Source organism: Thermobia domestica, chromosome 7 (genome assembly GCF_964235325.1).
Source record: "Thermobia domestica chromosome 7, izTheDome1.hap1.1, whole genome shotgun sequence".
NCBI lineage: Eukaryota > Metazoa > Arthropoda > Insecta > Zygentoma > Lepismatidae > Thermobia > Thermobia domestica.
This window is the reverse complement of record NC_137460.1, coordinates 240,281,776-240,353,864: the sequence shown is the minus strand read 5'-3', so window position 1 is coordinate 240,353,864 and position 72,089 is coordinate 240,281,776.

Here is a 72,089-nt window from a genome sequence, read left to right as displayed (position 1 = left end):
GCCTTCCTTGCTCCGATCTTAATTCGTATTTTCACCTATTGATGCGCTCTCACTGGCAAGCCGATTGGGACCAGGTCATTGAGAATAAATTACACGCTGTCAAACCACTCCTAGGAGAGTGGCGTACCTGCTCGTCCGATCGTCTTCGAGATGAAGTGACCCTGGCGCGTTTGGGTATGGGACACACTCATCTGACGCACGGCTACTTGCTGCGGAGGCTGAACCGTCCGTATTGTGAGGAGTGTACTGTCCCCTTGAGTATTCAGCACATTCTTGTGGAGTGTCCTGAATACTCGGATCTCAGAGAACGTTACGGACTGCCTTCTCTCCTTACCCGTGCTTTGGGGGATGATAGCGATGTTGTTGGCCGGGTGCTTGAGTTCGTGCGTGTTATTGGCGTTGCTCACGTTCTCTGGGCTGTTTTTAGTCTGTTGTCATTGTTTTATTGCTGCTAGATTTTTAATTTTCTCACATGTTTTCAGTTTATTTTTGTATATTGATATTGTTATTTTTTATCTTATTTATTCTTTAATCTTCCACTTTTGCTTTTATCATTTACCTATTTATTTAGCAGCACTTTCGTTCTATTAACTGTATTCTTTTTAGCCTGTAATTCCTTTTTAAACTTGCAGTCCTGAGCAACGTTTTCTATCGTGACGAGGACATATAGCCTCGTTGCTGACGTCCCCATCAATCCCCATTCATTCATTCATTCCTTTTGGCTTCACTGACCTGGAGAGTGCATCCTGATCTTTGCAGCAGTGATCATTTTCCTTTGTTACTTGACGGTCTCCCTGTAGCACTTCGTTTACCTCTCCGCCGCTTTAATCCGAAGCGTGCTGACTGGCATAAATTTAGCGAGCTCAGTGAGTTTAATTGTAGTGATGATCTTCCTGTAGCTGCTGTTGCAGAGAATTTTGAGCACACTTCTTGATGCTGCTCATGGTTCCATTCCAGAATGTGGTGGCGAAGTGTCCTGCCGACGTGTTCCATGGTGGTCTGCGAAGATCCGCGAGGCTATCCTGGCTCGTCGACGTGCTCTTGTTACTTTCAATCGTCATCCCACTGACGAAAATCTTCAGCAGTTCCGCATTCTGCGTGCTTGTGCTAGACTCTTATCAAGCTCTCGAAGCGCCAAAGCTTAAAGACTTATGTTTCCTCCATTAATATCCGCACCTCAATGTCTACTGTGTGGCGTCGGGTCCGCTCCCGTACTGGAACTTATTCTTCTATTAATGTCCCTTTTTATGTGTAAATGGTGTACCTGAGACTAACCCTTCAGAACCCCCTCCATGTAGCTGACCGTCATCGTCGGGGAGGGGGTGGAGCTGAGAGGGCGGCTTCATCATTCATTCATTTATGTGTCACCCCTCATCTTCGTATCATATGATTGCATGCCCTCTCAGCCGCGAATACCGCTACCTGACTCGCGGGTGGTTTGTGGGAGTCGGGAAGAGGAAGGTCTAGTGGACGTCTTCCTCCACTTGGGGAGGACGTGCACCCACCCAGCCTACTGTTGTGTGCGTCTATTGTTTGTGTTGTCTGGCGTGTTTAGTCTTTGAAAATATAACAAAAAATCAAAAAAATCGGAAAATTTAACAAAAAAAAAAAAGAGTACAATTAAAAATACAAAAAAATCCGCACCTTTTGCTCTTCCTGGGCTGGTGGGGGTCTATCTTTTTGTTAACCAGGTATCTTTTCTTTTGTTTCACCTCTTCATTTTCCGGGGCCACGCGATTTGGTCCACGGGAATGGTTTTGTTGCACTCCCATTCCTCTTGACCGCGTCGGTTCCCCGCTGATCCTAAGGTTGTGGGCGTGGCGAAAGGATTGCCAGGGGGTAGCGTTAGTTCTCCCCATTAACGGCCTGGTGTGAACTCACGCCCTTTTTTCCTCTATAAATGTTTCAAAAAATCCTTTTCTTATGTGTAAAAAAAAAACTTTCTCTACTGAACCGGGCTCTTCCTCACGGAAGAAGCCCAAACAACATGATTGTGAAATTGAGGAACAGACAAATATCGCGATCCCTGTTGTCCGATATCTTGTAATTAAAGAGAAAGACGTTGAAGGTGCCAGTACTGAGGAAAACCGTCCGAGTGCTATTAAGGGCTTATCCCCTTTTGTAATCAATAAAGTCATTACTTATCATGCCGGACAGGTTAAGGACATAAAGAAACTACGGAATGGCACTTTATTGGTGGAAACGACAGACGAGAAGCAAACGGCGGAGTTACTTATAGTACAGGAACAATTGTTTGGTTCTAAAAAAAAAATATTCCCAACATGAAATTTTGGTCAGGGGTCATATTTGGTATTGGATTTACGAATCTAGTGAGTCCATAAAAATTCGAGGGGGGGATTCGTTTTGGGTGGGGGAAATTAGCTTTTTGGGGGGAGAGAGGGGGAACTCGAGGAATAGTAAAATCTTAAAAAGTATGTTATGTAGGGTGTCTGCTAATAGGTTTTGATGTACGCTGAAGTGATTAAAGCTAGTATCAAATTGATAAAACAAGTAGTTTTTAATATAAAAATGATTGTTCTACTGAAATAATGTGAATAGACAAATAAGGGGAATGTATATAATAAGTGATTAGAAAAAGTGAAAATGTGCTACAATTAGACTGTGATGAATTAATTTGTATGCAGCATATTTATCATACGTAACAATCGTATTAGCATAGTAAATAATTCTCATCATCATCATCAACAATAGCTTCATCACCACCACACACAAGTTCGACCTCATCTTCGATATGGGTAGTTGCAGTATCCTCTTCTGTTTCCATGTTGAGACATGCTCCTCTTTCACAGACTTTACATAGCGTTGAACACTTCACGCCACTTTTGATGCAAGTACACTGCGAAGTCGAGCAAGTTCCTTTGTAAGAGCAAAACACCAATTTGAGTACAGCTTCTGGAGCAGGCTCGAGTGTGGTCCTAGTGGCTTGCAAAAGTCCTACTGTGGTCCTAGTGGTCATTTTTTTTTTTGTCGAGTCCAACCCCAGTTTTCCGGATTCAACTTATTTCCCATCCAAAGTTCTATTTGATAGTATGTACGATAGGAATGTTGTGCTGCACTTTCGGATGATGGTGGAAGTGATTCTAGCTTTGGTGTAATTTTCCTTAAAGACTTCTGGAACATAATATATCTAAAAGCATCCAGTGCGTGTGTCCTATCATTAGAACCATACAGACACAGAAAAATAGTTTCTCCAGCGTTCATGACCTCCTCGTGCGTTGAATCCCTTTTATTAAATATATGGATACTGGTTTTTAAACGATTGTCTGCCTCAAGCAACTTTAAGATCTGCGCCTTTAGTTTACCATAAATAGCGCTGGTGGTATCACAGCCGCTGAACGCGTGAGCCAGGAGAATATAGTCTCTCACACCGACATGTTGCTCTTGGAGGCTTCGAGAAGAATATAATCTCCGTTTGCGTCGCCCAATCTTTGGCTTAAGCACATAAGTTTCCTGATCGACTGGAGCAAGAGCTGTTGTTATGACTAGAATTTCTGTATCTTGAGTGACAATGGCACTAGAAGGTACTTCAATGGAAGTCTGCTCGATTAGTCTGTCAGCATCTCCAGTCGACTTCGAACTTCAATCCCACTGCTTTGGAAATCTTTTGTCAGTAAAACTATCAACTGCTTTTTGTTTTCCTCATTAGACAAGATCCTTATCTGGTTTCCAAACACAGGCAAGTGCTCTTCGACATTAAGACGGGGACAGGACAATTTGTACCTGCGCGCATGTTCATCTGATTTTGTGCTGTTTGGATCATCATATGCATCAAACACTACTACAACATGTTTTAGGGCCTGACTGACATTTTGAGAATTTGTGATTGATGCCATGACGAAGTTCTTTTGAACATTATTAACGTGGGAGCTGCACAAGTCCTTGTATGTTTGATTTTTCTCTTTGGTGTCCCACTTCAGTGCATATAGCAAGTGGCCGCCATCATTGACTTACCTTGCCACATTTTGCAAAAAAATATCCTCACTGTTTGGTTCACAACTTATAAACATCGTACAAAGCAGATTTTACATTTTTCCGCATGCTTGAGCTCACAAATAGCGATAAGGGATAAGGAGCTATTTCATACTTGAAGAAAGTTGACAGATCTTCGTCTCTTTTGAGGAGCATTCGTCGATACAAAATTAATGGATCAACATTGATGACTCGGTCATCCACTTTTAGCGACGAGCGAACTGCTGTTAGGGGCCTGATATTATCACATCTCCTTAGTTTTATGTCCTGGAGTTGTTGTCCTACTAGTTCTTTCATCCTTCGAGTTCAAACTGTTTTTTTTTTTTTTTTTGATAAATGGCAATTGATCAAATCATTCCCTGTCACGCCAGTCCCAAGGGATACAAGAACGGAAGTAGAATTTGAAAAAGGATCATGCAACTCGAACCATGAATACAATTTGTGTACATCTAATTCGTCTCTTTGTACGCGACTTTCTCGAGCATCAACATGCTGCTCCGACGTACAAAAGCTAATCCCACAGAAAACTTCCAGTGCACTAACAATATCAGAAAAAGCTGGTTTCGTCACAACATATGCATTTAACACGTTATCTGTGTAACATCTTCTAATTACTCCTCCCATCACTTTGAACTCCCGATTGGCCGTTTGCTCTATCACCATGTCTGGTGATGTTCTTGAACAGTATTTGTTCGTGCGTGTGATGGTAGAATAACCTGCAGCAAATTTACGGTATTCATCTGGGTTGATTTTTGTAGGTAACGTGGACATAAGCTGCAAGTATATACAGCATGCTTTTGCATAGTGTATTTGTCCACTTGCGCTGAAATAAGGTACCATCAACTTTACTGTGTACAAGTGGAGTTCCCTGTTCCCTGTTCTTTCCGCTTCGATAAACCGCTTTACTAAAGTAACCATTTTAAAGTATTGCATCCAAAGGTTTGCCGTGTGTCCTCGATCTTATATTTTTGTGATATGTTTTTTCAGTTGTTCGCATACACTTTTACTAATATGTCCTCCTCAATGCGGGTTTTGGTTGTCGGTAGGTCTTCAAAATCCCTAAGTAAATATTTCATTTGTATCTCTTCTTCAGGAAAAACAGTTACGTCTTGTAAGTATGTGTTTTCCAAGAGCTGTACACTGCAACATGTGAGCACGGATAGCACATGCGTAAGCATGCCCACTGAGTATGTGCTTAACCGTGTTCTCAGCGTAGACAATACTTAGTAACTCTTGTAACCCACTATCTGCCATGATAAATCCAATCGTGTCCAAGTCCATGGTACATCCGTGCGTGTGAGAGCTTTCTTTCCGACGATTTCGTGTGGCCCTCTCTTTCGTTGGTTCGCTTTTGTGCTATTCCACCATGGCTGCTTCGTCTACCTCGGCATGATTTACGTTTGTCTCTGCATTCGAAACAGCAAACTAGTTCCCAGGTGTACCAGCAAGAGTTTGCCGCACTGTTAGATCAGTACCCTGATTTTAGTGTGTTTTTTACGGACGGTTCTAAGGATGGGGATTCTGTAGGCTGTGCCTTTGTAACCGACGAGGGCAGCTCAGAATTCAATATGCATCGCCTGTGTTCCGTGTTCACTGCTGAATTGACTGCACTTCAGCTTGCCTTGGACCATGCTCTCACGCTTTCGTTACGTCGTGTGCTTGTTTGCACCGATTCTCAGAGTGTGGTTCTGAGTCTACAGAATGTCTTCAGTATGAACTCTATCGTGCAGGACATTCTTGTGAGATGCCATCAATTGCAGCAACAGGGTTGTGTTGTCGTTGTCTGCTGGGTGCCGGGTCATGTCGGCATCCGGGGAAACGAACTTGCTGACACAGCTGCCAAGCACGCCGCCTTGGCCGGGGTTGCGCTGGAGCATAGCCTTCCTTGCTCCGATCTTCGTTCCTATTTTCATATCTTGATGCGCTCTCACTGGCAAGCCGATTGGGACCAGGCCATTGAGAATAAATTACACGCAGTCAAACCACTCCTAGGCGAGTTGCGTACGTCCTCGTCTCATTGTCGTCGAGATGAAGTGCTCCTGGCGCGTTTGCGTATCGGACACTCTCATCTGACGCAGAGTTACTTGTTACAGAGACTGAACCGTCCGTATTGTGAGGAGTGTATAGTCTCCCTGAGTATTCAGCACATTCTTGTGGAATGTCCTGAATACTCAGATCTCAGAGAACGTTACGGACTGCCTTCGGTTCTCACCCGTGCTTTGGGGGATGATAGTGATGTTATTGGCCGGGTGCTTGAGTTCGTGCATGATATTGGCGTTGCTCACGTTCTCTGAGCTGTTTTTAGTCTGTTGGCATTTTTTTATTGCTGCTAAATTTTTATATTTTGTCACGTGTTTTAAGTTTATTTTTGTATATTGTTATTGTTATTTTTTATCCTATTTATTCTTTTATCTTCCACTTTTGCTTTTTTCGTTTTATTATTCATTTAGCAGCACTCTTGTTTCTTTGCACTGTCTTCATTTTAGCCTATAATTCATTTTTAACCTTGCAGTCCTGAGCAACGTGTTTGATCGTGACGGGGACATATAGCCTCGTTGCTGACGTCCCCATTGAGCCCCATCATTCATTCATTCCAATCGTGTCCAAAAAGGACATAAGAAGATGAAACCCACCAAGTCTTACTACAACTATGTTTAATGGAGAATCAGGAGGCGCTGAGAGCACAATATCTACTGCTTTCATAAACAGAGGTAAATCCAAAGTGACAAAAACGGTTTTCAGATCTATTTTGTTTCCCTCTGCGATCGCAATCACAAGAGCCGTATAAACAATATCAGGATCAGATGATGAACGGCAACTGTATTATTTTGGAAACATCACTGTATTCACTAGATGTCACGTTTTCCAAAAAGCCCTGCCAGCCAGGTATCCCGTGTTTGTTCCATATTTTAAAAACATCTACAGGTGTTGGGAAATCATCATACTTATTAATCTCAGGCATTAATTTATCTAGATCTGCAAAAGTGAATTTACTCAGTCCAACTCCGTTTGTGATTGGGCATTTCATGACTGCAACTAGCCCTTCTTAGCAGGTATACAAGAGTGTTAATTTTGTTTGCTTGGTTATTTCATCGCCAGAGTGTTGAACAGCTTCGGCTGGGGTGACGCACATAATACCAGCCATATTGTGAAATGTCCCAGAACCATCTATGCTATTCACATTTGCGTCACAGTTATCGAAAACAAATTGAGCGAATGTGCCAGAATCAACTGTCAGAGATGGAGTTTGGGTAATAGATGAATCCAGTACTTTTAAATCATCGTAACTTGCACAGACACCCAAGTTGAGAGCACTTGAATGAGTAACCTAGATCCAACTTTTTGATGTATGAAAGATGGTTCTATTCACTGAACCCCAGGCGATATGTATGGCTGAACAAATCGTTTTTCCGAAAATATGTTCTTGCTTATCTGTAAAAGTTATATAAACCTTTTTCAGTTTTTCAGAGTTTCTATCGGACAAAAACTACATTAGTATTTATTTAAAAGATATATACATATTCTTGTTTTCTTTCTCATTTTGTTTTGTACATGTCTGATGAAAATCTTATCATTAACTTTTTAACTTTTTGTGATTGAATATGGCAAGACATTGTTCAAATGAAAGACCACGTATCATATAGTACAGAAAATATAATACGTCACTTTTACGTAGCATAAATGTCAAATATTCTGCGTTAAGCTTTCTTTACGTCTAAAAAATGGAAACCATCGTAACTCTTAATGTAGCTGCTTACATATTTCTTACATTTTTTGTAGATAGCGTGTGGGAGCAGTTAAAGATTATGATACTGATCTGTAACTTACCCAATAGTATCTTGAAAATAAGTCACTTGTCATCTGTTTGAAAGTAAGTCCACGTTTCATATTTCTGGAAACTTCCAAACGAGCGCACTTTTCTGAGGTACAAACATTACTAATAGCTTTGATTCCACTTTAAACATCAACCCCAGTCTCATCTAGCCTTGGTCGAAATAAATCAAAGAACCTGCGGAACAGCAACTGAGAAATTTCCTGAGAATAGTAACTTCAGTATGTCGATCCAATAGCGTAGCAATGGGTTGAAAACCAAATAGGAAACCACTGCATTTTAAATTATGAAAATTTGATCCAACAAGTTTAAGATGCACCTTATTATCTCTTTACGGTTTAGAAAGATCGATCTTTGTGAGTACGACACATCTAATCTGTTATAACTCTATATCAGCTATTAACTCATACTTACATCTCTGTATATGTAAATAAACTTCACATTAAAATACTATTTTGGTAGGTATATGTAACACATAATAAATTTCTAGATTCGTGCAAATTCCGAATCGATTTTTAACAAATTGTTATTTTGTTAATAAAGTGACAGTCACTTTTTTCTAACTGAAAAGAAAATGTTAGTTGTTTACCTGTAATAGAATATATTAAATTATTTCCCTTCTGGCAGCCATAACTTTTATTCAAAAATATTTGATCGTCTTCGAGAAGTTTGCCATACTACGGGGAGAGAACCAAACATAAACGGTTCAAAGCCTACCCTGTGTTTAAAACATGTTTTCGTCTGTTATATACAAATGGATATACACACCCTCTCTCGTATATCCAAGTGAAAGAGGAAGAGTCAGAATGAGAGGCAGATAGAAATAAAATAATTCACTTCTGAGAAATTCACTTTCCGACAAATGCTTGCTCAAAAGACGCGTTCATAAACCCACTTGATCTATCCTTTCTCAAAATACTTGACTAAGGACGAAAGTCATTGACAAACTTTCGTGAATGCAGCGTTGAACTTTCGGGATCTATAAATCCTAATTATTTCTTTCGTAGTCGTTTCAGTAGTCGGTATATTATAAAATCGTTTCTTCTTTTATAAAACAAAGATTTCCAACATATGCCATTACGGCTATAACATTACTACTGTGTGAAGATTTTCTTGTTGTTTTTCTTTAATAACTCATATTCTATCTTTAATTCAAGAGTACGAAGAAAATTAATTAACACATTGAATACTTAAGCATATAAGGAAACATATACAAATAAAATAATCTTTATCATTCGAAACAATCATTCAGTACAGTTGTCAAATGAAAATACAAAATCGTATCAGGCTGCATGTGAATGTCATATGTAACATTCAACAAGCTGAAGTCAGTAATAATTCCCACAATTAAGAAAACTGTTTCCGTTATAACAGATATTGCTGGGGTAAGTAGATATAAGGAGCGATCAAATGGAAGCAAGCCGAAGGCTGTAATGTGCACACCGGTGATAGAATTGTAATATTGTTGCGTGTGTAAAAAAAATAATAAACGTTCCGACAAAAGTGCGAAAGTTTATAACCCGTCGCTAGAGGGTCGTTGTGCAAGCCACGTGATTTATAAAGCCAGCAGAAGCAGACGCTAATTATCCACCGCAGTTGTGGTGACTTTGTTCTTTAAATTTCCTCGATAATTTCCTGCAAAACGGGACAAAATGGAATGCCAGAGTTGTGTGCAAATATTGACCAACCTTCGCCAAGTGATCAAATCGAAACGACCAGACAAGCTTTTTCGTGGGGTTATTTTGCTCCATAACAATGCCCGAATTCATACGGCCAACACAGTCCGGGCAGTCATGCAGAAATTCAAGTGGGAGGTTCTTCGTCACCCTTTATAATGTCCAGATCCTCTAGGAAGAGGCAGAATGAGAGGCAGATAGAAATAAAAGTATTCACTTCTGAGAAATTCACCTTCTATACTGTCGAGATCTCTCTCCATTTGATTAGACCATTTTAGGTCCCCTTTAAAAGGCTGTGAAGGACGATTGACCTAGGACGACGATGCCCAGGAGTACGTTGGCAACTGGTTTGCAACGCAGTCCAGGAAATTTTGTGAGGCAGCCATTGATCGCCTTCTGTCGCAGTGTAACAAGTACCTCAACAGTCAGGGCCAATACTTCTAACATACAGGTGAGAGTTTCTGTTCCTCAGCCTTCGGTTTTTTTTTTTTGAACATTGTTAATACATTGTAGCCAATTTCACTAAGTTCGGAAAGGGTTTAGAATTCTCTCGCTATCATTACAATAAATAGCCTGATATGCGTAAAACAGGGTGAGTTAGATAAAGTTAAATTTCATGTTCTGTAGTTTGTTTTGTGAATTGCTATTACTGTTCTCCCAACAAAAGATTAGGGTTTATTTATTTTTGGTCGTTAGAGGAAGAATTATTGTCGTGAGACTCATTTCCGATTATGTGCTGCAATTTACTCTTTAATTTCACTTTCTACTACCGTTTTATAAAGGTCTTTAAACAATATTATCATTTTGTATCGCGGATCGAGAAATGCGGCTATTGCATACAGTGATTTGCATACATAATCTCGCCTTTTCTAAGTTGGTTGGTCGTTTTCTTCATTGTAACAATCATATTTTCTTTTCCCTCTCTTACGTTGTCTCTCTCTCTCTCTCATTTTCCTTTTCATATAAATGTTTAGTAACTAAAGCAAAAGAGCAACAGGAAATACGACGGAAAGTATTGTGTTGTTCCTTACATAAAACAGTTGTTGCAACTCGCACCTTTTTTTATGGGGTACTAATTGTTCCATTAATTGCCATGAATCTTGTGTAATTTCCAAAGATCTGTATTAGCTCTTCTTTGTTCTATCAATCTTTACATCATTTCAAACATATTATATCGTGTATATGTGTGTTGTATAAGTTTGTGATCTGGTAAATTTAGAGCTTTTTGCCTATCAAGTAGTTGTTCGGTGGCAACTGTGCTGGGTCTAAACTGGTTTACAACTCAAACTTGCTAACAATAAAATATGATCGATTTTAGTGGTCTCCAGATCTTTGTTAACAGAGACCTGCAGAGTATGAGCGAAACATCTTACACTTTCAAATGGAAGCATATCAAGGGCGCCAACAATATCACACGCATTATCGTGATCAATCCCAGTAACTTTTGAATTGATATTTCATTCTTCACATACCGGGAGAATATAATCTGCATGATTTTCTGAAGCGTATCTTCCTTCAATATCCACCGTCTTGAAGACATGACTACAGAGTATAATATATTAAGTGATAAGCCATGATCGGTATATACGACTGAGATGCTTTTGATGACCGACAACCAAATATTAAGAACTACATTGGTAGTTTTGTTTAGCTCATCTCTAACACTATCTTTAAGATTTTCATAAAGACGTTTAATTCTGCTGGTTGCCGACTAAGGCGATAAAATATGATATAATGGTTCAGTTTCCGAAATAAATTAAGGAAACTGAACACCATCGACAACAGAAATTGGCAACATATTTAGTTCAATCGTCCCAGCAATTCTCAGATCGATTATATCAAACCGCGTCGTTGGACAAGGTCTTGTGTCCTTAATCAATCTCCTGACTGTAGTTCGTTTGAGGGATTTTTTGAAAACATCGCTTTAGCGTGCTAGATAAAGAAGTTTCTAATGCTCTTTCAGTTTGTACGTGGATATAATTTCCCCTTTTTCCTAAACTTGTGCACAAGAAAATACATACAAAATAGTTATCATCTCCTTCAACTCACTGATTCGCCATCCTATAAGACTGCCATGCTGCTGAATCACCGGAACCTTCCGCGTCTTGTAATTAGTACGCACTTCTACAAATCTTTTCTCGTATTAAACACTACCAAACTTACACACCTAAACATCACATAAGAACTCTTAAACTATCATTTCTTACGTCATTTCTCCAGTAAACTTTCTTAATTTTTATATTAGAAAAGGAGTGGGAACTCCTAAACTTAACCCCAAATAACGAACCGTCAACACTGTCATGTGAGCAAGAGTCACTACTATGTGATTTGGGGGAGAAACTAAGTAACACATCTAAAACATTGACTTCGCATTTTTGTATATATGTGGCATCGACAAATTCTCACAACGTTCTTACCGTTTGAAAATTCTGGTCATAGTTGCTCACTTTAGCGAACAAATTATCAATTTTCGTCCTTAAAATTATCATATATTCCTTGTACACGTGATAATTGTAGAAACAAGTATAATAGTGCTAATAGTAGCATAGGGTAAATTTATCTAGTAATTTTCAGTTTCAAACTCCAATCGACGTCACTGTCCTCACCATTTCCTTTATCTTCATTAACACTCCTCTGACCAATATAATTGAAATTATAGAACAGTTGCAAGGTTACCATTTGCCAATTATCAAATCGTTATTGATTTACTCTAGTGAGAATGACTATTAGAAACTACAGTGTGTGTATTTTATAATTATTTAATGCTCATCTACAATTTATTTTCACCTTAAAAAACTATAAAATATGTGCGTTCTAAACTTATCGCATATCACCATACAATTACTGTATAATTGGCAAACTTGTGCTGTTGAGAAAGACTTAATCTGCAATTCGAGAAACAAATGCATAAAGTTGCGCGTACCACACAGTGCAAGTCACGCTTAATATAAGCCAAGTCTTTCTCAACAGCTTATTAGAGCTAGGTAAAATAACTTGTCAAAGACATGGTGAACTAAACTTATCATATTATGATGGCAATGTGTCTTTGCCCCAAAGCTCCCCCATGGTGGTTTGTCATCACCTTCCACAGTATAATGTTGGGTTAATGTGGGATCCGAACTCACCGGGAATCGAAATCGGAACCCCTTGATTACGAGGCGCGACGAGTTTATTTAATCACCAGCTTAAGGCTTAAGAGAAATGGTATTTATAGAAATATTTTTGTCCATGTACTTATTAAAATAACATAATTCTTAAGGTTGCACATATAGGGAACCAGTTTTGTAACGCTTGCCACATAAAGCTGTGAAAATTTTGTGCCTGTATGTGTGGTCCTAGGAATGTCCGGCGTGGGATTTCCCTTGGACCTCCTGTCCAATCCGGGACGTCCCGTGGACATCCGACGTGGAAATCCTTTAGGACGTTCCATGCGGGACATCCATGGGATGTCTTCTCATTGTTGCGATAATCCCTGGATCTAAATACGATGATTGGGATCAAAATAGAGCATCTTAGGGACGTAGTGTGCTATGTGGGTAGGCATAACAAGTCTCCACATTACACGTGAGAAGAACAGTATTATCGTAAGCTTAGGATGTCCGGATTCAGCGACTGTCTGGAATCATCCAAACTTACTATATCTTTTTAAACGTTTTTAAATAATACAATATTTACATTACAACAAGTCAAATTGCTATACCTTTTTGAAGGATTGGATTTTAGACTACATGGAAAAACCTTCATATGTCAGAATTCCAGGTGTCACTTTCTTCTTCGTAGGAAAGGCAACGCTTCTAGTGTCATCGTAGGACATCCAAATAATCACCCATTCTTTGAATATGAGCTAGTTAGTGACCAAGGTTCTGTCACAAAATGTTGAATCTCTGTTTACAAATATGTTTGAAGAAGTAAATGGCTGGATAAGTCAAGAACTCGTTTTACTACGAAAAGACGTCCAGCAATTTCTAGAAGCAACTCTCCAACTTGAAGGCTCCTCTTTCAAAATAGCTCGTTTACCCGTGAACTTTAGAAGTTTTCTCGTTTCAATATACAAAAGGTTACCTGTAGCTGTACTCTTTACACCTAGAGACCATTCACATATGCTTGAACTTCGAGCTTTTCCTTGCATGTCGAAGACGTATAAGATATCTCAAATCCTTTTTTAAGTGCTTGCTCAAATTCATCCCTTTTAGCAAGGTAGTCTCAATTTATGAATATGCATTTTGCTGCTCTTTCCCTGAAGTACAGAATATTTCTTCTTTTCCACTGGCAAGGATATCAGGCAATGCATTCATTACAGTTCTTGACACAATTCACGAACAATCAACCGCGGTCATGGAATGTTCTACGTATTCAGGTGGGAATATTTGAGGAATTTTGGCTCTCAAATCATAGGCTGGCTTTCCTGCCGTCGATTAAGAGCTTTACTATTTTATGACATTTTCAATCATTTCGCATTATCTCTCTAATATTTCCACAGTCACAATACAAACAAGTAAGACATTGTAGAAACGAGTCCAATGAGTGAGTGTTTCTGAAGAAGTACGAATGATCCTTCAATTTACCGTTTTTCAGTATTCCCAATGCTCCAGTAATATTTGGATGCGACAGATCAATAGTAAGCCAATAGCTGCTAGGCCATAAGCGAGAAAATCTACCAATTTTCTTAAGGGGTATGTTCGTGCTTTTCCAGTTCTCTTCTTTATCATAAATTTCTGAATCGTCATCTTTGTAATTACCAATGCCTTCGTCTTCCATACTGAATGAATTTAGACCCTGATTTTTTTTCATATATATATAACCCACCACTTCGCCCTGCCTTGGCCGATTTCTTAGGGTCTTATTATAGGGCAGTCGCAATTTGCCTCTGCCTTTTTTCTCTCTCATATACTCTTTTATTTCATTTCTCTCTCTCTGCTATTCGGCTTTCATCATCAGCAGATTTGAGGTGAGGCTCCGTTTTGTGGCATTGTACCTAACTATATAAACAATGCCTTATTTTCTTCTTTTTCTAAATATACTATTTATATTTATTATAATTCTTACTTCTAAAGTTACTATTTATATTTATTATAATTATTATTATTATTTACAAAAGTACATATACAGACGATTACAGTCATAAAACCTGAAAAGGGACTGAGCTGAAAAGAGACTAAATATAAAAATGATTAATATAATATATAAAAGTGATATTAAAAATGATAGTCATGATAGTCAAAACACAAAAAATTCCTTCTCGTTTATTAGGAAATCGGTACTCCAGAGTTCCCCAAAATTTTCTCATTTTAAGTTACTTTTATTGTTTATTTACTTTTTATCAAGACTTGAATTTTGCCTCTTGACAGAACACAAAACACTACACAATCTGCACTACAACACTACACTAACACTAAAACACTAAACAGAAAAAAAGTTTTTAAGCCTTGGCTTCCTCAGAGCTGATTTTTTCAATTTGATAGCAAATTTCTTTAATTCTATTTTTAGTGCATCACACAAAATTTATCTTCTTCCTTCTCGTCTTTCTTTCCAAAGGTTTTCTAAAAACATGCCTAGCCAGAGTACTAAATTTTTCTAGTTTTTGTTCTTCTTCTATTATCGTTTCTATCCTATCTTGTTTCAGTTCATTCCTTGTTTCTTTTATTGTATCGTTTGTTATATATCTGTCGCAATATCAGAAAACATGCTCCGGAGTGTGAGTGTGTGCCACAAAAGCATTTATCGTCGTTTCGTAAGTTTAGTCTTTTAAAATGTGTTTTAAATGGTCCATGTCCTGATATATATTCTATGACATCTTTACTTATATTTCCCATACTTTCTCCTGTTTTTAAACTTGATATATTTCTAGTCCTGGCATCTTTCCTGGTATATTTCCATTGTTCTTCCCATTTTGTTCGGATGATTCTTTTAATATTTTTATCGAAGCTTGGTACTTCTGTGATTTCTAGTATCTTCGCCATTTCTTTATTTTGGATCCAGGTCTTGATACATTTTCTTAATATTTGGAAACGTATCGTTTCTTCATACGTAAGTAATTTAAGTACTTCGGCTGGGATTGTCTTCATTATGTTATTTATCCTTATTAAAATAAGTCTATGCACTCTTGTCAATGTTTCCTTTAGTTTAATATTCATAACAATTCGGTGTCCCCATATGCCCACGCAGTACTGTAAGATTGCCATTAAAATTGCCTTGTTATATAACTTGAAAATCTTCTTGTACAATCTAAAGTCCTTTGTTGCAACTTTTAGTAATTTGTTGGTTACCTTTTTGCTTTTTCTGTTATTTCTTGTATATGTTTATTAAAGTTTAATTTTTTATCGATCGATGTTCCAAGGTACTTGAATTCATTTACATGTTCAATTTTTGTATCATAATCTTTATTATTGGATCCCTCTTTAAAATTTGACCAAATACCGTATATTGTTTTACTTGCTGATAAATTTAACTTATTTTCTTTGCACCAATTTTCTAATTCTGTTAACACTATTTTCCCTTTTCTTTCTGTTTCATTTCTTGCTGATGCTCAAAATACAACTGCCGCATCATCAGCATAACCCACAACACTGATTGTTTCTTGCATATTGTTTAAGTGATTTAAACATGGCTGTAGTGTAACATGCCACATCAAGTATCGAAAATGTGGGCAGCCTTTTGTGCTTATTGTTTTAATGGTTTCTCCCGGTGCTTGTATTTGTATTAGACCCTGATTGCAATCTTTAGACATATTTGCTACAATTTTGTTTTCTTCACAACAAGACAATTTCATTTGCCCTTCGATATCATCTAAGTGAACGCAAACGAACCGATCAAAATGCATGGGTGGGAATTCGGTCTCTAAAACAAGTTTCTTAATACTAGTTCTAAAGTAACTCTCTACACTGGTACTTGATGGTCTGTGAGCTCAGTTTTTATATAGTGATCGCAAAACAGCACCCCATAGGAGCAAGTACTTTAAATACCTTCGTAACTGATGTATAAAGTTTGGGAAATGGAAAAGATTGTCCTTATCCCCATCTTCTTCTTTCCATCTTGAATGTGGTTGTGGATCCACCTTATCGCACTCCCTTGTAATGTTACCCTTCAGCTCGTCTATTGTACGATGCCGGTCAACATACACCCGGTTCTTCAAGTAACCCCAAAGAGAGAAATCCAAAGAAGTCATGTCGGAGGACCTAACAGGTCATTCTACACAACCCTTACGTCAGATCCACCGTCCAGGAAGATATATATCGTGCCAGGTACGCACTTGAAGATCCAAATGGGGTGGTGTCCCGTCATGTTGATAGAAAATCACGTTCTTTTCTGCAGTGGTGTATCATCCAAATAGGGAGTCCGAGTGTCCTCTAAAACTGTCTTGTATCTGTCAGCTGTTAACGTACCGTTAATGAAAATTGCCAGACAATGTTGTCACCATGGATAGCGCACCAGACATTTGCACTAGGGTCATTCTGGGTGTTGATATCTATAGCCAGGTGGGAGTTTTTATCGCTCGAATATATGGCATTATGGCGGTTGACACAGTCATTTAAATGAATTGTTACCCCGTCACTGAACTTTACGTCTTTCACAATGTAGCAATAATTTGTGTTCTGTTGTTCACCCACTCGGAGAACTGAACGCGTCTGTTCATATCTTCGCCATGAAGTTCTTGTACAATACGGATTTCCTAGGCATTGAAATCGAAAGTTCTGTGACTGGCGCCTTAATAATTCCGCTTTTTTGTGCCATCTTCCTCGTGGAGCGGCTAGGACTAACAGTTTTGAGAGAACATCGACTTCTTTCTCTTCAAAAGTTAACGTTCGTGGCCTTCCCGAAAGTGGGCTATCCTCAACACTACCTGTCGCTTCAATCCGTTTGTTTGCGACATGCACTACTTCCCAGTACGAAAGTGGTTGATCTGGATGACGTCTATGGTGTTCTGACGCTGCTGTCGCAAAGATAGCCGACTAGGAAATAGGAGAACCATTTGTCTTTTCCACTGCTAAAAACAATGGATATGGCAGAAATCAACACGTCCATAACAGCACTGAGAACTCGCGAAACTGGTGCTGCATTCTGATTTATCGGTTGCGCAAGTGTGTGTTCGTATCGCCTGGTGAGGGGAGGCTAGAGAATGGGAACAAAGTGTTATTGTCAGAGCGGGAAAAAATACGTAAATGTGTTGGAAACTCTTCGAATTGTTAGTATACTTGTTCTGTTGCCAATGTGGCACTTATTCCATTGTTTATGAATAAGCACAAGAATTGATAGATTAACAGTTGAACTTGTTTTTTCGTGTTAGTTTTTAGAATTGGGATGACATTTCTGTTATGTTGTTGGTAATGTGGCTACTTCAATTGTTTTTGAATAATATAACTTACGCAACTATTTTTTTCGTGTTCGTGTAGATATGTAACTGTTGTCAACGTGTTCGTGGTTATAAATGTCACCCGGGAAGTAGAAATGAACACGTCATTAAAAATTGGAATGGAATGGAATGAGTAAGGGGTCAATGGGGACGTCAACAATGAGGCTATATGTCCCCGTCACGATTGACTCGGTTGCTCAGGACTACAAGATTAAAAAAGGAAAAGTCTAAAACGAAGATCGTTTAAGTAAACAAAAGTGCTGCTAAATGAACAGAAAAGAACAAAAGATAAAGTAGAAGATAAAACAATAGATAAGTTAAAATACATAATATATATATGAAAAGCAACACTAAAAGCTGGAGAAAAGATAAAAACAGCAACAATAAAACAATTACAACAAACTAAATCAGCTTAGAGAACGTGAGCAACCCCACAATGACAAACGAACTTAAGTGCCCGGCTAACAACATCACTATCACCCCCCAAGGCACGGGCAAATAAACAAGGCAGTTCATAACGTTCTCTGAGATCTGAGTATTCATTCAAATAACACTGTGCTGAATACTCATAGGGACAATGCGCTCTTCACAATATGGAAGGCTCAATCTCCGCATCAAGTAGCAATGCGTCAGATGAGAGTGGCCTATACACAAACGCGTCAGGAGCATTTCAACTCAACGATTAGCCTGGGAAGTCGTCTGCCAGTCCCCAAGAAGTGGCTTCACAATGTGTAGTTTATTCTCAACGGCCTGGTCCCAATCTGCTTGCCAGTAAGAGCGCATCATGATGTTAAAATGGCTACAGAGACCGGAGCAAGGAAGACTGTGCTCCAAGGCAACATCGGCCAAGGCGGCGTTCTTGGCAGCTGTGTCTGCTCGTTCGTTTCCTCGAATGCCGACATGACCCGGCACTCAGCAGACAAGTACGACACAGTCCTGTTGCTGTAGCTGATGGCATCTCACAAGAATGTCTTGACCAAGGGTATCTCGGCTAATGACATTCTATAGACTAACGATAACGTTCTGATAGTCGGTGCAAACCAACACCCGACGTAGCGAAAGCGTTAACGCATGGTCAAGGGCAAGCTTAACGCCATGTGACTCTACAGTAAAAATGGAACTCAGGCCATATAATCTGAATTCTGATCTGTCCGCATCGGTAATAAAGGCACAACCAACGAAGGTCCCCATCCTTAGAACCGTCAGTAAACAATCAAATAAAATCGCGGTACTGATCTAACAAAGCTCCAAACTCCTGTTGATATGCCTGGAAGTAGGTGCGCTGTTTCGAATGCAAAGACAAGCACACATCGAATCTGGGTATGCGAAGAAAGCCAAGGCGCAAAACACAAAAACGGAACAGCGAGAGACATGGCTACCCGAAATCCTCAGCGAGAAAGTAATCTAACGCTCGGATATACCATGACTGTGTGGAACAAGGACGTGCAGCATAGCTCTCGTAAAGCTGACCACAACGGAGACAATGTCAACAAGGATAGTCACCAATATAACGCAGGTGCGCAAAAAGGTGGAGAAGTCTCTCCCGACGATATGCCAGCGATGGTTCGTTGACTTCAACATAAGACTGGCAGAGACACTAGTACGGAACGCTCTAGTAGCCAGGCGAATACCCAGGTGATGAACAGTATCTAATTATTTCAGCACAGAAGAGCGAGCAGACGAATAAGGAATACAACCGTAGTCTAAATTGGACCAGATTAGACTACGGTATAAGCAAAGCAAAATAGAACGATCAGCACCCCACGTGCGACAAGACAGGTCATGAAAGAGATTCAGAGCGCGCAGACAAGAGTACTTAAGACAGCGAACGTGTGGTCCCCACGACAATCGGTGGTCAAGGACCAGACTCAAGAAACGGACAGTATCAACGAATGACAAACGAGAGCCATCGAGATACAAGTACGGGTCAACAATGCAAGAGCGTTGGCAGTAGAAGTGGACACATCGAGACTTCTCTGTAGAAAATCGTAATCCCGTCTTGTTCGACCAGCAACCAAGATGATTAACAGTCAGCTGGAGCTGTCGAGTAATATCGCGTAGGTGGCGAGAGCGACAGAAAATGACAAGGTCGTCAACATAAAGCATACCAGATACAGGAGCCTGGATCTGCGAAAGAACATTATTGACCGAGACAGCAAACAGCGTGAGGCTAAGGACACTGCCTTTAGGAACACCAGTTTCTTGGACAAAACGCTCTGAAAGATTACATCCAACACGCACTCGAAAATGGCGATCATGTAGAAATTTCAAAATGAAGTGAGCCATATGTCCAGGAAGATCCCAGTCATATTATTGTTTTAGGATTCCGTAACGCTATGTGGTGTTATACGCCTTCTCTAAGTAAAAAAATATAACTACAAGATGTTCTCCGTCGAGAAAGGCGTCTTTAATTTGACCCTAAAGATAAGTTATATTGTCAGTAGTGGATCGAAAACCACGAAATCCACTTTCAAACTTGCTCAAAAGTGAATTCGATTCCAAATACCACACCAGGCGCTTGTTGACGATGCTCTCAAGGAGCTCAGAGACGCAGCTCCTGAGAGCAATGGGTCTGTAGCTCGTCTGGCTATTTGTGACTGGCTTTGAGATGGAAAGAATGAGGTCACGTCAAGCAGGTGAAAAAAAGGAGTTCACGTCAAGTAGGTGGAGAAAACTCCTCTACCCTGATGCGATTATAGTGTTGCAATAAAGCAAGCTGAGTATCACGGGAGAGGTTGCGCAACATTTCATAGGATATACGATCAAGCCCTGGAGCAGTATTCGACGATTCGCGAAGAACAGAATCGAATTCAACAAGGGTGAAAGGAGCATTTTAATCCCCGCTTTTGCCGCTACGGAAGTCTAATGGGTTCCGCTCCAACTGGGCGCTAATGGAAACGAACGCAGAAGGATAATGTCCTGAATCAGAGATGGATGCAAAATACTGGTCCAAAGTGTTAGCTTTTTCTGAAGGGTGAGTCTCAAAGACACCATAATAGATAATGCAGGGACGTCAACATTACAATTAGTTCCAGTATGGGAGCGGACCCGACGCCACGCATTGATGGACGAAACATAATTCTTCTAGCTTAGGCGCTTCGAAAGCTTGATAAGACGTCTAGCTCGACCAAGTAGAGGGCAGAAGCGCTGGAGATTTCCGTCAGTCGGATGACGATTAAAAGTGGCAAGAGCGCGCCGACGAACTAGGATAGCCTCACGAATGTTCGCAAAAAAGCATGGAACATGCCGCGGGAGACGTCGCCACCACACTCTGGAATAGAACCATGAGCAGCATCAAGAATAGTCTGCTCAAAAGCCTCTGCAACAGCAGCTACAGGGAGATCATCACAACAATGAAACTCACTGAGCGCACGAAAGTCACGCCAGTCAGCACGCTTCAGATTGAAGCGGTGGAGATGTAAAGGAGGAGTAACAGGGAGACCTTCAACAAACAATGGAAAATTATCACTGCCACAAAGATCAGGATGTACTCTGCAAATCAACGAGGTCAACAAACCAGCACTGCACATGAAGAGGTCGAGACAGGAATAGGTGCCATGAGCATTGGTGAAATAAGTAGGGCTGTCATCGTTAAGGAGGAGCAATCGGCTCTCAAGAAATTTCGTTACGTGGCGGCCACGATCGTCAGTATGGACAGAGCCCCAGAGACCGTGGTATGCATTAATGTCTCGTGCTAGCAAAACTGGCGGCTCGAGCCGATGGAAGAGTCGAAGGACGTCGGTGGTCGTAAAGGTCATTAAAAATAGAGAAGGAGCGGTCCGAGGAGTGATTTTAAGAAATGAATCTCATGAAATTCATAGACGTTTGGATCGGAGGTAGATAAATTTTGTATGATGATAATTTTGTATGGCTGATGATGGCATATTTTTAATGGGGCTTGGCCATTGACACGTTAGCGTGTTACGGCCTTTTTTCATCAGTCCGTACCATTAAAGTAAATAAATGTTCATATATACATGCATTGTTGATGTTAGTTTTACACTATATATTGATGTAAGTTAGCAGTATACAAGATAATTGCTGGCAATATATTTCGTGACATTTGAGTTTCATAGTAATTTTATTTGCGAGCAATAATAATAAATCATTCGAAGAATGTGTTTGAAATGCATAGAATTACGCGGTGATCTGATAAATGATGTATCATAGGCGTGGAGACTGCTGGTATTTTTTAGCATAAAAATATTAGTAATTATAAATGATAGTATAATACAAAAAATGGATGCATACTAACGCCGGGCGCCGAATAAGTTATTCTAACCAATTAAGTAAAATTGTAAACATATAACTTAAGTAGGCCTATGTGTAGAGTTGTCAATTTTGTGATTTCTAATGGAGGAAAATAAGAAAAATAGAGAGGGAAATTTAGCGGATAATGGACATTATTGAATTTATATTACATTTAGTGATGACAGGTATACGATTTAATTTCATTTTGATAAGGTTTAGAACATGAATATTATAACTCAGCTGTTATTTACAGAACCGTAAAAGACAATTTTGAACTACGTTAATGAGAGAAATAATTATGAACCAAAATAGAGCAGTGTTACTAAAGAATATCAGTGAAAACAGCTTTCTTTTAATGAGGAAGGAATTTAAATACCAGAATATTAAAAAAAATTAAGTCCTAAAATTTATTAGTATGAATGTTACTAGACTTCGGAGATGCCATGAGGGTACACGAGGATGTACGAAGATCTATCATGTAAAAGCGCTTCAGGATCACGAGGCCCACAACAACCGCAAATAATCAGAAAATTTATGTTTTTGAGTTTAGCATTTAAAAAATTCGGTTTGGGAATAGTCTGTCTGTGGTTTGGACTAGTGAGTACTTGGCAATATGCACATACTTACATTCTTAATAAGATACGAACGTGTATGCAATTGGATTTATCATAGAAATGAAAAATGAACACTTTTGAAACAGTTCATTTACAGCATAAGTGTTTGTGGAAGAATTCTTTAGTTATGAATGCGATGACGAGTTAAATTTCGTACGTTCCATCACACTCATTTGGGTAAGGTATAAAGGAGGTGTGTTCTAACTTCTCTTTTTTATGTAGTAGGGCTACGAATGCAACTTCATGAGCAAAACCAGCATATCATGGTACATAATTACTTGTTATTTCATTATCCCAACTTAATTAAATTGGAAGATGAGCTGTCTCTATGAACGCTTGATTTAAGTTGTTAATTCTATTTTATTATTTTATTAAATTACGTTTATCTACAACAGAATCATAAATTCTTAAATTTCAAGAAACAATTAATAATGTACATTTGTAGACGGCTTGAAAAGCGTGTATTTCTCAATGGCAATAATTGAAATTACTAATAAACACGATTAGTTACCTTTTTGACTTTCGGCATTCCCTTCCGCCTAGCCTGATACTTCCTAGTACACTTAATGGCAGACTCATCGTTTTACGGCTAAACCAAACTACGGAAGACACATCGCACCATTGGAGAAGAACCAACTCCATGTCTTGGGAGTACCATTCTGTTGGTTTATCAGTACCTATTCAATTGAGTTTAACATCTGACTAGTGGAATCGAGATGTGGGAGAACACCATTGAAGATGCACCGTAAAGAGAGAACTCGACGTCCCTATGTAGCGCACCATACAGCCGTTAATCAACAGGCGGAAAATTAACTTCCAATAAGGCAAAAATCCCGTCGTGAAAATTCGGTGTTGCAGGGCGCAATTCGCTAAGATTCCTTGAATGTTATACACTTGAAGTCAGTAAATAATCTTATTGTAAACACTAATATATATTCCAGACAACGATTATCATTAAAGATATTTGAAAATTCAGAAATATTATTAATTCCAATGATTAAACAATTTATTTAACAACTTTAGAGAAAATAATCTCACTCAATAACAATAATTTTAATGACTTTAACAGCAACAATTTTTAGCACAAACTTGAATAATAAAATGACTAGCACGTTCTGATAATTACGGTCTGATAATTAATAATCAATTGGCTAATTACAAAGTTTCATCAGAGTTATTATACACCAAAAATCTTTCACAAAGTAGGACTTTACTCAATATTTAATTTAGTTGAATACCTTCAAATGGAGTACTGTTCTTCCTATATCAGCGCGAAACAATATTTTTCGGTCAAATTCCCGTTACGCAATGATCAAACTTCCAAAAACAAAAGGCAAATTAAACCGTTGGTCGAATTCGTTTCCAAAAGCTAATGATCCTACTCGAGGTGGATTCGATTACTTACGAAAATATAAAATGTATTTAAATAGCAAAGCGAAATTTAACCAGTCAAAAATCATTTGAAAGAATGACTAATAAATCAACCAAAAATTCTCGGCTGCCTAAGTCGAATCCTATGGACAAAATTAATTAACAAGTAGAAATTGACGGCAAATAAAAACGAAACCAACAAACCCAAGTGAATTATGAAACAGGTACTTACCAAGGAAAGTAACAGCTGGGCTAAACACCTTCACCACTCATCAAACCTTAGCTCAAAGGAATCAATCCAGGTTTCAATCAAAAGGCAATTTCCAGAGAAATACTTCAATGGCAAAATTAATTTCGATCAAACTCCTATATCCTCGGAAACCTCAAGTCTCGTATATTAAAAAAAAAAAAATGATGAACGAAAGAAACGATTACACGGGCTGTAGACAATAAGGAACTTCAGTACTCCATTTCCACAATTTGAACTTAACGGTTTCAATCCAATGCTTCAACTCAGGACAGCAACAGCGAGCCGGCAGAAACGAAAACAACAGGCGTTACGTCATACGTCACGCGGCTCGCGGCTGCGTGCCCAGAGGAGAAGACCTTGACTTTACGTTCAATGCTCTTTAGCACACAAAAGTAGAAAAAAAGAACAAAACATTTTTGTTAAACACAGGTTTCCAATGAAAAAGTAATCAACCATACGTTTTTATTCTTTTCTTTTTTTCTGAATTTCTTTCTTTTTAATAAAGTCCTTTTAATTTTGCTTTTTCAACACGCCTTTTAATAATCTTTCGTTTTATTAATTTATTCTCCAATTCCAGTTGTTCTTCACAATCCTCTAGTCCTCTGGATATCTCGACAGAAAACACTGCTGGAAACGCATTTCAGTGGCGGCTCGGAAATTGTCACCGCCACACCTAGCAGTTCAATGGGATAGAGATTCAATTGTTGGCTGATTCCAGAGTATCCAGGCTCCTCTAGGGAAAAACCATTTATCATCCAAATGAGCAAAACGACACCAGTCTTATCGGATCTGTCTGGCTAGTGCTCATCCTTAATTTGTTACTTAAAACCTTTTACTCTCTCTCACATTTCCCTCAACTAGTCATTCTCAAAATTGAAACATTTGAATTTTATTTAAATTCAATCATAACTCTTACAGTTAAGTACCGTATTGTGCATCAGTTTTACCCCCAGTTGTCGACACATTCATTTTATGAATATTTTAGAGATTGTTCTGAGCTACAAACTGATAGCACATCCTGGAACAATAGTATGTAAATTTTACACTAAACCCTCTGCTTGGTAGGAAGACTGGCGGATAGCTGCCATGACATGAATTATCTTTATTAGCTGTTGGGTTACAATGCGATAATTGAGCTTTTAAAGTACTGCAGGAAGCTAGAATTTAGTTATAATAATGATTCACGAAGTCATAAATCCTTTACATAAGTGTGGCATAAGTGATATCTCATTTCCTACCTTATGATTAGTGTGCCTAATAGTACACCTATGCCTTGGTTCTTCACCACGTGTTGACCAAATGATAAGCTCTGATCAACAGTGATAATATTTATTATCAAAAATATTATTATTATATAGATACATCAATGATGTCGTACTGTTCACATCACCAATGACAATAATTATATTTACTATGTGCTTAGATTAACTATGCTAGGTAGGTTAAACAGGATAGGATTATTTAATGAACATATCAATGGTAGTTAGAAAGGGAATGTGGGTATGTTGTCTCTCCTTAAATAATAATTATAATTATATTTGAAACGAAAAATTAATATTGTTAGATGGATGTGAAGATGTACTGCGCTGATGCAAATGAAAGTATTGCTGTAAGTTACTATTTATGCCGCCTTTAAAGGTAAAGAAGAAATGGCAATCGCTGTGATGTATGAGTCATTAATTAACTTACATCTTCGTTGATGTACTACAGTTTCTCTTGTAAAGATTGCTCTGTTAGTCGTTTGATTATTCCTGTTAAAAAAATAATAAAATTTTAGTCTGGTTTAAAATAATTTATTCATGCATATTTTAAACAGGTAGATTGACTCGTATTTCTGAAAATACAGATTATTATATGGTTAAGGAGATGAATATTCTTTTCAGCTGATAAAAGATATAAATAAAGCCTCCTGATCAGAGCGTCACTTCTGGAAGTTCCTGAATCATTCATAACTCAATTAAAATAACAAAAACCTTTGTGCTTACAGGGGTGTTTTTTTCTTTTTTCCACGATTCAGTCAATATAGTTGAAACTAATAATATTGCTCAACTCAATCCTTATTATTCAAACATAAATACATATATATTAGGGGGGGAAGGTCGAAATTCTACAGATTCACCTTGTTGAAGAGAATCTTCTGAAGAAACACTCTCGGTATCACTATCACTATCCTGAGGATGGTCTTGAGAGTCACTATCTTCGGGAGTATCTTGACGGGGAACACCACTAAATTGTTCTATAAGTTCTCTCCAGAAGTCCCAGTCGTCTGGGAGATAATACCAGGGTTCGCGTATGGCGAGTTGGTTTACGGCGTCAATATTCCTTTCTTGGGCTATGTATAAGAACAAGACACGGGGATCCTCCGGTGGCCATCTTACATCCTCTGGCTGGAGATCCAAGTCGATAATCAATTGGGCGAGGGGGTCCTCTAGGATCCATGGTTCATCTGGGATGTCGTCCAAGGGGTTTATGGGAGCTCCTTCTGCAGGAAGAGGAGTCCAAAAATCAATTACATCAGACGGGGGATCACTTCTCGGCCTTGGCCGCATTCGCAGCCTTCTTCCTCTGCGTCGATGATGTCGTCTGGGCGGAGGTCCGAAAGGGCTGTGGTGGCATGTTGACTTGAAGGCCGGGGATGGACGCCACGGTGGCGTTAGCCGCTGCAATCCGCCAATTATATTGTAGGGCGATGCACAGAAGACGAATACGCTCAATAAGGAATGCTCTATCTTCTTCCGATAGTTGTTCCACATATGCAAAGGAAATATGGATATGGCGTAATTCAATAGCATCTCTGCGAGGCACTGTGGGGTCTTGCAGACGACTCCGAAGGTACACCATGGCGGCATCCACGTCGAAAGTAGCTCCGTAATTGCGTGGAGGAGGGTTCTGCTGTTGTTGTTGGTTTTGCGTAAGGGTCTCAATATGTCGAGTGAGAGCCTGAAGGGATTCCACAAGAGCGACACTTGGGTCAGGAGTTTCGGAGCGTTCATGACTCATGACTTTACGAAACAAATATTTAGTAAGAGTAGTCTGATGTAGTTTCTTGGGGCGCACTGAACTGGTTTGAACACTGTTAGGATCTTGAAGGTTCGAAGACGTCAAAGCGACGCTAACACTCTGCTGGGTCAAAGCACTGGCACTAGTCTTCTGAACACTTCCTTTCGAGGTGCCTATCACTGGCGAGGGACGGATCAACGACGTAGCACTAGAAAGCGAGCCAAAGTCACTGGCTGGCGATGCGAGCACTGAAGCAAAATCCTGTCCAAATTGTTCCTGCGAAAGCGTTACTGTAGGTGACGGCACTCGAGACGCATCGTAAGGGACCGTAAAATGGACGGGACAATCGGGATTGGCGCGACGTCCACGGCACTTACACTTATGCGAAATAATGGTTGCAGTTGCGGGCAGCAAGCGAATGGAAAATGAGCGGCAGTATGTGTACGGAGGGGCTCAACCACACTGGGCGGATCCGAGGTTACAAGAATCAATCGAAATCCCACGCGCGCTTCCGACGACCCTACTACCACCCTCAACTTGCTCGAACTGAGCGTATTCCCCCTGGCTGCCAGGTTTTGTTAACCTGGCTGCCAGGTGGAACGCTCTGATTGGCTGAATCAATCGAAATCCCACGCGCGCTTCCGACGACCCTACTACCACCCTCAACTTGCTCGAACTGAGCGTATTCCCCCTGGCTGCCAGGTTTTGTTAACCTGGCTGCCAGGTGGAACGCTCTGATTGGCTGAGGGTAGTCGTAGGATCGTGCCGAAGGCACGTGAGACCCCGTCCGCTTTATTCTTTTCTGATGGAACATATGAAATTACATAATTGTTCAAAGTATACAAAATATGTGCAACGGGTAACAGGTAAAAAACTCTACAAATTTGCCGTTGAAGGCAGTATACAACAGCCATATTGTCTGAATGAATATGGACTTTCCTAGGATAATACAATACAGCCGCAAATGCGGCAGCCAAAAATTCAGTTACAAATATAGGAAAGTCTGGCAAGTTAGTCCATTGAAACATTACATCTCCAGACATATCTACGACCGCGATTGATGTGGGTGTCGCATCCACGTGGCACTGGGCGTCGCACGTGACATTTTCCCAGATCAGACGCGGTCGAGATTGAACATTGTGTAAAACAGAGACAAGAAATTTCAAATATTTCTGGTGGAGAATAGCAAACGCAATTGGATATGTTAAGTTAGTGACGGGCGCACACCAAACCACATAGCCGGAGAGCACTTGGCGGGCTCGACGTGAGCGGTGCAATAAGGCTATGGGACACGATTTCACTATCTGAAGATATCTGTCATCTATCGCCAGGGAGTTGTCCTCAAAGTCCACCCATATGCCAAGATACAGCAATCTTTTTGTGGGGTAAAGTACTGATTTATCCATGTTGATTTTCCATGTAAGGGAGAAAAGAATGGAGAGAGCCTCTTCCAGGGATGCAGGATCTCCAATAAGCAGTATATCGTCGTAGTAGACCAGGAAACGCACTAAATGTGCCACATGTGCCTGTAATTCTTGTAGTACGAATCTCTGCATAATTAGTGGGCTGAGCGCCCAGCCCATAGGCAACCTTGTGAACCGATATGTCTTGTCACCACACTTTATTCCGAAGAATCTGCGAGTATATAGGCTCAAGGAGCAGTGGTAGAAACCCTGCGATAAATCTAATTTGACCATGAAGTCATGCGGTGTAGCGAGTTGCGCTATATCTTGCACTTTGGGGAGCGTTACGTGCGAAACATCTTTATAAAAGCGAGTCCACTCGGAACAGTCATAGATTACACGGTATGTATCACCTTTAGGTATGCAGAATATTGGAAAGGAATTCACTATAAGAGCATCCTCTTCGATGATGCCTGCATCACACATAGCGGCCAACACAGAATGATATTTAAATTGCGTGCGTCGAATGCAACAGGGAGCACTGAGGGGCGGAATATGTTTCACTTCTGATACACAACAGAACGTGCCGGGCTCTTCAAATGTAACTGAATGCGGATACACTCGCTGGGGGGCAAAAGCCGCAAAATTAGATTCACCTTGTTGAAGAGAATCTTCTGAAGAAACACTCTCGGTATCACTATCACTATCCTGAGGATGGTCTTGAGAGTCACTATCTTCGGGAGTATCTTGACGGGGAACACCACTAAATTGTTCTATAAGTTCTCTCCAGAAGTCCCAGTCGTCTGGGAGATAATACCAGGGTTCGCGTATGGCGAGTTGGTTTACGGCGTCAATATTCCTTTCTTGGGCTATGTATAAGAACAAGACACGGGGATCCTCCGGTGGCCATCTTACATCCTCTGGCTGGAGATCCAAGTCGATAATCAATTGGGCGAGGGGGTCCTCTAGGATCCATGGTTCATCTGGGATGTCGTCCAAGGGGTTTATGGGAGCTCCTTCTGCAGGAAGAGGAGTCCAAAAATCAATTACATCAGACGGGGGATCACTTCTCGGCCTTGGCCGCATTCGCAGCCTTCTTCCTCTGCGTCGATGATGTCGTCTGGGCGGAGGTCCGAAAGGGCTGTGGTGGCATGTTGACTTGAAGGCCGGGGATGGACGCCACGGTGGCGTTAGCCGCTGCAATCCGCCAATTATATTGTAGGGCGATGCACAGAAGACGAATACGCTCAATAAGGAATGCTCTATCTTCTTCCGATAGTTGTTCCACATATGCAAAGGAAATATGGATATGGCGTAATTCAATAGCATCTCTGCGAGGCACTGTGGGGTCTTGCAGACGACTCCGAAGGTACACCATGGCGGCATCCACGTCGAAAGTAGCTCCGTAATTGCGTGGAGGAGGGTTCTGCTGTTGTTGTTGGTTTTGCGTAAGGGTCTCAATATGTCGAGTGAGAGCCTGAAGGGATTCCACAAGAGCGACACTTGGGTCAGGAGTTTCGGAGCGTTCATGACTCATGACTTTACGAAACAAATATTTAGTAAGAGTAGTCTGATGTAGTTTCTTGGGGCGCACTGAACTGGTTTGAACACTGTTAGGATCTTGAAGGTTCGAAGACGTCAAAGCGACGCTAACACTCTGCTGGGTCAAAGCACTGGCACTAGTCTTCTGAACACTTCCTTTCGAGGTGCCTATCACTGGCGAGGGACGGATCAACGACGTAGCACTAGAAAGCGAGCCAAAGTCACTGGCTGGCGATGCGAGCACTGAAGCAAAATCCTGTCCAAATTGTTCCTGCGAAAGCGTTACTGTAGGTGACGGCACTCGAGACGCATCGTAAGGGACCGTAAAATGGACGGGACAATCGGGATTGGCGCGACGTCCACGGCACTTACACTTATGCGAAATAATGGTTGCAGTTGCGGGCAGCAAGCGAATGGAAAATGAGCGGCAGTATGTGTACGGAGGGGCTCAACCACACTGGGCGGATCCGAGATTACAAGAATCAATCGAAATCCCACGCGCGCTTCCGACGACCCTACTACCACCCTCAACTTGCTCGAACTGAGCGTATTCCCCCTGGCTGCCAGGTTTTGTTAACCTGGCTGCCAGGTGGAACGCTCTGATTGGCTGAGGGTAGTCGTAGGATCGTGCCGAAGGCACGTGAGACCCCGTCCGCTTTATTCTTTTCTGATGGAACATATGAAATTACATAATTGTTCAAAGTATACAAAATATGTGCAACGGGTAACAGGTAAAAAACTCTACAAATTTGCCGTTGAAGGCAGTATACAACAGCCATATTGTCTGAATGAATATGGACTTTCCTAGGATAATACAATACAGCCGCAAATGCGGCAGCCAAAAATTCAGTTACAAATATAGGAAAGTCTGGCAAGTTAGTCCATTGAAACATTACATCTCCAGACATATCTACGACCGCGATTGATGTGGGTGTCGCATCCACGTGGCACTGGGCGTCGCACGTGACATTTTCCCAGATCAGACGCGGTCGAGATTGAACATTGTGTAAAACAGAGACAAGAAATTTCAAATATTTCTGGTGGAGAATAGCAAACGCAATTGGATATGTTAAGTTAGTGACGGGCGCACACCAAACCACATAGCCGGAGAGCACTTGGCGGGCTCGACGTGAGCGGTGCAATAAGGCTATGGGACACGATTTCACTATCTGAAGATATCTGTCATCTATCGCCAGGGAGTTGTCCTCAAAGTCCACCCATATGCCAAGATACAGCAATCTTTTTGTGGGGTAAAGTACTGATTTATCCATGTTGATTTTCCATGTAAGGGAGAAAAGAATGGAGAGAGCCTCTTCCAGGGATGCAGGATCTCCAATAAGCAGTATATCGTCGTAGTAGACCAGGAAACGCACTAAATGTGCCACATGTGCCTGTAATTCTTGTAGTACGAATCTCTGCATAATTAGTGGGCTGAGCGCCCAGCCCATAGGCAACCTTGTGAACCGATATGTCTTGTCACCACACTTTATTCCGAAGAATCTGCGAGTATATAGGCTCAAGGAGCAGTGGTAGAAACCCTGCGATAAATCTAATTTGACCATGAAGTCATGCGGTGTAGCGAGTTGCGCTATATCTTGCACTTTGGGGAGCGTTACGTGCGAAACATCTTTATAAAAGCGAGTCCACTCGGAACAGTCATAGATTACACGGTATGTATCACCTTTAGGTATGCAGAATATTGGAAAGGAATTCACTATAAGAGCATCCTCTTCGATGATGCCCGCATCACACATAGCGGCCAACACAGAATGATATTTAAATTGCGTGCGTCGAATGCAACAGGGAGCACTGAGGGGCGGAATATGTTTCACTTCTGATACACAACAGAACGTGCCGGGCTCTTCAAATGTAACTGAATGCGGATACACTCGCTGGGGGGCAAAAGCCGCAAAATTAGATTCACCTTGTTGAAGAGAATCTTCTGAAGAAACACTCTCGGTATCACTATCACTATCCTGAGGATGGTCTTGAGAGTCACTATCTTCGGGAGTATCTTGACGGGGAACACCACTAAATTGTTCTATAAGTTCTCTCCAGAAGTCCCAGTCGTCTGGGAGATAATACCAGGGTTCGCGTATGGCGAGTTGGTTTACGGCGTCAATATTCCTTTCTTGGGCTATGTATAAGAACAAGACACGGGGATCCTCCGGTGGCCATCTTACATCCTCTGGCTGGAGATCCAAGTCGATAATCAATTGGGCGAGGGGGTCCTCTTGGATCCATGGTTCATCTGGGATGTCGTCCAAGGGGTTTATGGGAGCTCCTTCTGCAGGAAGAGGAGTCCAAAAATCAATTACATCAGACGGGGGATCACTTCTCGGCCTTGGCCGCATTCGCAACCTTCTTCCTCTGCGTCGATGATGTCGTCTGGGCGGAGGTCCGAAAGGGCTGTGGTGGCATGTTGACTTGAAGGCCGGGGATGGACGCCACGGTGGCGTTAGCCGCTGCAATCCGCCAATTATATTGTAGGGCGATGCACAGAAGACGAATACGCTCAATAAGGAATGCTCTATCTTCTTCCGATAGTTGTTCCACATATGCAAAGGAAATATGGATATGGCGTAATTCAATAGCATCTCTGCGAGGCACTGTGGGGTCTTGCAAACGACTCCGAAGGTACACCATGGCGGCATCCACGTCGAAAGTAGCTCCGTAATTGCGTGGAGGAGGGTTCTGCTGTTGTTGTTGGTTTTGCGTAAGGGTCTCAATATGTCGAGTGAGAGCCTGAAGGGATTCCACAAGAGCGACACTTGGGTCAGGAGTTTCGGAGCGTTCATGACTCATGACTTTACGAAACAAATATTTAGTAAGAGTAGTCTGATGTAGTTTCTTGGGGCGCACTGAACTGGTTTGAACACTGTTAGGATCTTGAAGGTTCGAAGACGTCAAAGCGACGCTAACACTCTGCTGGGTCAAAGCACTGGCACTAGTCTTCTGAACACTTCCTTTCGAGGTGCCTATCACTGGCGAGGGACGGATCAACGACGTAGCACTAGAAAGCGAGCCAAAGTCACTGGCTGGCGATGCGAGCACTGAAGCAAAATCCTGTCCAAATTGTTCCTGCGAAAGCGTTATTGTAGGTGACGGCACTCGAGACGCATCGTAAGGGACCGTAAAATGGACGGGACAATCGGGATTGGCGCGACGTCCACGGCACTTACACTTATGCGAAATAATGGTTGCAGTTGCGGGCAGCAAGCGAATGGAAAATGAGCGGCAGTATGTGTACGGAGGGGCTCAACCACACTGGGCGGATCCGAGATTACAAGAATCAATCGAAATCCCACGCGCGCTTCCGACGACCCTACTACCACCCTCAACTTGCTCGAACTGAGCGTATTCCCCCTGGCTGCCAGGTTTTGTTAACCTGGCTGCCAGGTGGAACGCTCTGATTGGCTGAATCAATCGAAATCCCACGCGCGCTTCCGACGACCCTACTACCACCCTCAACTTGCTCGAACTGAGCGTATTCCCCCTGGCTGCCAGGTTTTGTTAACCTGGCTGCCAGGTGGAACGCTCTGATTGGCTGAGGGTAGTCGTAGGATCGTGCCGAAGGCACGTGAGACCCCGTCCGCTTTATTCTTTTCTGATGGAACATATGAAATTACATAATTGTTCAAAGTATACAAAATATGTGCAACGGGTAACAGGTAAAAAACTCTACAAATTTGCCGTTGAAGGCAGTATACAACAGCCATATTGTCTGAATGAATATGGACTTTCCTAGGATAATACAATACAGCCGCAAATGCGGCAGCCAAAAATTCAGTTACAAATATAGGAAAGTCTGGCAAGTTAGTCCATTGAAACATTACATCTCCAGACATATCTACGACCGCGATTGATGTGGGTGTCGCATCCACGTGGCACTGGGCGTCGCACGTGACATTTTCCCAGATCAGACGCGGTCGAGATTGAACATTGTGTAAAACAGAGACAAGAAATTTCAAATATTTCTGGTGGAGAATAGCAAACGCAATTGGATATGTTAAGTTAGTGACGGGCGCACACCAAACCACATAGCCGGAGAGCACTTGGCGGGCTCGACGTGAGCGGTGCAATAAGGCTATGGGACACGATTTCACTATCTGAAGATATCTGTCATCTATCGCCAGGGAGTTGTCCTCAAAGTCCACCCATATGCCAAGATACAGCAATCTTTTTGTGGGGTAAAGTACTGATTTATCCATGTTGATTTTCCATGTAAGGGAGAAAAGAATGGAGAGAGCCTCTTCCAGGGATGCAGGATCTCCAATAAGCAGTATATCGTCGTAGTAGACCAGGAAACGCACTAAATGTGCCACATGTGCCTGTAATTCTTGTAGTACGAATCTCTGCATAATTAGTGGGCTGAGCGCCCAGCCCATAGGCAACCTTGTGAACCGATATGTCTTGTCACCACACTTTATTCCGAAGAATCTGCGAGTATATAGGCTCAAGGAGCAGTGGTAGAAACCCTGCGATAAATCTAATTTGACCATGAAGTCATGCGGTGTAGCGAGTTGCGCTATATCTTGCACTTTGGGGAGCGTTACGTGCGAAACATCTTTATAAAAGCGAGTCCACTCGGAACAGTCATAGATTACACGGTATGTATCACCTTTAGGTATGCAGAATATTGGAAAGGAATTCACTATAAGAGCATCCTCTTCGATGATGCCTGCATCACACATAGCGGCCAACACAGAATGATATTTAAATTGCGTGCGTCGAATGCAACAGGGAGCACTGAGGGGCGGAATATGTTTCACTTCTGATACACAACAGAACGTGCCGGGCTCTTCAAATGTAACTGAATGCGGATACACTCGCTGGGGGGCAAAAGCCGCAAAATTAGATTCACCTTGTTGAAGAGAATCTTCTGAAGAAACACTCTCGGTATCACTATCACTATCCTGAGGATGGTCTTGAGAGTCACTATCTTCGGGAGTATCTTGACGGGGAACACCACTAAATTGTTCTATAAGTTCTCTCCAGAAGTCCCAGTCGTCTGGGAGATAATACCAGGGTTCGCGTATGGCGAGTTGGTTTACGGCGTCAATATTCCTTTCTTGGGCTATGTATAAGAACAAGACACGGGGATCCTCCGGTGGCCATCTTACATCCTCTGGCTGGAGATCCAAGTCGATAATCAATTGGGCGAGGGGGTCCTCTAGGATCCATGGTTCATCTGGGATGTCGTCCAAGGGGTTTATGGGAGCTCCTTCTGCAGGAAGAGGAGTCCAAAAATCAATTACATCAGACGGGGGATCACTTCTCGGCCTTGGCCGCATTCGCAGCCTTCTTCCTCTGCGTCGATGATGTCGTCTGGGCGGAGGTCCGAAAGGGCTGTGGTGGCATGTTGACTTGAAGGCCGGGGATGGACGCCACGGTGGCGTTAGCCGCTGCAATCCGCCAATTATATTGTAGGGCGATGCACAGAAGACGAATACGCTCAATAAGGAATGCTCTATCTTCTTCCGATAGTTGTTCCACATATGCAAAGGAAATATGGATATGGCGTAATTCAATAGCATCTCTGCGAGGCACTGTGGGGTCTTGCAGACGACTCCGAAGGTACACCATGGCGGCATCCACGTCGAAAGTAGCTCCGTAATTGCGTGGAGGAGGGTTCTGCTGTTGTTGTTGGTTTTGCGTAAGGGTCTCAATATGTCGAGTGAGAGCCTGAAGGGATTCCACAAGAGCGACACTTGGGTCAGGAGTTTCGGAGCGTTCATGACTCATGACTTTACGAAACAAATATTTAGTAAGAGTAGTCTGATGTAGTTTCTTGGGGCGCACTGAACTGGTTTGAACACTGTTAGGATCTTGAAGGTTCGAAGACGTCAAAGCGACGCTAACACTCTGCTGGGTCAAAGCACTGGCACTAGTCTTCTGAACACTTCCTTTCGAGGTGCCTATCACTGGCGAGGGACGGATCAACGACGTAGCACTAGAAAGCGAGCCAAAGTCACTGGCTGGCGATGCGAGCACTGAAGCAAAATCCTGTCCAAATTGTTCCTGCGAAAGCGTTACTGTAGGTGACGGCACTCGAGACGCATCGTAAGGGACCGTAAAATGGACGGGACAATCGGGATTGGCGCGACGTCCACGGCACTTACACTTATGCGAAATAATGGTTGCAGTTGCGGGCAGCAAGCGAATGGAAAATGAGCGGCAGTATGTGTACGGAGGGGCTCAACCACACTGGGCGGATCCGAGATTACAAGAATCAATCGAAATCCCACGCGCGCTTCCGACGACCCTACTACCACCCTCAACTTGCTCGAACTGAGCGTATTCCCCCTGGCTGCCAGGTTTTGTTAACCTGGCTGCCAGGTGGAACGCTCTGATTGGCTGAATCAATCGAAATCCCACGCGCGCTTCCGACGACCCTACTACCACCCTCAACTTGCTCGAACTGAGCGTATTCCCCCTGGCTGCCAGGTTTTGTTAACCTGGCTGCCAGGTGGAACGCTCTGATTGGCTGAGGGTAGTCGTAGGATCGTGCCGAAGGCACGTGAGACCCCGTCCGCTTTATTCTTTTCTGATGGAACATATGAAATTACATAATTGTTCAAAGTATACAAAATATGTGCAACGGGTAACAGGTAAAAAACTCTACAAATTTGCCGTTGAAGGCAGTATACAACAGCCATATTGTCTGAATGAATATGGACTTTCCTAGGATAATACAATACAGCCGCAAATGCGGCAGCCAAAAATTCAGTTACAAATATAGGAAAGTCTGGCAAGTTAGTCCATTGAAACATTACATCTCCAGACATATCTACGACCGCGATTGATGTGGGTGTCGCATCCACGTGGCACTGGGCGTCGCACGTGACATTTTCCCAGATCAGACGCGGTCGAGATTGAACATTGTGTAAAACAGAGACAAGAAATTTCAAATATTTCTGGTGGAGAATAGCAAACGCAATTGGATATGTTAAGTTAGTGACGGGCGCACACCAAACCACATAGCCGGAGAGCACTTGGCGGGCTCGACGTGAGCGGTGCAATAAGGCTATGGGACACGATTTCACTATCTGAAGATATCTGTCATCTATCGCCAGGGAGTTGTCTTCAAAGTCCACCCATATGCCAAGATACAGCAATCTTTTTGTGGGGTAAAGTACTGATTTATCCATGTTGATTTTCCATGTAAGGGAGAAAAGAATGGAGAGAGCCTCTTCCAGGGATGCAGGATCTCCAATAAGCAGTATATCGTCGTAGTAGACCAGGAAACGCACTAAATGTGCCACATGTGCCTGTAATTCTTGTAGTACGAATCTCTGCATAATTAGTGGGCTGAGCGCCCAGCCCATAGGCAACCTTGTGAACCGATATGTCTTGTCACCACACTTTATTCCGAAGAATCTGCGAGTATATAGGCTCAAGGAGCAGTGGTAGAAACCCTGCGATAAATCTAATTTGACCATGAAGTCATGCGGTGTAGCGAGTTGCGCTATATCTTGCACTTTGGGGAGCGTTACGTGCGAAACATCTTTATAAAAGCGAGTCCACTCGGAACAGTCATAGATTACACGGTATGTATCACCTTTAGGTATGCAGAATATTGGAAAGGAATTCACTATAAGAGCATCCTCTTCGATGATGCCTGCATCACACATAGCGGCCAACACAGAATGATATTTAAATTGCGTGCGTCGAATGCAACAGGGAGCACTGAGGGGCGGAATATGTTTCACTTCTGATACACAACAGAACGTGCCGGGCTCTTCAAATGTAACTGAATGCGGATACACTCGCTGGGGGGCAAAAGCCGCAAAATTAGATTCACCTTGTTGAAGAGAATCTTCTGAAGAAACACTCTCGGTATCACTATCACTATCCTGAGGATGGTCTTGAGAGTCACTATCTTCGGGAGTATCTTGACGGGGAACACCACTAAATTGTTCTATAAGTTCTCTCCAGAAGTCCCAGTCGTCTGGGAGATAATACCAGGGTTCGCGTATGGCGAGTTGGTTTACGGCGTCAATATTCCTTTCTTGGGCTATGTATAAGAACAAGACACGGGGATCCTCCGGTGGCCATCTTACATCCTCTGGCTGGAGATCCAAGTCGATAATCAATTGGGCGAGGGGGTCCTCTAGGATCCATGGTTCATCTGGGATGTCGTCCAAGGGGTTTATGGGAGCTCCTTCTGCAGGAAGAGGAGTCCAAAAATCAATTACATCAGACGGGGGATCACTTCTCGGCCTTGGCCGCATTCGCAGCCTTCTTCCTCTGCGTCGATGATGTCGTCTGGGCGGAGGTCCGAAAGGGCTGTGGTGGCATGTTGACTTGAAGGCCGGGGATGGACGCCACGGTGGCGTTAGCCGCTGCAATCCGCCAATTATATTGTAGGGCGATGCACAGAAGACGAATACGCTCAATAAGGAATGCTCTATCTTCTTCCGATAGTTGTTCCACATATGCAAAGGAAATATGGATATGGCGTAATTCAATAGCATCTCTGCGAGGCACTGTGGGGTCTTGCAGACGACTCCGAAGGTACACCATGGCGGCATCCACGTCGAAAGTAGCTCCGTAATTGCGTGGAGGAGGGTTCTGCTGTTGTTGTTGGTTTTGCGTAAGGGTCTCAATATGTCGAGTGAGAGCCTGAAGGGATTCCACAAGAGCGACACTTGGGTCAGGAGTTTCGGAGCGTTCATGACTCATGACTTTACGAAACAAATATTTAGTAAGAGTAGTCTGATGTAGTTTCTTGGGGCGCACTGAACTGGTTTGAACACTGTTAGGATCTTGAAGGTTCGAAGACGTCAAAGCGACGCTAACACTCTGCTGGGTCAAAGCACTGGCACTAGTCTTCTGAACACTTCCTTTCGAGGTGCCTATCACTGGCGAGGGACGGATCAACGACGTAGCACTAGAAAGCGAGCCAAAGTCACTGGCTGGCGATGCGAGCACTGAAGCAAAATCCTGTCCAAATTGTTCCTGCGAAAGCGTTACTGTAGGTGACGGCACTCGAGACGCATCGTAAGGGACCGTAAAATGGACGGGACAATCGGGATTGGCGCGACGTCCACGGCACTTACACTTATGCGAAATAATGGTTGCAGTTGCGGGCAGCAAGCGAATGGAAAATGAGCGGCAGTATGTGTACGGAGGGGCTCAACCACACTGGGCGGATCCGAGATTACAAGAATCAATCGAAATCCCACGCGCGCTTCCGACGACCCTACTACCACCCTCAACTTGCTCGAACTGAGCGTATTCCCCCTGGCTGCCAGGTTTTGTTAACCTGGCTGCCAGGTGGAACGCTCTGATTGGCTGAGGGTAGTCGTAGGATCGTGCCGAAGGCACGTGAGACCCCGTCCGCTTTATTCTTTTCTGATGGAACATATGAAATTACATAATTGTTCAAAGTATACAAAATATGTGCAACGGGTAACAGGTAAAAAACTCTACAAATTTGCCGTTGAAGGCAGTATACAACAGCCATATTGTCTGAATGAATATGGACTTTCCTAGGATAATACAATACAGCCGCAAATGCGGCAGCCAAAAATTCAGTTACAAATATAGGAAAGTCTGGCAAGTTAGTCCATTGAAACATTACATCTCCAGACATATCTACGACCGCGATTGATGTGGGTGTCGCATCCACGTGGCACTGGGCGTCGCACGTGACATTTTCCCAGATCAGACGCGGTCGAGATTGAACATTGTGTAAAACAGAGACAAGAAATTTCAAATATTTCTGGTGGAGAATAGCAAACGCAATTGGATATGTTAAGTTAGTGACGGGCGCACACCAAACCACATAGCCGGAGAGCACTTGGCGGGCTCGACGTGAGCGGTGCAATAAGGCTATGGGACACGATTTCACTATCTGAAGATATCTGTCATCTATCGCCAGGGAGTTGTCTTCAAAGTCCACCCATATGCCAAGATACAGCAATCTTTTTGTGGGGTAAAGTACTGATTTATCCATGTTGATTTTCCATGTAAGGGAGAAAAGAATGGAGAGAGCCTCTTCCAGGGATGCAGGATCTCCAATAAGCAGTATATCGTCGTAGTAGACCAGGAAACGCACTAAATGTGCCACATGTGCCTGTAATTCTTGTAGTACGAATCTCTGCATAATTAGTGGGCTGAGCGCCCAGCCCATAGGCAACCTTGTGAACCGATATGTCTTGTCACCACACTTTATTCCGAAGAATCTGCGAGTATATAGGCTCAAGGAGCAGTGGTAGAAACCCTGCGATAAATCTAATTTGACCATGAAGTCATGCGGTGTAGCGAGTTGCGCTATATCTTGCACTTTGGGGAGCGTTACGTGCGAAACATCTTTATAAAAGCGAGTCCACTCGGAACAGTCATAGATTACACGGTATGTATCACCTTTAGGTATGCAGAATATTGGAAAGGAATTCACTATAAGAGCATCCTCTTCGATGATGCCTGCATCACACATAGCGGCCAACACAGAATGATATTTAAATTGCGTGCGTCGAATGCAACAGGGAGCACTGAGGGGCGGAATATGTTTCACTTCTGATACACAACAGAACGTGCCGGGCTCTTCAAATGTAACTGAATGCGGATACACTCGCTGGGGGGCAAAAGCCGCAAAATTAGATTCACCTTGTTGAAGAGAATCTTCTGAAGAAACACTCTCGGTATCACTATCACTATCCTGAGGATGGTCTTGAGAGTCACTATCTTCGGGAGTATCTTGACGGGGAACACCACTAAATTGTTCTATAAGTTCTCTCCAGAAGTCCCAGTCGTCTGGGAGATAATACCAGGGTTCGCGTATGGCGAGTTGGTTTACGGCGTCAATATTCCTTTCTTGGGCTATGTATAAGAACAAGACACGGGGATCCTCCGGTGGCCATCTTACATCCTCTGGCTGGAGATCCAAGTCGATAATCAATTGGGCGAGGGGGTCCTCTAGGATCCATGGTTCATCTGGGATGTCGTCCAAGGGGTTTATGGGAGCTCCTTCTGCAGGAAGAGGAGTCCAAAAATCAATTACATCAGACGGGGGATCACTTCTCGGCCTTGGCCGCATTCGCAGCCTTCTTCCTCTGCGTCGATGATGTCGTCTGGGCGGAGGTCCGAAAGGGCTGTGGTGGCATGTTGACTTGAAGGCCGGGGATGGACGCCACGGTGGCGTTAGCCGCTGCAATCCGCCAATTATATTGTAGGGCGATGCACAGAAGACGAATACGCTCAATAAGGAATGCTCTATCTTCTTCCGATAGTTGTTCCACATATGCAAAGGAAATATGGATATGGCGTAATTCAATAGCATCTCTGCGAGGCACTGTGGGGTCTTGCAGACGACTCCGAAGGTACACCATGGCGGCATCCACGTCGAAAGTAGCTCCGTAATTGCGTGGAGGAGGGTTCTGCTGTTGTTGTTGGTTTTGCGTAAGGGTCTCAATATGTCGAGTGAGAGCCTGAAGGGATTCCACAAGAGCGACACTTGGGTCAGGAGTTTCGGAGCGTTCATGACTCATGACTTTACGAAACAAATATTTAGTAAGAGTAGTCTGATGTAGTTTCTTGGGGCGCACTGAACTGGTTTGAACACTGTTAGGATCTTGAAGGTTCGAAGACGTCAAAGCGACGCTAACACTCTGCTGGGTCAAAGCACTGGCACTAGTCTTCTGAACACTTCCTTTCGAGGTGCCTATCACTGGCGAGGGACGGATCAACGACGTAGCACTAGAAAGCGAGCCAAAGTCACTGGCTGGCGATGCGAGCACTGAAGCAAAATCCTGTCCAAATTGTTCCTGCGAAAGCGTTACTGTAGGTGACGGCACTCGAGACGCATCGTAAGGGACCGTAAAATGGACGGGACAATCGGGATTGGCGCGACGTCCACGGCACTTACACTTATGCGAAATAATGGTTGCAGTTGCGGGCAGCAAGCGAATGGAAAATGAGCGGCAGTATGTGTACGGAGGGGCTCAACCACACTGGGCGGATCCGAGATTACAAGAATCAATCGAAATCCCACGCGCGCTTCCGACGACCCTACTACCACCCTCAACTTGCTCGAACTGAGCGTATTCCCCCTGGCTGCCAGGTTTTGTTAACCTGGCTGCCAGGTGGAACGCTCTGATTGGCTGAGGGTAGTCGTAGGATCGTGCCGAAGGCACGTGAGACCCCGTCCGCTTTATTCTTTTCTGATGGAACATATGAAATTACATAATTGTTCAAAGTATACAAAATATGTGCAACGGGTAACAGGTAAAAAACTCTACAAATTTGCCGTTGAAGGCAGTATACAACAGCCATATTGTCTGAATGAATATGGACTTTCCTAGGATAATACAATACAGCCGCAAATGCGGCAGCCAAAAATTCAGTTACAAATATAGGAAAGTCTGGCAAGTTAGTCCATTGAAACATTACATCTCCAGACATATCTACGACCGCGATTGATGTGGGTGTCGCATCCACGTGGCACTGGGCGTCGCACGTGACATTTTCCCAGATCAGACGCGGTCGAGATTGAACATTGTGTAAAACAGAGACAAGAAATTTCAAATATTTCTGGTGGAGAATAGCAAACGCAATTGGATATGTTAAGTTAGTGACGGGCGCACACCAAACCACATAGCCGGAGAGCACTTGGCGGGCTCGACGTGAGCGGTGCAATAAGGCTATGGGACACGATTTCACTATCTGAAGATATCTGTCATCTATCGCCAGGGAGTTGTCCTCAAAGTCCACCCATATGCCAAGATACAGCAATCTTTTTGTGGGGTAAAGTACTGATTTATCCATGTTGATTTTCCATGTAAGGGAGAAAAGAATGGAGAGAGCCTCTTCCAGGGATGCAGGATCTCCAATAAGCAGTATATCGTCGTAGTAGACCAGGAAACGCACTAAATGTGCCACATGTGCCTGTAATTCTTGTAGTACGAATCTCTGCATAATTAGTGGGCTGAGCGCCCAGCCCATAGGCAACCTTGTGAACCGATATGTCTTGTCACCACACTTTATTCCGAAGAATCTGCGAGTATATAGGCTCAAGGAGCAGTGGTAGAAACCCTGCGATAAATCTAATTTGACCATGAAGTCATGCGGTGTAGCGAGTTGCGCTATATCTTGCACTTTGGGGAGCGTTACGTGCGAAACATCTTTATAAAAGCGAGTCCACTCGGAACAGTCATAGATTACACGGTATGTATCACCTTTAGGTATGCAGAATATTGGAAAGGAATTCACTATAAGAGCATCCTCTTCGATGATGCCTGCATCACACATAGCGGCCAACACAGAATGATATTTAAATTGCGTGCGTCGAATGCAACAGGGAGCACTGAGGGGCGGAATATGTTTCACTTCTGATACACAACAGAACGTGCCGGGCTCTTCAAATGTAACTGAATGCGGATACACTCGCTGGGGGGCAAAAGCCGCAAAATTAGATTCACCTTGTTGAAGAGAATCTTCTGAAGAAACACTCTCGGTATCACTATCACTATCCTGAGGATGGTCTTGAGAGTCACTATCTTCGGGAGTATCTTGACGGGGAACACCACTAAATTGTTCTATAAGTTCTCTCCAGAAGTCCCAGTCGTCTGGGAGATAATACCAGGGTTCGCGTATGGCGAGTTGGTTTACGGCGTCAATATTCCTTTCTTGGGCTATGTATAAGAACAAGACACGGGGATCCTCCGGTGGCCATCTTACATCCTCTGGCTGGAGATCCAAGTCGATAATCAATTGGGCGAGGGGGTCCTCTAGGATCCATGGTTCATCTGGGATGTCGTCCAAGGGGTTTATGGGAGCTCCTTCTGCAGGAAGAGGAGTCCAAAAATCAATTACATCAGACGGGGGATCACTTCTCGGCCTTGGCCGCATTCGCAGCCTTCTTCCTCTGCGTCGATGATGTCGTCTGGGCGGAGGTCCGAAAGGGCTGTGGTGGCATGTTGACTTGAAGGCCGGGGATGGACGCCACGGTGGCGTTAGCCGCTGCAATCCGCCAATTATATTGTAGGGCGATGCACAGAAGACGAATACGCTCAATAAGGAATGCTCTATCTTCTTCCGATAGTTGTTCCACATATGCAAAGGAAATATGGATATGGCGTAATTCAATAGCATCTCTGCGAGGCACTGTGGGGTCTTGCAGACGACTCCGAAGGTACACCATGGCGGCATCCACGTCGAAAGTAGCTCCGTAATTGCGTGGAGGAGGGTTCTGCTGTTGTTGTTGGTTTTGCGTAAGGGTCTCAATATGTCGAGTGAGAGCCTGAAGGGATTCCACAAGAGCGACACTTGGGTCAGGAGTTTCGGAGCGTTCATGACTCATGACTTTACGAAACAAATATTTAGTAAGAGTAGTCTGATGTAGTTTCTTGGGGCGCACTGAACTGGTTTGAACACTGTTAGGATCTTGAAGGTTCGAAGACGTCAAAGCGACGCTAACACTCTGCTGGGTCAAAGCACTGGCACTAGTCTTCTGAACACTTCCTTTCGAGGTGCCTATCACTGGCGAGGGACGGATCAACGACGTAGCACTAGAAAGCGAGCCAAAGTCACTGGCTGGCGATGCGAGCACTGAAGCAAAATCCTGTCCAAATTGTTCCTGCGAAAGCGTTACTGTAGGTGACGGCACTCGAGACGCATCGTAAGGGACCGTAAAATGGACGGGACAATCGGGATTGGCGCGACGTCCACGGCACTTACACTTATGCGAAATAATGGTTGCAGTTGCGGGCAGCAAGCGAATGGAAAATGAGCGGCAGTATGTGTACGGAGGGGCTCAACCACACTGGGCGGATCCGAGATTACAAGAATCAATCGAAATCCCACGCGCGCTTCCGACGACCCTACTACCACCCTCAACTTGCTCGAACTGAGCGTATTCCCCCTGGCTGCCAGGTTTTGTTAACCTGGCTGCCAGGTGGAACGCTCTGATTGGCTGAGGGTAGTCGTAGGATCGTGCCGAAGGCACGTGAGACCCCGTCCGCTTTATTCTTTTCTGATGGAACATATGAAATTACATAATTGTTCAAAGTATACAAAATATGTGCAACGGGTAACAGGTAAAAAACTCTACAAATTTGCCGTTGAAGGCAGTATACAACAGCCATATTGTCTGAATGAATATGGACTTTCCTAGGATAATACAATACAGCCGCAAATGCGGCAGCCAAAAATTCAGTTACAAATATAGGAAAGTCTGGCAAGTTAGTCCATTGAAACATTACATCTCCAGACATATCTACGACCGCGATTGATGTGGGTGTCGCATCCACGTGGCACTGGGCGTCGCACGTGACATTTTCCCAGATCAGACGCGGTCGAGATTGAACATTGTGTAAAACAGAGACAAGAAATTTCAAATATTTCTGGTGGAGAATAGCAAACGCAATTGGATATGTTAAGTTAGTGACGGGCGCACACCAAACCACATAGCCGGAGAGCACTTGGCGGGCTCGACGTGAGCGGTGCAATAAGGCTATGGGACACGATTTCACTATCTGAAGATATCTGTCATCTATCGCCAGGGAGTTGTCCTCAAAGTCCACCCATATGCCAAGATACAGCAATCTTTTTGTGGGGTAAAGTACTGATTTATCCATGTTGATTTTCCATGTAAGGGAGAAAAGAATGGAGAGAGCCTCTTCCAGGGATGCAGGATCTCCAATAAGCAGTATATCGTCGTAGTAGACCAGGAAACGCACTAAATGTGCCACATGTGCCTGTAATTCTTGTAGTACGAATCTCTGCATAATTAGTGGGCTGAGCGCCCAGCCCATAGGCAACCTTGTGAACCGATATGTCTTGTCACCACACTTTATTCCGAAGAATCTGCGAGTATATAGGCTCAAGGAGCAGTGGTAGAAACCCTGCGATAAATCTAATTTGACCATGAAGTCATGCGGTGTAGCGAGTTGCGCTATATCTTGCACTTTGGGGAGCGTTACGTGCGAAACATCTTTATAAAAGCGAGTCCACTCGGAACAGTCATAGATTACACGGTATGTATCACCTTTAGGTATGCAGAATATTGGAAAGGAATTCACTATAAGAGCATCCTCTTCGATGATGCCTGCATCACACATAGCGGCCAACACAGAATGATATTTAAATTGCGTGCGTCGAATGCAACAGGGAGCACTGAGGGGCGGAATATGTTTCACTTCTGATACACAACAGAACGTGCCGGGCTCTTCAAATGTAACTGAATGCGGATACACTCGCTGGGGGGCAAAAGCCGCAAAATTAGATTCACCTTGTTGAAGAGAATCTTCTGAAGAAACACTCTCGGTATCACTATCACTATCCTGAGGATGGTCTTGAGAGTCACTATCTTCGGGAGTATCTTGACGGGGAACACCACTAAATTGTTCTATAAGTTCTCTCCAGAAGTCCCAGTCGTCTGGGAGATAATACCAGGGTTCGCGTATGGCGAGTTGGTTTACGGCGTCAATATTCCTTTCTTGGGCTATGTATAAGAACAAGACACGGGGATCCTCCGGTGGCCATCTTACATCCTCTGGCTGGAGATCCAAGTCGATAATCAATTGGGCGAGGGGGTCCTCTAGGATCCATGGTTCATCTGGGATGTCGTCCAAGGGGTTTATGGGAGCTCCTTCTGCAGGAAGAGGAGTCCAAAAATCAATTACATCAGACGGGGGATCACTTCTCGGCCTTGGCCGCATTCGCAGCCTTCTTCCTCTGCGTCGATGATGTCGTCTGGGCGGAGGTCCGAAAGGGCTGTGGTGGCATGTTGACTTGAAGGCCGGGGATGGACGCCACGGTGGCGTTAGCCGCTGCAATCCGCCAATTATATTGTAGGGCGATGCACAGAAGACGAATACGCTCAATAAGGAATGCTCTATCTTCTTCCGATAGTTGTTCCACATATGCAAAGGAAATATGGATATGGCGTAATTCAATAGCATCTCTGCGAGGCACTGTGGGGTCTTGCAGACGACTCCGAAGGTACACCATGGCGGCATCCACGTCGAAAGTAGCTCCGTAATTGCGTGGAGGAGGGTTCTGCTGTTGTTGTTGGTTTTGCGTAAGGGTCTCAATATGTCGAGTGAGAGCCTGAAGGGATTCCACAAGAGCGACACTTGGGTCAGGAGTTTCGGAGCGTTCATGACTCATGACTTTACGAAACAAATATTTAGTAAGAGTAGTCTGATGTAGTTTCTTGGGGCGCACTGAACTGGTTTGAACACTGTTAGGATCTTGAAGGTTCGAAGACGTCAAAGCGACGCTAACACTCTGCTGGGTCAAAGCACTGGCACTAGTCTTCTGAACACTTCCTTTCGAGGTGCCTATCACTGGCGAGGGACGGATCAACGACGTAGCACTAGAAAGCGAGCCAAAGTCACTGGCTGGCGATGCGAGCACTGAAGCAAAATCCTGTCCAAATTGTTCCTGCGAAAGCGTTACTGTAGGTGACGGCACTCGAGACGCATCGTAAGGGACCGTAAAATGGACGGGACAATCGGGATTGGCGCGACGTCCACGGCACTTACACTTATGCGAAATAATGGTTGCAGTTGCGGGCAGCAAGCGAATGGAAAATGAGCGGCAGTATGTGTACGGAGGGGCTCAACCACACTGGGCGGATCCGAGATTACAAGAATCAATCGAAATCCCACGCGCGCTTCCGACGACCCTACTACCACCCTCAACTTGCTCGAACTGAGCGTATTCCCCCTGGCTGCCAGGTTTTGTTAACCTGGCTGCCAGGTGGAACGCTCTGATTGGCTGAATCAATCGAAATCCCACGCGCGCTTCCGACGACCCTACTACCACCCTCAACTTGCTCGAACTGAGCGTATTCCCCCTGGCTGCCAGGTTTTGTTAACCTGGCTGCCAGGTGGAACGCTCTGATTGGCTGAGGGTAGTCGTAGGATCGTGCCGAAGGCACGTGAGACCCCGTCCGCTTTATTCTTTTCTGATGGAACATATGAAATTACATAATTGTTCAAAGTATACAAAATATGTGCAACGGGTAACAGGTAAAAAACTCTACAAATTTGCCGTTGAAGGCAGTATACAACAGCCATATTGTCTGAATGAATATGGACTTTCCTAGGATAATACAATACAGCCGCAAATGCGGCAGCCAAAAATTCAGTTACAAATATAGGAAAGTCTGGCAAGTTAGTCCATTGAAACATTACATCTCCAGACATATCTACGACCGCGATTGATGTGGGTGTCGCATCCACGTGGCACTGGGCGTCGCACGTGACATTTTCCCAGATCAGACGCGGTCGAGATTGAACATTGTGTAAAACAGAGACAAGAAATTTCAAATATTTCTGGTGGAGAATAGCAAACGCAATTGGATATGTTAAGTTAGTGACGGGCGCACACCAAACCACATAGCCGGAGAGCACTTGGCGGGCTCGACGTGAGCGGTGCAATAAGGCTATGGGACACGATTTCACTATCTGAAGATATCTGTCATCTATCGCCAGGGAGTTGTCCTCAAAGTCCACCCATATGCCAAGATACAGCAATCTTTTTGTGGGGTAAAGTACTGATTTATCCATGTTGATTTTCCATGTAAGGGAGAAAAGAATGGAGAGAGCCTCTTCCAGGGATGCAGGATCTCCAATAAGCAGTATATCGTCGTAGTAGACCAGGAAACGCACTAAATGTGCCACATGTGCCTGTAATTCTTGTAGTACGAATCTCTGCATAATTAGTGGGCTGAGCGCCCAGCCCATAGGCAACCTTGTGAACCGATATGTCTTGTCACCACACTTTATTCCGAAGAATCTGCGAGTATATAGGCTCAAGGAGCAGTGGTAGAAACCCTGCGATAAATCTAATTTGACCATGAAGTCATGCGGTGTAGCGAGTTGCGCTATATCTTGCACTTTGGGGAGCGTTACGTGCGAAACATCTTTATAAAAGCGAGTCCACTCGGAACAGTCATAGATTACACGGTATGTATCACCTTTAGGTATGCAGAATATTGGAAAGGAATTCACTATAAGAGCATCCTCTTCGATGATGCCTGCATCACACATAGCGGCCAACACAGAATGATATTTAAATTGCGTGCGTCGAATGCAACAGGGAGCACTGAGGGGCGGAATATGTTTCACTTCTGATACACAACAGAACGTGCCGGGCTCTTCAAATGTAACTGAATGCGGATACACTCGCTGGGGGGCAAAAGCCGCAAAATTAGATTCACCTTGTTGAAGAGAATCTTCTGAAGAAACACTCTCGGTATCACTATCACTATCCTGAGGATGGTCTTGAGAGTCACTATCTTCGGGAGTATCTTGACGGGGAACACCACTAAATTGTTCTATAAGTTCTCTCCAGAAGTCCCAGTCGTCTGGGAGATAATACCAGGGTTCGCGTATGGCGAGTTGGTTTACGGCGTCAATATTCCTTTCTTGGGCTATGTATAAGAACAAGACACGGGGATCCTCCGGTGGCCATCTTACATCCTCTGGCTGGAGATCCAAGTCGATAATCAATTGGGCGAGGGGGTCCTCTAGGATCCATGGTTCATCTGGGATGTCGTCCAAGGGGTTTATGGGAGCTCCTTCTGCAGGAAGAGGAGTCCAAAAATCAATTACATCAGACGGGGGATCACTTCTCGGCCTTGGCCGCATTCGCAGCCTTCTTCCTCTGCGTCGATGATGTCGTCTGGGCGGAGGTCCGAAAGGGCTGTGGTGGCATGTTGACTTGAAGGCCGGGGATGGACGCCACGGTGGCGTTAGCCGCTGCAATCCGCCAATTATATTGTAGGGCGATGCACAGAAGACGAATACGCTCAATAAGGAATGCTCTATCTTCTTCCGATAGTTGTTCCACATATGCAAAGGAAATATGGATATGGCGTAATTCAATAGCATCTCTGCGAGGCACTGTGGGGTCTTGCAGACGACTCCGAAGGTACACCATGGCGGCATCCACGTCGAAAGTAGCTCCGTAATTGCGTGGAGGAGGGTTCTGCTGTTGTTGTTGGTTTTGCGTAAGGGTCTCAATATGTCGAGTGAGAGCCTGAAGGGATTCCACAAGAGCGACACTTGGGTCAGGAGTTTCGGAGCGTTCATGACTCATGACTTTACGAAACAAATATTTAGTAAGAGTAGTCTGATGTAGTTTCTTGGGGCGCACTGAACTGGTTTGAACACTGTTAGGATCTTGAAGGTTCGAAGACGTCAAAGCGACGCTAACACTCTGCTGGGTCAAAGCACTGGCACTAGTCTTCTGAACACTTCCTTTCGAGGTGCCTATCACTGGCGAGGGACGGATCAACGACGTAGCACTAGAAAGCGAGCCAAAGTCACTGGCTGGCGATGCGAGCACTGAAGCAAAATCCTGTCCAAATTGTTCCTGCGAAAGCGTTACTGTAGGTGACGGCACTCGAGACGCATCGTAAGGGACCGTAAAATGGACGGGACAATCGGGATTGGCGCGACGTCCACGGCACTTACACTTATGCGAAATAATGGTTGCAGTTGCGGGCAGCAAGCGAATGAGGGAATGCAAAAAGACAGTTGTGCAACCCTTCCTACCCCTTGCACAGCATATTGCCCTAGAAGTCAAGGATACCAAATGTCTTACAAAAGTGATCATTCCCCGTTTGCCCATCTTTCGTAAATGAAAGCAGATAATGAAATGTAACTTTACCTTAATCATAGATACCTAATGTTGTTCTACACCAGAAGAGATGACAGAAGCATTGTCAGAGTTGCCATCCGTAGAAATTAGTGTTACCAAATTGAAAATTCTCCAAAAATGTAGCTCAGTTAATATGTGGATTTAAACCCGGCTGTATTGTGTTAAATTTTATTGCTTATAATGCAATTATATAAAATAGAAGTCTTTTATACTTGATAGCACACAATTACTAGTTAAATTGTGAGGGTTACAATGTACGACCGCAACCTTAATTGTAAAAAAAAAAAAATATATATAGAATACAGCTTAGGGTTGTGGAATGTGATGTTAAACTAAACATTTCTATATTTTTTCGCTTCGGTGTTTACGAGGCGTCTTGGCAACAGAACAAACCAAACAGAGCAAACATACGTACAGAAACATTTTATGCATTAACACCACTGACCTTTCCGGTCAAATGTAGGAAGTGTTTTTTCTTGATTCTTGAACATTTAAGATGTATTTGTGTCTATTAACATTACCTATTTTCAATTGAGCAGCGTGAGTCACCAAATTCACACCACATTCCACGCCTTGACTATGGCACGGTATAGGTTCCATTTGAAGTAATCTATCAAGAGCTTGAAGTAGATCCTCATTGGTTACATTTCTCAGAATTGGAGAAAGTGTAACCGGTTCGCATTCCCAATTAATCATATTTAAGTAATCGTTTGCTTCTAAATTAAGAGTTTTTGGCAACTGGAAGTATCTTACTTCGCCAGATATTACTTGTCTTACTTCAGCGATGTGCTGAATTGCCTTTTCTCTACATTACTTCTTTGGGTCAGTCAATATTGAAAGAATAATATTTTCCTGATGAGCAAAATAACTATTATTTTTCAGTGTCTTTTCTATAACTTGCTTGTGTTGTTCTTTTATATCATCAGCATCTCTTAATAATTTGCTAATATATCAGAAGTTTCTTGCTCCTTCCCACACTTTTGGATATGATTTAATCCGAAACCAACCAGGCACATACACTCTCATAATTAACGTCACTAGGTATTTTACGCTTTCTGATGGTTCAATTAGAGAAACATATAGTCGAAGTATTCTGTTGGCCTTTGTAAGCCATATTGCATGATGTATTTTCCCTGGCGATCTCTTAGCTAACTGGTCTGAAACATTGCCGCGATGAATACTGTAACACATCTCATAAATGTATTGTGCAGTCGCCCCTTGTTGGTCTGAGAGCTCAGATAGTGTACTTATAAATGACGTGGTTGGGGATGACAGAACCGACAAGTTGCGCCCAGGATTTGCAAACATAGAACTTAACAAAACGTGAGGTACTGTATCTAACCTGGGTTGCATTTAAATAAAATCCAACACGTACAGAAGAAACAGATTGTGATGCAAAAGGGGATGAAGAGGGGTAAGAAGGGAGTAACTTTCAGGACAGGTTAATCTACTCGCACTTACTTGCAGGTCTGATCGTTGTCCTCTCGACGATTCCTCCAACAGGCCGACGTCCATCCATCCCTCTGTTTGGCTGGCTGGTTGTTCAAGTAACCAACGCGAAACCCGGACTGAGAAACCACTTTACGAAAACCGCAATTTTAGATAAACTTAAAACTTCTTCTCAAAAAGCAATACATCGTCGTAGATGGCTATCTGGCGTTAGCCGAAACAAAGGTGCCTCATAGGACAGAGCAAGGCTATGTCAATCGTAAATTTCAAAATGAAGCTCGCGGTTTACACTCTAACTCGTCCATCGCTCCATGTCGACTGTCCCTTCCAATAGTCTCTCAATCGATTTTGTATGGCGTTCCTTCTGATTTGCGTTCGATGAAAAAAGTGCATGCTTGTAGATTAACCAAGGTAAGGTGATGATAGGAATGCGGACGGGGAAGCAATCTGTTATTTTATTAATTGAGAAATTACAAACGTAAGAAGTGAATGACGGACAACAAAAGCAAATGAACTTAGAAAAAAAAAAGTCGAAAGGTGATTTAACTTAAAATGAATAGTTATTCTTTTCACTGTAATGTTCTTTTAAAATTATCTTATTTTGAACAATGGGACATTTTGTTTGCCATGTGTTCAAATACACATATCTTCACAGTATTTTTGATCTGAGCTCAAACTGACAACAACCTCTGCTGCTTTCTATTACGTCAAATTTGACTATTTTCAACTGAGTCAAATCCTTGCTATTTGTTGCCCGATTTTCCCTTCAAAAGTATGCGGCACTGAGCTTATACAATCTATTACTTCAAAAACATGCTTAAAGGGAAGCTCATTTGTGTGTAAAAGGCTGATGATTAGTGATGTGAGGTGGAAAATTTTCCATTTCGGAAAATTTTCCGCTATGTTTTTCCGGAAAATTTTCCGTTCTAAAAAAAAAAATCAGTAATCAAGTAACAATTCCTGAGCAACCATAAAATTGGTTGAATTCGTGTACAGAAATGTAAAATCGTTTAAAGAATCTGAAAAATTTTCATGGCTCACACAATTTTCAGTACTATGTAGGAACAAGTTAAACCATTTTTCATGAAACGAAATATTTTCTGTCTTATATGGAAAAATTGAAGAACTTTTTATGCGTCGGAAAGTTTTATTGCTCTGTAGAAACAAGTGAAAGGAATTTTCATGAATCGAAAAATTTTCATCACGATGTAGAAACAAGTGGAAAAAACTTTTCATAAGCCGGAAAATTTTGGATATTATGTATAGTGATGTTAGGTTGAAAATTTTCCACTACACTATATTTAACTGCACATTCAGCTTCAAAATTGAATTTCTGTAGAGGTAAGTTAGTCAACAACAAATTATAATTTTCCAATTAGCTTTCGGGAACCGGAAAATTTTCTAATATTTCAAGTTGGGAAGTAAATTTTGCACAGTGTTTCTCTCTCTCTCTCTCCCTCTTCATCTGCGAGCTCCTTCGTTGCTAAGCAGTTACCATACGCGCCTTTGACATGGAAGGCCTGGCTTCGATTCCCAGCGGGAGCACATGTAGTTCGGATTTCACGTTAATTAGTTGGTCCCGTCTTATATAGTCTCGCTGCTGAAAGGGACGTTAAACTCAAAATCAACTCAATTCAACTCCTCTCTCTCTCTCTGTATGCAAAGTTCAGAGAACATGAGTTCGTAGAGTACAAATATCCCATTCTATTATTTAAAATTTCAATTTATTAAGTCATGAATGTTTTCCGATTCATAAAAACATACTCCACTTATTCCTACATCGTTGTTTAGCCGTAAAATTTATTGGTAATAAATATTATCTTAAAAATTTTCATGAAGTGAAAATCTAACAATTCTTCATTTCAAGAATGTTTCAAAAACTTCAATGCGCTCTTCCCTCAGAATCCACCTTTGATCTTACAATAGTAGATTTCGTCAGTTTAATACACATAAGACGGTTTTCTCATAGCTTTACTACTTTTATAGATTTACATTCTGCAACATTTATAAATAAGTAGATATAATAGAGAGAGAGAGAAAAAAAAACACTATGTAAATTTTTACTTTCCAACTTGAAATATTAGAAAATTTTCTGGTTCCCGAAATCTAATTGGAAAATTATAATTTGTTAGGAATTGTATATCTTAATGTGCAGTTAAATATAGTGGAAAATTTTCCACCTAACATCACTATACATAATATCCAAAACTGTCCGGATTATGAAAAGCGTTTTCACTTGTTTCTACATCGTGATGAAAATTTTCTGATTCATGAAAATTCCTTACATTTGTTTCTACAGAGCAATAAAACTTTCCGATTCACAAAAAGTTGTTTTACTTTTTGCTTCAAAATGATGAAAATTTTCCGACTCATAAAAAGTTCTTCAATTTTTCCACACAAGACAGAAAGTATTTCGATTTATGAAACATTGTTTAACTTGTTCCTACATAGTACTGAAAATTGTGTGAGCCATGAAAATTTTCAGATTCTTTAAAAGATCTTTCACTTTTTTACATGTTTATACGTGATTTCAATCAATTTTATGAATACTGAGGAACTGTTACTTGATCACTGATATTTGTTAAGAACGGAAAATTTTCCGGAAAAATATAGAAGAAAATTTTCCACCTCACATCACGGCTAAACAACGATATAGGAATACGTGGAGTATGTTTTTATGAATCGGAAAATTTTTCGTTTCAAAGTTTTCCGGAAAAATTTCATCACTGCTTATGATTCATTGAAGTGGTTTGTTGAGATGTAGTTCAATCAACTTGATAAATTCACATGCATGTCGCCCTGTATTTACCGGAGGAGTACCATCACATAATATCGCTATAACTGTTTCTTTGCTCTCAGAATCTCCTAGGGAAGTGATGATTTCTTCAGAAATGCAGTGAGCAGTCCCGTTGTCTGGAGTTACGTGGTCCATGTAAACATCTTCAGGTTCCTTTACTGTAACATAATGCCCCATCCCATTGCAGTTTTCGTTTCATTCTTTCTCCCGTCAAATCCAATACATTCAAGTTGAGCATCTTTTGATTTGATTTGTAAAGTATACTGTTCTCAATTCGTTTTCTTTCCCTTTCCACTTTGTTCTTATTTAACATATTAGGCTGATCTAGGATTCCCATGTGTTTCAAAGCAGCATTTACAATGGCAACCGCAGCCCTGGAACTGACTCGAAATCTGTCTGCTGTAATTGCCAAATTTTCATAAGTGAATCGGTTCTTCTGATTTTCCATGAGTTCATTATTAGGAACACAGTCACTGTCATTGCACATTTCAGGCTCAACACTATCACTAACAATATAGCCACATATCGTATCACTTGAGGCTGCAATTAAACATTTCTGTATTCTTTTAAGTGCTTCTTTCCTTTCTGCTGTTCTCCTTCGCCCGGCAGTTGCGCGTTTATCAACAGAGCTTAGCTGATTTATTCTTCTTTCCTGTCCGACGAATGAATCCCACTCTAGAACAAGAATTCTGATTTCACATCTACAATTCATTATACTAATACCTTTGTCATAACACGAACAAGTACAGATGTCGTCGTATGATCTTAGTTTACATTGAAATTTTACATTTCTCCGTTTACGAGGAACGTTGTTTAGCTTAACAGCAGATTCTAATACCCGTTGCACCTTTAACACTATTCCTTCAAACCCAATATGTGGAAATGAAAACTTTTCCTAAATATTTTGCACTTCTCTAGCAACTATTTGGTAACACTCCTTTGCTGTTCTGCTAGAACCAGAAAGTTTTTCTTCACGTTTTCTTACGTACAAATGTCTGAACACGTCTGCTATGGATGGAGGAAACTGTAGTGCAGTTTGTCCGAACGCTGAATTCTATCTCCACACTGGTCAGTGGTATCGAGTACGTAACAGTCCACCAGAGAAAGTTTTCATTTGCTGAAAATTAGATTGCTCTTCTGGATTGCTGAAAAAGAACATTATTGTATTATATAACACGCAGTATACAACACAAAGTAGCAAATGCTTTAATCTCAAAACATTATTCTTTTGAAAATTTGAAAAAATAATCGGTAGTAATAAATAATATCACACCTCTACTCTACTTAATACTTCAATATACTTTCTGTATTATTACACGTTGTATAATATATCACTCCTTGTGATGTACGCACGTGGCGAGTCTTTAAATCAATACCCCCGAAATTCCAAAATCTATTACAATTTTATGCGATATTTTATATCTTTTATATACATTACACTCGCACAAAAAAACTGAACATCCAATAAATTTCTTGGTACATGCCGGAATTCTTACAACTGTACAAATTGCCTATTTCATACCTGTTATTTCAGAAAATGACTAAAAAGTTCTTATTACTGATTTACTTAGTGCTGCTATACAATACAGTGAATGGCTGGCGGAGGGGTGCGAGGGGTAGGGAGGGTTGCAAATCCCTGAAATTTTTCACATATCATGAGGAAGACTTGTTAAACTCTGTGCATAGTGTGGATATTCAAAAAACGAAAATTTGTATTCTTCTTGACCGCCCCTAATATATATGTATTATAAAGTGACTTAACCAGCCACAAGTTAATCATCCAGGTTAATTTAATTCAAGTTATTTTTTTAGACTATTTCTTTTACTAAATTTTAATAAGTCTAAAACACAGTCACTTTGTTCACTTATGTTGTGGGCCCAGGTAAATGGCACCATTGCATTTTCATTTAACATTGGGCGCATAAAGAGTGTACAGCCTAAACGGCTCGTCTGATTTTTTTTTTAAATCCTACACTTTATATTGAAAACACCATAATTTGAAACGGTTTTTCCTCTTACATTTTGTTGTAACGCTGATAATAAGAGTTACCCAATGTAAGGGGACTTTTAAGACATCTTATATACTTACTACGTATCTTCAGGCAACTTGCATTTGTTAAAGATATATTTATATTCTTCCCGGTTAAACAAATTGGTCTCATGAAATTACCATTTTTGAGTACCGGCGTAAATGTAGCTGGATATGTCCAAATACAATTTGACAAAATAAGCTCTTTTCTTAAATGACAATCATTTCTGCCTGAGATTTCCATTGTTCTTGTGCTTCCAGTTCTTCAGTTTGTGGGATTTCGTCCACCATATTTACGATTTAGGTTTTACAATTCAAACACAAAACTTGTTGTCCGTATCCTTCTTCCCTAGAGTCTCCGCAAATAGCAGGAGCAAAATTCTCGCATGAGTGATAAGTTCGTGAATCACTTGCTACACGCTTGTATTAACAACACACTGGATCTATACTGATTGATTCATTATTGTTGCTAGGTGACATATTACCATTTCGTGCATCATGTTGTGTTACTTTAAAAACTAAGGCCGTTTATTGTTGTTTTTCTATCATTGAAGGCAAAACAGGAGAATGCAAGTTACCTCTTCAACTGGTGCCAGATCGTCGTATGCAAGAATAGTTGAAGTTGAAGTGGCTTATTACTGTCCAAGTAAGGTGACATTGGAAATGGAAATTGAATAAAATACGAAAATCCTAGGTCCTTTCCTTTTTTAATTTCTTAGTTTTAAATCTTTTTGTGAGCCCCCAAAAGCGCTGGTGATAAAATACTGGCGTTCATTGGAAAAGCAAGCACACTGACAACACAATAAAAGACACTTCACGTTCCTTCGTTCATTCTCTTGAATGTCGAATTCTTTATGAGTGTCGTTACCACTAATTGACTGCTATGTTACCTCTCACCTCGTCTTGTCTGATACATTGTAAACGGATAAAAGTTCAGGAGAAACAGATGTGTGCGATTTAAGCATTCCTTAATATTCACGTTCAACTCATGAAGAAAAATATCCGGTGACGTAGGTAGGCGACTGTTTGCAAGTATCTGGTTTTTCAGAAAACTACAATACGCTTTAACATAACTGTTTGACAGGTGATCGAATCGTGCATTATACAAATTTTCAAGTATAGTGTTGGCTAAGGGTAACCTGTACACCATTTCTGTACTCTGCACAAGGTTTAAGAATTCTGGGTTATGGTATGAATTTGTCACATCTTCATTACATATGCTTGATGCTGATGTGTCCGAGGTAGTTGCTTTTATGACTCTTGTCATTTCTACAAGACAATTGTTAACATTGACAACTTTTCAGCAGTTATTGGAGCTATGCATACTTCCATTGCTTCTGTAATGGGTATAGAGTCGTAGGTTATTAATAATTTCATAAAACAGCATCAATATAGTGATAATTTCCAATTTCTGACAAACATAAAAAGCACAATTTCGGAAAATGGACTTTGTATCGTGAAGAGTTTTAGAAAGTATGAGCCGATATGCGCAGTAAATCGTTTTTTACAACTCTATTTGATCCCCACAATGTACTATGTACTAGATTTGGCTAACAACTTTACTAAATGTACACAATGAATGTAAAGGATCACAGATTGTATCATCAGTCTTTTGTCTCTAGAAAGACAGTAGTGCCAATCTGTGATTTCTCGGTCAAGTGTCTTTCCGAGAAAGATCTGGAAGCACGCTTGAATGAGTGCCGGCTCCTATCTATCACAATCACTTTCGGAAATGATTTTGCTTCCCAAAGAAACATCTGCAACCAATAGGTTTGAACTAGTGTGGTGTCTGCTGCTTAGCATTTGAAAGATAGGTACACCTTCCATACTTCCAACGTAATAATAAACGACAGATCTTATTAGTGCAAAGATCTGGTGCATCTTGACCAATGAACGAGTTGCAACAATATTGAGAATGGAGGAAGGTGACTTTCTGGGTCGTCTGTACAAAATAATTTACTCTGGTAACCAAAAGTAAACGGCAGATTTGCCGATTCCAAAATCATGAATATAATTGGATATACTACCATTAATTGCTGAAGTACTATCATGAAAATCCGGAGTCACACTTCGTGCTATGCTTTGAAAGATATTTCCTAACAACAGCGCTTGACGGGAAAATAGCTGGCTCATTTTCACCAGTTTCAATCAAATTATTGGCCAACTTGTTGAGGATTACACTGGCACTTGTTCTTCCGCTATCATCTGAAGTAACTGATCTTCTACATGAAGTACTAAGAAGGCGCTTTTTTATAATGCTTATTTTTGAATGTCAATTTTATGGTCACAGGATGGAGAATCTGTTAAGATTGGCTTTCTCTCTATAATGTCAAACATTCAGTTCATCCGACTTCAAATATGCCATAATGCTTGCCTGTATCGGATAGTGGCGCTTTGTTTCTTTTAAAGGACCAAGCACATTGTGTTCTAAGTTGACTGTAAATAGCAGACAAGATTGTGTACGACAACACTTGTAGTATCATTGTACTTTACAGTCTCGGGTTCCAATTTCTTCCAATTCACTTTCAGGTAATACTATGGTTTCAACATTATCTTCACATTCCCATGCTCAAGCTCAAATTTCGGAAGCAACACAACTTGTAAAAATAACAAAATATATTGCGTGCCTTATATGGGCTTAGTTTATTACTTACATTACAAGGAATGTATAATAGAAGAAGAATAAAGAAACAAAAATAAGTTTGCATTTATTTATTTATTTTTTATATATGTTTCCCGATTTGACTTCTAATTCTTTAATTTGGTTATTAATGTCTAAATTTGTGGAATAAACTCATGCTAAATTGTCAGGTTTTGTTAAGATCAGCACTACAACAAAATTACTTTTGTTCTATCATTCATAAAAACTTTTCTTAATTACATATATGGAGTTGGAAATTTGATTTTTATTTGTTACAATAATTGTCAAAGAAAATTAAATGGATTCGTTTTTTGAAAGATGAGCTTTCAACTCGTAATATGATATTCGATTACTTTTGCTTCCGGTGCATAGCAGTAGAATAAAATTTTGAGAAATACCTTCTAGCGTTATACGTATTATGGTTATGAGTATTTATTATTTACAGGCAAATTGCTTTATTACCGTCAAATGGGGCTACTATGAACATAGGGGCTACTTTGAACAAAACTGGGAAAATGTTTCAATCAAAATTTTTATGCCCTGAAAAGTCATTTGTGGCTCATTTGAATATTACAAGTAGTAGTTTGGAGTGTTCTGAATTCAACCATAACAAATCTGTAAGCTTTACTTAGAAGCATATATGTGGAAAAATATTAATTATATAGCGATGTTTTTTTTTTATTATTTTTTTTCGTCGACCAGAAAATTGTGTCCCTGGAACTCTGGTTTAAAGCAGTAACTGCCTAAATCAGTGTTACTGATGAAACCTCAGCCATTATCTACCGATTCCAATAGGTTCTATTGTTGTATATCCTATATTCAAATTTTGGTGAATTTTTGAAAACCACATGTCGTTTTAGGTAAGAAATGGGGCTACTATGAACAGCTTATTTTGGTGGGTCTAAAAATCAGTTCGTGGGTAATAGTACGGTATATTCTAAAGAAAGGTAAATGGCACTATACTGGGCAAGTCATAGACAAAGAGAGCTGCAATTGGAAAGTCAAGTTTACGCGCATTAATAAAACAGGTACAAGTATGACATTCTATTGACCCGAAAATGTAGACAGTGGTATGTTTTGTGCAAAACACATTGTTCCGATGTTACCAGAGCCCATTCTTAGTAATCGAGGGCTTCTTAAATTTGGAGGCATCTCTTTTGAAGGTCTCAATTTGCAATAAGGTCAAGCATGTTCCAATCGTATACAAATAGTTTCTTACCATCCTGTATAGTGTAAATAGTGCTTATCCATCGTACCGAAAAAAAAATATTTGCGTATCTTTAAAAACGTCTCTGTTAGATTCATATGAACACACGTACCTCTTACTACAAGAGAGACCTTTTAAAGTTTTAAATATTCAAGTTGCAATAGTGATACGATGGACATCAACCTTTAAGAAATATTGGGTAAGTACATTTTAAAAATATATTCTGTAGACCGTTAGGAAAATCGCACAACTATGTAATATATGCCAAAATGTTCATAAAACGCGCTTCTTTTAAACTCAATATCAAAGAATACCATAGAACTTATACGCAGAATTTTATAATAACAATTAACATTATGTTCAAAGTAGCCCCATTTATGGGGCTACTTTGAACACTCATATTTCATTTTTTTTTTCTAGCTGAAGACATTATCTGACAACAATGGTTATCAACAGAGTGATAGTACTCTTTTGTGCCATGGTTTTAAAAATATAACATTGGGCTTACAGTATGTTGTTTACAAAATATTTAAGAACAAATGCTTTTTTGTATCAAAGTATTTGACGGTATATTGTCTAATGCACGTTGAATACGTCATTGTAGAAAACAATATGGAACAGTGCTTTTTAATTTACATTATTAAGTTTTTAAATTAGCAGGTAACCAAGAAATTAGTGCGGTTTCAGTACAAAAAAGAAAAGCTTCCCATCAAAAAATGCGTTTACATTATGTTTATTCCGCAAAATATCCATCCTTCGCTTCTACAACCGTCTCTTATCGTTCTACAAGCCTGTAGATGTCATTTTTTTTTTAAAAAGTCTTTGTGTTGGGACTCGAAAAACTGCGCCGCCGCGTTTTCAACCTCTTTTCGAGTTTTGAATTGTCGATTGCGCGTATGGTTGTCCATAGACAAAAAAGATGGTAGTCTGGTGGAGCAATGTCTGGTGAATACGCTGGATGTGGCAGAAGTTCCCAGTCGAAAGAAGAAATCACCTCCAGGACCATCTTTGCTGTATGAAGACTAGCGCGCTGTCTTGGTGGACAAGAACACCCTTCCTATTCTTTAGTGTAGTTTTTTTTTTTTTTTTTTTTTTTGAAGCTGTTCGGCTACTCTTTGCAATTGTGCTGAGTACATCTCTTCGGTTTTGGTTTTAGCACTTTCCAAGAACTCATAATGCACAATCACAACAGTAGTCCACCTTACACACAGAATCGCCTTCCCCTGATGAAGAGCAGGTTTCGCACTTAAAGGCATGGAGTCATTGGACGATAGCCAATGGTACGAGCGTTTTTTGTTGTTGTACATTACCCACTTTTCATCACACGTCAAAATGCGGTCCAAAATTGGACAGTTCCTAGTCAGCAAGGAAGAGCAAACGTTCAGTCGTTAAATACGGTTCGCAGCAGTCAGCACGTGAGGGACCCACTTACTCAGTTTCCACGATTTTACAAGCTCATGCAAGTGCACACAAATGGTTCCATCGCTTTCCCCAAATCGTTGAGGGGGTTCTTAACATGTTTGACTTGAGTTCTCTTCAATTCTGTTTTGAGTTGTTTCAAATCAAGAGATTTTGGTCTCCCCGATTGAGGTTGGTCTTTAAGGGTCTTATCGCCGGTCGAAGAGGTCTGAAACCACTTTTGAGATGTCCGTTCACAAATGGTGCCTTCTCGAAACGCTGCACATATTTTTCTTGCTGTTTCCGCAACTTTTGTGCCCAACTTGAACTCATACAGTAAACAAGCCCTGATTACTGCGTTCGACATAGACATAGTTCACTGCGGATACTTGAACTCGAACAGTCGGATGCGACCTGTTACCTACGTTAGCTGACGTGCCAATGACTCAGCTTTCAGAAACTGTCACATACAAGTACCCATGGCGGCAGAAATGATTACTACCCACGAAAAAGAGCGGCAGATGTAAAAACCGCACAAATTTTCTTGGTTGCTTGGTACTTTTCACAACCATTGACTATGTGCGTATGAAGTAGTGCAACTCTTACTGATCTTATTCTGACTCTGAAATTAAGAAGAATTTTCGCATTAGAAAAGTTTTAAAATTAAATATTGGAGAAATAATGTATAATTTATTTCTTAAATACTCAAGAGTTAAACAAATATATAATCAAAAATTATTTTTTGTGAAAAAACAATTTATAATTTTGACAAATACGGTGGTAGCATTATTATCCACGAAACATACTTACTGATACTTATTTATAAAACATATTTACTTACTACGAAACATACTTACTGAAGATGTAAGACAATGAAATACTTTAAATTGAATGCTTAATGTAGATTCGTGCACACAGCTAAAATTTTAGTAAACATAATCTGATTTTTTTTTTAAAGTTCCAATTCCGCAACAATGTCTTTTGTATGCACAGTTGCTCTATTTGCTCTTCAGGGAAACAATTATAAGTTCTGCCTTGGTTCTGTATACAATTCAATTTCTTATTCGGAAATCTTAGTAGATACCTTAAGGTCATGTAACGTCTGATGATGTTTCTGGAATAGAAAATTACACCATCACAAAAGAGTTCCTGTGTAAGTTCTGTCGATAACCGAAGAAGTTCGGTATCGTTTTCGTTGTCATTATTGAATTACACATCTTGACAACGAAACGTTTTTGAAGACTTATTTGGTACTGAGCGCAAAAGTTAAGGAAAAATACGGTACTATTTAACACGTATCTATAACGAAATGATCTTGAACATCGTTAGGCTAGAATAAGAATACACGGATCTGAAAACAGGTAATAGCTATTTACAAATGCTGTTACATAGAAGGGTACTTCTTGGTTGAAACACCTGGAACAGAGAAGTAGTTATCAGCTTCGTTGTCACTATCGGAATACACATCTTGGTAACGCATCTGTTGCTCAGATTTAGTTGGCAGTGGACGCAATTGTTAAAAACAAATACGAAACTGTACTACACAAATTAGTTTAAAAAATATTCCTCCGCTTGCGGTTGTGGCTTCGAATTTCTCTGTTTATTTTCACTTGAATTATTCATATAATATATGATCTGCTTTTATTATTTCTATTCGTCGTCTTTCTGATTATCTTTTCATTTTTCTTTTCTATTTCTGATACTTCGCTTTTTCTTTTTGTATTTAACGTCTCAGATTTCATTATTTTTTTACTAGTTGCTACCGTTAGTATTAAGGGCTACTCACCTTTAAACATAATAGGCACATCAGTGATAAGAACTGCGTTGACTTACCACCACAATCGTTATGTGCACATCAACAGATGAGAAAATTCCGCCAATCATACTTTACTATACGGTAAACAAACTCACGATACTGGCAGTAACTTGAGTTATTGGGCTTGGTCCAAAGATACTGTCAGACGTGACGTGTTGGGGCACGTTAGGACAGTGTATTTTTCATTTTCATTACCTACCACAATCGTCCAACTATCATTGAATGACACAAGCCGTGCCCTTGAATCCAGCTTACGGGGATTATGTAACCACACAATAAAACAAAGAATAGAACGTCAATTAGGAATAGCAAAAGTATAACGTTTAATACTTATAGACGTCTGAACTCGAACGGGTAGTTCAGGTCAAAAACACAATACAACCTCAATGACTGTGTGACCTTTACCGATAGAATGACTTACTGGTTTACACTTTCAGTTGCTATTTTCACCATACATTTGGATAAACTGCAAATAATAATACAACGTGAACTAATATTTCGATTATCGCTCTTCCCCTTTTCTCTTTAATAATTGAATACTATAATCTTTCACTGAAGAGCTGAAATACCGTTCAATTACACACTTATTCTCTTATTATTGCTTTTTTTTTTTAACACTAGTGGTGATTACACCGCACCGCTGCACAAACTTCTGTTCCACGTAATTGCTACGAAGATGATGTGTGATTAATCTGATGAACACAAGTATAAAAATTATAGTTCACTCTTATCCCAAGATTCAGACAACATTAACTTTTACAGCCTTGGATTCCACTGATAATAGGATTATCATTTCTGCGTAGCACAAAATCATATCATTCTCCGGATGATCAACCAGCAAGTACTACTTTTTTTTTTTCTCCTCTCATACACACACTTCGTCGACTTGCAGACAAAAGAAAACAGTACGGTATGATACGCGTCTGGTGATTAGTTAAAGAATGACGGAAGTAAAGAATCTTGACGAATGACAATAGCGCTTAGTCATTTGCATCCTGAGGAGCGGATATTGTCATCGGCATGCTGGGTAAAGAAATACACACTCTCTTGCTGCGCAGTGAAAATCATAGTTGCAAACCGCAGACAAGAGTCACTATCAAATAAAAGTAAAGAATGCTAACGTCGCAAAAATTCTCCCCTGCTAATAGGTCGATAGCATAGTATTATCTTTTCTGGGTGCCATTCTCTGTATAATATAAAAAATAAATCAATAATTTTATTGATCTATATTTAATTAGCAATAAAGCTATTTTTCCTTTTAGATTAGACCCTACCGAGTGCATATCCTAACACCAAACTTTAAACGGTCAGTGCTCTTGTTCAAAGAGACAAGAAGCAAAATTGGTACCGATGTTACATTTCCAAATATTACTGATATATTTAATAAAATTTTAATTCAATATTCATCAACCTAATATTATATTATTAAAGACAATATCTATTTTTTTATTATAGTTGCATGTTTAGCAAACATTCGATGGAATTTTTGGAATGTTTTCCTCGAATTAGCTCTAATAGATAACATTTTAATCACAAGCTACATAGTAATTTTAATGAGGATATTATGAACTACTCATTAGGAAGTATCGGGAACAAATTTCGAAATCCGGTTATGGCTAGTGCGGATTTTCGGCTAAATATCGTCAATAAAACGTATCAAATATATCAGCTCGATTAGAGACCTTCTTCTGCAGCCGAGTGAAGTCCAAATATTAGAAAAATCAGCAGAAAAATACTTTTTAACTGATTTTCTACAAAAATATTTTTAAAATATAATTTCTTTTATTTTTCGATGGCGTAAATCTTTTAAATAGCAATCAAAAAAATATATAATTATAAAATAAATTTACTAGGGCTATTTCTGTGCACCAGAAGCATAAAAACCTACTGAATATTTCGTGAAAAGCACTGAATTTCCTTATCGCTTTTAATAAAACAAAAAGCTTTCTTTATCGACTAAAAAGAATTCTGCAGCTCTTCCTTTATTTCCAATTACTGAGACCAAGTTTTGGAAGTAATTCAGGACTTGGAGGTGGCCGGAATAAAAATAAATAATAAGCCTGGAATTAACCCGTTTTGCCCGAATTTTTTAACTTTCGATTTTTTTTTTTTTTTTTTGAAAATTGATGTTTTTCTGAATGAGCGTCTTCTATTTATACGATTAATGTTAAATTCTGCCACTTTTCGTAATTAATTTGCTTGTATGGGCATGTTCCAATATTGGAACACTAGGAACGAATGGTACCAGTAAGATTTTTTCCTAAACTCTGATATTACGAATCAGCTGACAATAATGCTTGTTATATATGTTCTTTATTCTACAAATAAAACACTCCTCTATGCTTTTACATCAGCTAAAAATAAATATCGTTGTAAAACAACCGTTCATTTTCGTATTTTTATTTTGCAAATATACTTCCTACAAATGTTACAGTATGAAATATAATACAAAGTTATAAAATGTAAATGTCTACTATAGTATATGAATATACATATTCTTTAATGATCTAAACTGGTATCCTCTAGTTCTTATAGGGAGGTATAGAAAAAAAGTTAACATATTAAATTTTTCAGATATATGCAAAATCAATATAGATTGATATTTATGAAACACTTTTGATTTCTCACCGACAGATCTGAGCAATTCAAGAACTGAAATTGAATGTGGTAAGGTTTGAAGCACGTATTATGTAAGTCCATTTGCACTTTCACAACATTTCGTGATGTTCTTCTTGCAAACTGCGCACCTTCCTTCCGTATTAGCCAGAATTTTCATATCTTATACCTAAGGGGTTCTTATATCTTACTCCTTAGCTAGATATAATTATATGCTAAAATATACTCGAAGTTTTAAGGATCCTGTGGCATAAGTTTCTCCACACTCACTAGCGGGACAGCTCCACTTAGCCTTCATTTTAAAAGCAATTTCTTCACTTAAAAGAAAATGCTTGGTCTATTTACAGAGGACTCCAGAACTCAAGAGAACCAGTGAAAAGGATACCTGACTAAAAAGCATTACAAGATAAGAGGTAATGTTTGGAGAAAAAACAAGTTTCTTTTATGAGACTATAAATTGGCCCGTAAAGTGAACTTTGTCCTAAGCAAGTCTCTCTTTGCGAGACAGTAACTGGCCACTAAAAATTAGGCCTTGCCCTAATAACGGCCTCGCTCTAAAAGAGACCAGAAACTTATTTCTTTTTGAAGAGATAATCACTAATATAGGATTAGGATTAGGGAAACATAACAAACATAACACAAGAAACAACGTTCCCGAACAGAGGGGCCTCGAACCCAATCCCATTGGAGTTAGAAAATGGAATTCCTTAATAAACCTACCCAGAATATTAAAACGTATTTCAAAATTTAAAACCTGCTTAATGCACTTCCCTACGTCCCCGGCGGAACTAAAAATCAAAACCTATCAAACAAGAAAGAATTCTCCCCACAAAAAGATTAGTTATCTACAGAAGTTTCTATTTCCTATCCACGATCATTCCAAATGACCATCCTTCATTCGGAATGACTCTGCCAGCCTTAAACAGCATAGATTAAAAAGTGGTTGATCTAACAGTCATTAAAACCTTCGGTCGAACGAAAGCATGTGGTTCAAACTGTTAGAAGAACCACGACCAAGCGAACGAGCTTGGTTTATATACGATTTTGCTCACAAGTGGCAGCATACAAGAAGGAAATGATTCCCAGCTATAATAAAGTTCGTTACTAATTTGAAAGAAACCGATACTACCAACCTCCCCCCTTGAAGTTTTCACAGTTCATTAGCACGTATCCGATTCTTAAACTACAGAAACAAATGGAAAAGTGTATCTAGCTAAGAAGTAAAACTTTACAACCAATTTCTCTAAGGTTATATGCAAGATAGATAAAAATGAAAATTATTATACAAATAATATACAGATAAATTATACAAATTAAATAAATATTAGATTCCTTATAAACTATATAAATATATATATATGTATTTAAATAATAACCTACACCTGGAATTTATGAACCTTAAATTATTAGACTATATATATTTTTAACCCAGAAATATTTATACAATTAGCACATATCAAGTAAGCAGACTGAAAATGTCCACTTACACGGTGAAGGTCTCGTCCTAACCTCTTCGTATGTCGTTTGACTTCGTGACGATTCAAGTTTCCTATAACGGCTTCTTTGTGGTTCTTTGATCTACAAGGAAAGGCAGCACTAGCACTGGCACTTTTTGTTTTTCGCAGTTGCCGGAACACCTACAAAAAGCTTTACCAAATAAAGTATTTTTAAAAGACTTCAAAGTCGTCAATTCGCTGGGCACAAATTTGTAAACCAGACTTAGGTGACTTTTGAAAGTTACGGACAATATCACGGTGCTTCAACATCGTTGTAACAATCCGTCTGGCACTGAGAGTTGCTGCGCCGCTGATTGAGGCGTAATCCCATATTTCTACAATCTTACTGGCAACATTAAAAAGTAAATCCTTTGTGGTAGGTCCTTTCAGGATCCTGGAATTCTCATTTTTTTTTATTTTTTTTTAGTGGTTACTATGGGTATTGTTTCAGGACATCTTCAATGGTAGGTAATTGTGTTAAGCTGAATTTCTTATGTCCGAATAACGTTATTCTTAACGTCAGATCGTAACTAACTTGTCGATGCCATAACTTCAGTATAACTGTCACCCTCTTACGAATAAAAAGAACTTAACTAACACACTGTTGTCACTTCTGTACAGAGTACTTCACACGAAAACAATTATTTACAGTGGAAATTACCTGCAGCACTTACAAATAACTCGCGTAGCAACAATCACGTTCGACGCAACTGGTTCTTTCAGATGAGCAAGTCGAAGAGAAGCGGCGTTTGGGAGGTGTGGGCGGCAGGCGACTTGTGCAATAAGGAGATGCGTAAGCCATTGAAAGGAAATTATTTATACTATTATTGCTTTTACAACTTAGGATTAAAGTGCTTTCTTCGTTATTCAAGAAGTTTAAATAATTTTATATTAAAATTTAATTGAACGTCACGTCAGGAAGTCAGTGCCTTTTTACGAATTACTAAGTAAGCTTTTATATTTGTCATGCACATATATAGCCGTAATAAATTTATGTATTTATCTTTTCCAATGCTATTTCATATATATATATATATATTGGGAAACCAGTTAGAAAGGGACTTTTCTTCTAATATTTGGGCTCTATTCGGCAGCAACAGGAGATATCTGAGTTTTTTTTGTAAGTTTTATTGATGACATTGGCCAAAAATCCTAACTAGCTGTAACCGGATGTCGATATTTTTTTACCGATACACCCTAATATGGAGCTATAAGTTCAAGGCTATTACAACTCGTCAATGTAATTTTCCCAAGATCGTTCTCCCTTTTTTGTATGATACTTTAATAGGACCAAATTTGGTGCGGGTTGTGGGCCACTCCATTGCTTATCCAAGTACGCCAGGTCAAACCTCCCTAAAGATACCCATATTGGGTCTTCGTCTCTGGGAGGATGGACAAATCCTATTGTGTGATTTACGATTCCATGCCCACTGAAAGTCTGATTACATCTCGTATACGCTCGCCATTCATCAGTGCATATAAAGCTGTCAGAATCTATGCATTATTGCATAAGTGTAAATATCGTGACAGATAATCTGTTAGAAATAATGATTCCAAATCGCAGCTTTATCGCCGTACTAATTCCACTGAATAACCACACATCATGCTACATTCCCATTCTTCTAATGTTAGCTTTTCTTCGAAATAAGTATGTCTCGTCAACTTCAACTATATCTGTATACTTTCAATAGGAATATAATGATGTCATGTTAGTTTTCTAAGTACGGTTCTAAATTAGCTATACCATGCTACCCATGTAACAGATGCCGCAGAAATATAATTCGCAGCTTGTGTGACGTTTACGTTTGTCAGCCAGCAATATGCAGTCTTCACGACAGTGTCTGTTCTAGCCCTGTTCAAATGTATTTTCTCGGCTAAAGTATTTTTGTAGGCTTAATCCTATGGTAACTTGTACATCGAAAAAGCTAACCAATACCGTATTACGATTTGTAACTGTGTGCATGTTGAGGTTGCACTGAGGACATGAAATAACTATATTCCTGTCAGGCGAAACACTATAGGTGTAAAATAAACGGAGGCCTTGTATGTGCGCTTCTTCTGTACGATGTCTGTCGCAATTAACACTCAAATAGGCATCCCAAGTAAATGGGTTTAGTTTGTCACCCATCATTAGTTCATGTGCATTCATGACCACTTTATCTATATGAAATTTCACCTTGAATTCTGAAGTGATTGCAAACAAAGTGACTATTATCTGAATCAGTCGTAAGCACAAGTAAGCACACAACTGAATAAACTATTCGGTTTTATGTACAACTTCATGACAAATGGCTACCAGCTGGTCGAATATGTTGGAATATTTCCAAGTTTAGTTCGAGAACAAGTCATCTCCAGAGTATGGCATGTTTTGAAACTAAATGGAGATCTCATTGCTCAATATTTCTTATAACGATTGTCAAATCAAAATCGCCACTTAATATGAAGCCACTTTTTAAATATTATTCACCGTATACAAAAGTGGTGTTAATCATTACTGCTTCAAGCTCAACGGTATTGCTCTCTCCCACGTAATATTATTAATGTATTACAATGTGGATATTTGCTTCACGTCAAACCACAAACGCTATTTTCTTTAAAAAAAAAAAAAAATCATGCAATGTACTTTAACGTGCTGTAAATCGTTAGTGCTTCAAGTATAACATTAGTGTTTTCACCTATCTCAAACTGTTAACGAATTAATGTGACGATATTGATAAAACGTCAAGCCAGAATCGGGACTAGGGACATCCTCGTAGCGCGCTAGGAACATTGTTCTTAGAATATGCTTTAGCTGTGTGAGTGTAAACATGTAAACTACTGAAAATTGTTAAATACTGTTAGTCAATAACTTAAATTGTGTATCTTAAAATTAATAAACATCTGTTTGCATTCAAATTCTTATCCCTCATATTTTATTTGCTTTCCTTGATAATACGTTCTTACGATAATTGTACATATTAAGTATTTAATAAACTGATATAAACCTATTTACATTGACATTCTTACTCTGCATATGAATATATAGAATAACTTTAACTCGTTCAATACTAGGGCCGCGGTGGCTCAGTGGTAGAGCGTTCACATCTGGTGTTTGGGGTCCCAGGTTCGATCCCAGCCCACGCCAAGTGAACTTTGTGGTGGACAAACACCATCTGCGCGAGTTTCCTCGGGGTTCTCTCGTTTCCTCCCACTTTCTTCATTTCACTATTTCATTCATTACTCATCATCACAGTCTCTTTTAGCCTAACCGGCATCACTGTGGGACGTAAAACTCAAAGATTTCATTTTTTCGTTCAATACTATTGAGGCACATACTATTGGCGACAACCGTCAAATAAGTGAAGATACACAAATGCAATTCACATTTTCGTGTTTTTCCTCTTTCTTATACTCTATGTTACATGTTGACTGAGGAAGATTCAAGCTGTTAATTTTCAATGTGAATTTCAACGTAGTGCGATATTACTCAGAAATAGATACGGGATAATTATCTAAAATAATCATCATTTTTATAGAAAACATAAAATCAGCCGGAAAAATTAGCGTGTAGTGAAAGAATTACTTACAAAAAAAACTCTTATAGTGTTTTCTAGTGTTTTTCCTTATTAAAAAAATTTGTTGTAATCTTTCTATCTTGTAACCTTTTCTATCTCAAATGCGTGCAAAAAAAATCTACAAGGCACTTATAAATACTAATTGTTTTTAACTAAATGTGAGTGATGGTGGAAAAATACATACGAAA